The 71,912-nt window shown below is 33.6% G+C and overlaps 7 protein-coding genes across 7 annotated transcripts; 1 reads left to right on the top strand and 6 right to left on the bottom strand.

Moving 5' to 3' along the window:
* Positions 1-29,953: 29,953 nt before the first annotated feature.
* LOC107925544 (uncharacterized) lies at positions 29,954-30,840 on the bottom strand. The gene has a single exon (XM_016856264.2). The coding sequence runs from the start codon at positions 30,601-30,603 to the stop codon at positions 30,169-30,171; it is 435 nt and encodes a 144-aa protein (XP_016711753.1). The 5' UTR covers positions 30,604-30,840; the 3' UTR covers positions 29,954-30,168.
* Positions 30,841-39,360: 8,520 nt separating this feature from the next.
* LOC107925572 (uncharacterized) lies at positions 39,361-42,711 on the top strand. The gene is made up of 6 exons (XM_016856289.2): positions 39,361-39,653; positions 39,928-39,973; positions 40,282-40,468; positions 41,979-42,058; positions 42,212-42,289; positions 42,423-42,711. Exons 3-6 carry the CDS (start codon positions 40,336-40,338, stop codon positions 42,522-42,524), a joined length of 393 nt encoding a protein of 130 aa, XP_016711778.1. The 5' UTR covers positions 39,361-39,653; positions 39,928-39,973; positions 40,282-40,335; the 3' UTR covers positions 42,525-42,711.
* Positions 42,712-45,274: 2,563 nt separating this feature from the next.
* On the bottom strand, positions 45,275-49,996 carry LOC107925570 (protein PPP4R3C-like). The gene is made up of 4 exons (XM_041082934.1): positions 49,224-49,996; positions 47,490-47,549; positions 46,935-47,034; positions 45,275-46,848 (listed from the first exon to the last, which is right to left on the bottom strand). Exons 1-4 carry the CDS (start codon positions 49,299-49,301, stop codon positions 46,781-46,783), a joined length of 306 nt encoding a protein of 101 aa, XP_040938868.1. The 5' UTR covers positions 49,302-49,996; the 3' UTR covers positions 45,275-46,780.
* Positions 49,997-60,312: 10,316 nt separating this feature from the next.
* Positions 60,313-61,669, bottom strand: LOC107925664 (uncharacterized). Its single transcript, XM_016856373.2, has 2 exons — positions 61,368-61,669; positions 60,313-61,271 (listed from the first exon to the last, which is right to left on the bottom strand). Exons 1-2 carry the CDS (start codon positions 61,548-61,550, stop codon positions 60,729-60,731), a joined length of 726 nt encoding a protein of 241 aa, XP_016711862.1. The 5' UTR covers positions 61,551-61,669; the 3' UTR covers positions 60,313-60,728.
* A 141-nt stretch (positions 61,670-61,810) lies between these two features.
* LOC107925665 (GATA transcription factor 15) lies at positions 61,811-62,790 on the bottom strand. The gene is made up of 2 exons (XM_016856374.2): positions 62,561-62,790; positions 61,811-62,461 (listed from the first exon to the last, which is right to left on the bottom strand). The coding sequence occupies exons 1-2, from the start codon at positions 62,663-62,665 to the stop codon at positions 62,204-62,206; spliced, it is 363 nt and encodes a 120-aa protein (XP_016711863.2). The 5' UTR covers positions 62,666-62,790; the 3' UTR covers positions 61,811-62,203.
* Positions 62,791-62,934: 144 nt separating this feature from the next.
* On the bottom strand, positions 62,935-65,305 carry LOC107925662 (uncharacterized). Its single transcript, XM_016856372.2, has 3 exons — positions 64,253-65,305; positions 63,801-64,181; positions 62,935-63,690 (listed from the first exon to the last, which is right to left on the bottom strand). The coding sequence occupies exons 1-3, from the start codon at positions 64,860-64,862 to the stop codon at positions 63,296-63,298; spliced, it is 1,386 nt and encodes a 461-aa protein (XP_016711861.1). The 5' UTR covers positions 64,863-65,305; the 3' UTR covers positions 62,935-63,295.
* A 126-nt stretch (positions 65,306-65,431) lies between these two features.
* On the bottom strand, positions 65,432-70,227 carry LOC107925666 (importin subunit alpha). The gene is made up of 11 exons (XM_016856375.2): positions 69,756-70,227; positions 69,396-69,492; positions 69,221-69,312; positions 69,003-69,134; positions 68,727-68,912; positions 68,469-68,632; positions 68,266-68,338; positions 67,018-67,152; positions 66,753-66,880; positions 66,293-66,667; positions 65,432-65,983 (listed from the first exon to the last, which is right to left on the bottom strand). Exons 1-10 carry the CDS (start codon positions 69,978-69,980, stop codon positions 66,295-66,297), a joined length of 1,605 nt encoding a protein of 534 aa, XP_016711864.1. The 5' UTR covers positions 69,981-70,227; the 3' UTR covers positions 65,432-65,983; positions 66,293-66,294.
* Between the last annotated feature and the right edge of the window lie 1,685 nt (positions 70,228-71,912).

Raw genomic sequence — 71,912 nt, 5'->3', positions numbered from 1 at the left:
ATGTTATTATCTCTTGTGATGTGGCTTACAACATGTATGCCTAGAGATTGAATTGAGATTCATTGATGAGCTAATAACTAATGCAGGATTAAGTGATTGGTAAATAGTTAATAATGCTTCATTAAAATGGTTTTTGGATATGATTATGCATGCTTTGTGATGGACATGAGGTTTGATGACATGTTGATAGCTATAGCATTAATATGGTAAAGATGAAAGAAAAACTTATTGTAATGGTTGCATGTGAAATTACCATGGTCATGTCATGTTAGGAAGGTTTAAGTGCCTAATTTTGCCATGTTGTATGCTAGTGTATAAGTATGCGTGCATGTGTTGTGAGTGTGACAAAATGGCTTGGAAAATAGCCTTATTTGTCCAGGTTTTGGACATGGGTTCGGGACATGGGCGTGTCCTTAGCACCCGGGCGTGTGTTCTATACCTACACGGGCGTGTGGATCCTTGATACAAGAGATTTCCTAAGTTTTTCATGAGTTCTCGGTTGGCTCCCAAACCACCCCGAATGCATGTATTGGGCCTCGTAAGCTCGCATAAAGGACAAATTGCATGTGAAAAGAAAAGTTTTTAATTATTTGAGATTTCATGGCCCTGTTTAGTATGAAAGTGTTAGTAAAAGTCAGATAGCACCTCGAACCCCGTCCAGGCGTCGGATGCAGGCGAGGGGTGTTACAGCTTGCTAATTCGGTATAAGTGTATAAGTGCTAAATACCTTGTATTTGAGGTTTTGGAAGAATAAGTAGTAGTTAATTAAAGTGATAAAAGCTAAATTTTGAGATTGATTAAGTTTGGGCATTCGGCATTACCTATAAATTTGAATATGAAGGTTAAATTGAGTAGTTAGGGCTAAATGGGATATATATTAATAAAAAATGGGTTGCATGCATATGAGTATGTATGTATTTGTGTGTGTGCGGCATTATTGATAAATAGCAAGTGGAAATGTGATAAATGTTTAATAAGTTGATATTCGTATATATGGTTGAATTCATGTATAAGGTAGCATGGTAAGTTATGTGAATCTTTGTTTGAGTATGCGAATTAGCTATTGATATAATAAGCATGAAATCGAGTCATGGAATATTTTATAAAACATAATATGCATTGAAATTATATGATTGTCAAATGTGACTATTAAAAAATTAAAGTTGAGTAAGTAATTAAACAAATTCATTTATTTATATTTAAAGCTCAAGAGTAAAGAGGAACTAAATCAGATAAGGGAAAGGAGGAAGCAATCGAGTAGCCTATCCACAACTGTTCAAAATATCCAAGGTAAGTCTTTGAGTAATGAAACTTAGCCTATGATTGATTTGTCATAGATAAATAATGTGACTATGGTTCTGTGTATATTTGTGCATATTATAGCCGAATGGTTATAGAAATCATGTTGGATAGCGAAACGAAATCGTGTTCTTTGTATGTGGCTATTGAGCCGAAAGTGGAATGGTTGATAAGCATGTTATGCTTGTGTTCAAGTAATGTAAATGAAATGCTAATGTGTTATGATATATATATATATGTGCATGATAATGGAGAATTATATCCGAGCTAAGTCTTGAAGGCATTCGTGCTGGTGTTATATCCGGGCTAAGTCCCGAAGGCATTCGTGCTGGTGTTATATCCGGGCTAAGTCCCGAAGGCATTCGTGCTGGTGCTATATCCGGGCTAAAGTCCCGCAGGCTTTGTGCTGGTATTATATTCGGGCTAAAGTCCCGCAGGCTTTGTACTGGTATTATATCCGAGCTTAAAGTCCCGCATGCTTTGTGGTGGTGATTGGATTTGGGTTTTAAACCTAGCAGACTTAATGCCGATGATTGGAGTAAGATTTTGATTTCGAATGTTCGTAAAACTACCATTGAATATGTTCAATACATTAAGTTGGTCAGGTATGTATTATATACTTTTATATGTTAGATTGATCGGAATTGAATCATGAATGCGAAATGAGAAGTATATGTGAAAATCTCATATGTGTATGTGTGTATTCGGTTATGGTGAAAGGTTATATGAGATTGATTTGGTGATATACATGTTAAATAATATGAATGCAAAGAATGGGTAATAAATCTGCTTGGGACAGCAACAGTAATGTGATTTCGGAAAATCACCATAAATTGTGGGAGTTGAGTTAGAGGCTGAATAAATTATGTCACGAAATATTAATGAGTTTAGTTTCTTATAAAAGAAACCGTGTAAGCAAAAGAATTTCCAATAATGAGATATTTGAAGTGGCGTGGAATAGAGTCAAAATGACTTCGAGGTCTCCTGTTCCGTTTTCAGAAAATCATTATAAATGGTAAAAAATGGTTATAAGATAAAATTTATATTCTTAGACTCCTTAATGAGTCTAATTTCAAATGAAATAAACGATAACATATTTCGAATTCTGTATAATGAGAAAATTGATTCGTAGTGAAGAGTGGTTAGAATAGTCAAACAGTGAAATAGGGGAAACTTCAATAAAAATATGGTATTGATTGATCAAACAAAAAATTATGAAAATTTGATGGATAGAAGATATATGAGTCTATTTTCAGGGAAAATTAATGGCACTTGATTTGGAGTTTCTTATCTCCAGTTATAAATAATTTAGTGACTGTTGCTCAGGAAGACAACTTGTAGTGAATTTGTGATTTTGTTGCAAACATGGTTAAAACTTGTTAATGAGATGCTTTTCGAGTTCTTATGATCTTATTTGTGATTTAAATATTTGGTTTTAATTGAGTTCAGATTCAAGTGAGGTGAATTTGCAAAATATGCATTATGTTCATGGATACTTGGCCAAAATGGCAATTATCTAGGAATGATTTCTTGAAAATTTGAAATAATCGATCTATAAGTAAATTAATTGTTTGCATTGCTTAAAACTTACTAAGCATTGAAGCTTACTGTGTTCTCTTTTCCATTTCTTATAGGTTTATACTTTAGCTCGAGTTGGAAGGGCCAGAGATATCATCACACTATCGAGTCATTATGTGAGTTGAGAAGATTGTATATCATCATGGTTTAAGGCATGTATAGGATAGACTATCGGTAGAATGATATTTCGACTTTGTTTACATTATAGCCATGCGAATATGGCTTGCTCATTTTGTTTAGAGAAGCCTTATAATTGAACTAATGTGGTAAAATATTTTAGTTATAACTTGACAATAGTTAATTTGTTATTAGATATTCGGTTATGTTTTGATAGTGAGTCATTTTGGAAATTTATAAGAGCTTTTATGGAAAATCAATGAGAAATGTTTGCATTGTTGATAATTTATGTCTGGTAAGTATCTTTGACCTTATAGAAGTTTTGTTCAGTCAAGTAATACCTCATAACCTTATTTTGGCAACGGATACGGGTTAGGAGTGTTACATTTAGTGGTATCAGAGCTATGGTTTAGTCGGTTCTCGGACTAACATAGCAAGTGTAAGAGTCTAGCTATACATGCCGTAAGTAAAGTGTGATAGTGTGAGGTCTCCCGGCTCTTATAAATTGTTTTGCTTAGGTAATGATGTGTTCCAACCGAGTTATTATTAATTGATCTGAAATTGATATTGAACTCATTGTAATATATATGTGATATGATGGAATTAAAAAGGTATGAAAAGAATTTTATGATATGTGTGCATCAGTGTAAAGAGATGTATGAGATCGTATAAAGTAAATGGTAATGAAAGATCAAATTGGATAGAACGCAGGAAATGAGTACGATCGTTCAATAATGAATTGACGGAAAAGACCATGATTGGACCATGGCAATACATGAGACAGATGAGCTAGTGTAAGACCTATCGGAAATAGGCATCAACATGGGTAGAGCAAAGTTAGTATAAGGCCATAGTTGGACTATGGCATCAAGTAAGCGTCGTACTCGAAACCGTAAGATGTTTTTCAATGGGATAAATATTGACAAATGATCAAGACTATATGTGGAAATTTGATAAGAAATTATTTGGTAATTTGAGTAATAGAAATGAAAGTTTGAATCGTGATAAATTCACTTATGTTTTGTTAATACTCACAAGAAATAAAGTTGCATGTGAAGCTGAGATATGTGAAAATGTGTTTGTAACAAGATGAAAAGTTGAAATGTTTGAATGAAGTGTTCGAATCAAGGATTTGGCAGAATATGAAACTCCCTTTCGAGGCTTAACGACCTCACCTCCTTACCAGTGATATGATTATAAGGTTTCAGCGGAACGAAATAGAACGACTTTGCAAAGAAAGATTAAAGAGTTAAATAGTGAGATAATGATAAAGTAAGCAAAGTTCAGAACGATTTGGCAATGAATTAAGGCTGGAAGGACTTGTACAATGTCCCGAAGGTTCTTCAGATTGAATATTGTCATTAGTAAAAGAAAGTTGGTCTGGTAATTTAATTCAATCAGATATGATGTCTAAGTATGTATCTGTTAGAAATTCTTCCTGAGTGGTTTTCATTAATGAATGAAATAGAATGGAATTCGAAATGACGAATGAATAGTAAGAGTGTCTGAATTGGATAATTACAGTCAAGTGAATTTCGATGATTTCTTTTGAATATTCTGTATATTTCTTATTCTCAGAGACACATGTGTGATTGTTCCTTTTTCTGATGAAAATGCTATAAAGTGAGAATGTTATCTGACTCTTATGTTTAATAAAAGTATTGCCATTTTGATTGGTTTATAATCGGTATCATCGTATTCCTCTGTTTGAGAATTTATTGTAGTATGATCGGAATGAATTCGGGGATAAATTCATATGAGGTTATTCTTCTATTTCTATTGATTGGTATTCCATCTTATAAAAATGTTGAAGAATGTGTTATTTCTGTTATAGAGGAAATTTCAGGGTTATTAATTGTAGTCTTCTTCTGGTATTCTCTGAAGAGTTATTTTGATCTTTATTTCTATGTTCTGGGAGATTCTATTCTAGGATTTCTGATACAACATTGTATTTTGGATTTTTGTATTCTGGTTTTCTTTTCATTTTTCTTATATGAATAATTAGATATGGCTCAATTCTAAAGTGTATATTTTTTTATCTGAAACAATTATGTTTATAATGATTATATATTTGGATTTCTCTGATTCTTATGAAAGAAATGGCCATAAATAAGGGTCTGAATGATAGAGAATTCAGCTCAGACCTATGGATTGGTTTTCACTTATATATTAGTGAGTTAAAGATTGAGTGTTATGTTCTTTCGAGTTATGCAGTGATAATGAATTTTGATTAGTTATCTAAAGAGATCTAATAGAATGTATATTTGAAGAGTTACGACATGCACAAAGAAAAGTAGTCTTGAAAAGTTATTATTTGTTAGACAAGACTGATTCAGTTGTGTGGTTTAACTCGGATTATATGTATGATTGAATTTGTTAAAGATTCAGAGACAAATGTTAAAGTTATTATAAAAAGAACTGTTCAGCTGATAATTAGAGATGATTGTGGTTGTGTCAGTGTTGCATATCTGACAGTTTCGAGTATTCGAGGGAAAAATTTGAATGTTTCTTGAACCAAGGAATAAAAGTATTGAACGTTAAGCAAGGTCTATTCTTCTAGTGAAATTGAGAAGTATAAAGTATATTGAGATGTGATAGTTCAAAATGAGTTCAGAGTAACAGTTATTCGATTATGGATGTTTGGACATATGAAATTTCTGTTAATGTTATTATTGTTCTTATATGGAATAAGTATTCAGATGGGTTAAAGGATTTTTATATGAGCTCCGACTGTGAAATGTTTGTTTATCTGAGTTAAAATAAATAATACAGATATATGGATCAGGTGTGTAAGTGACTGTGTATTGTAGCGTATTTCAGAACTATATTCAGATGACAAGTTACTATCTGTCAGAGTTGAAATTTTGTGTATATGGAATAAAAGCAATAAGTGATGTTATAGAAGTGTTTATGAGACAGAATTGATATCCAAACCGAATAAAAAAAATTTATTTGTCTTCTGAAAAAGAAATGTCATTGGGTCATGATCGATCTTTTAACAAGGAAGAATCTGTGTCTTCAGTTTAGTATGTACAAAATTTCGATCGATAAAGTTGTTGAGATATTTATAGTATAGTCAGCCAATGTGATCTGTCAGTGTGAATTATAGTTTAGAGATTGTTGGTAAAAAGAGATACATGTGATGAATGGAAATTTGTGATTCTGAAATTTTTGAAAATGTTTTCAGAGTGGAAACTATTTTTTTATAAGATTTTCGGGGACGAAAATCCCTAAAGAGGGGAGAGTTGTAATAGCCCTAATTTGACCCTAGTTGGGAAGTGGTTTCAGGACCACAAAACCGAGTCATGAAAATAATTAAATGTTAAATTTCATGTCTATTATATGAGATAATGCATGTGTGAAAAGTTTCATGCTTTAATTTTGTCATTTGTATGTGAAATTTATTAAATAGGACTTATGTGAGACAATTGTGAAATGTGATAGGTTAATTTTAAAGTGGTCTATTAATGCATGTAATAAAGAGGATGGACTTGCATGTCAAATATCCATTTTTTTAGTAGTGGCCGGTCATGATAATGGTTTATATAAAATATATGTATTATTTATTAGTTAAGTGGCTTTATATTTTCTAATGTAGATGAATAAAATCATAATAATAATAGAAATAATGGTGAAGAAAACAAAGTCTCATCTTTGTTCTTCTTAGCCGAACTTAAAGAAAGAAAAAGAGTAGCAAGACATTCGTCCATTTGAAACATAAGGAAGGTTAGTAAATTATGTTAGATTTTTGAAATTGTAGCTTGTTTTAAGTTAATTATCATGTTTCTTACTTAGCCATGCCAAAACTTTGAATTTTGAGTGATGAATTGAGCATTTGGTTATGGTAGATAAGGAAGGAATTTGATTATTGCCTTTAAGTTTTGATGAAGAATTGTTGAGAAGTTGATCTTGTTAAAATATAAATTGCTAATACTCATATGTGTAATAGCCGAACATGGATTTGCTTAATGTCTTGAACAAATGCCGTTTGGGGTGTTTTGAAATGAATAAATTAAATGTTTGATCATCTAAGTGTTCGGCATTGTACATGATTTTTTTAGAGTATGATTTTGAATAATATGAGTATTGGAATATGAGTAATGTTATGCATGGGTAAAATTTTATGTTCGGCTTTGGTAGTATATATGTATAATTAATCCATTTATCTAATAATATATAAGATGGTAAATAATAAGATTTTGATGACTTGTGTTTAATGACATTCGGCCAAGGATCATATGTACTTGCTAATTCGGTATAAGTGTATAGGTGCTAAATACCTTATATTTGAGGTTTTAGAAGAATAAGTAGTAGTTAATTAAAGTGATGAAAGCTAAATTTTGAGATTGATTAAGTTTGGGCATTCGGCATTACCTATAAATTTGAATATGAAGGTTAAATTGAGTAGTTAGGGCTGAATGGGATATATATTAATCAAAATTGGTTGCATGCATATGAGTATGTAATGTATTTGTGTGTGTGCGGCATTATTGATAAATAGCAAGTGGAAATGTGATAAATGTTTAATAAGTTGATATTCGTATATATGGTTGAATTCATGTATAAGGTAGCATGGTAAGTTATGTGAATCTTTGTTTGTGTATGCGAATTAGCTATTGATATAATAAGCATGAAATCGAGTCATGGCATATTTTATAAAACATAATATGCAGTGAAATTATATGATTGTCAAATGCGACTATTATAGAATTAAAGTTGAGTAAGTAATTAAATAAATTCATTTGTTTAAATTTAAAGCTCGGGAGCAAAGAGGAACTAAATCAGATAGGGGAAAGGAGAAAGCAATCGAGTAGATAGAATTAAAGTTGAGTAAGTAATTAAACAAATTCATTTGTTTAAATTTAAAGCTCAAGAGCAAAGAGGAACTAAATCAGATAGACGAAATGAGAAAGCAATCGAGTAGCCTATCCACAACTGTTCAAAATATCCGAGGTAAGTCTTTGAGTAATGAAACTTAGCCTATGATTTGATAAAATCTTGGTATATAAGCAAAATAAATAAATTGTGACCTATTGGTTCTACTTGAATTACGTAGTGGGATAAATAATTTGTGCATATGACTTGTAGCCGAATGGTTATAGAAATCATGTTGGATAGCGAAACGAAATCGTGTTCTTTGTATGTGGCTATTGAGCCGAAAGTGGAATGGTTGATAAGCATGTTATGCTTGTGTTCAAGTAATGTAAATGAAATGCTAATGTGTTATGATATATATATATGTGCATGATAATGGAGAATTATATCCGAGCTAAGTCTTGAAGGCATTCGTGCTGGTGTTATATCCGGGCTAAGTCCCGAAGGCATTCGTGCTGGTGTTATATCCGGGCTAAGTCCCGAAGGCATTCGTGCTGGTGCTATATCCGGGCTAAAGTCCCGCAGGCTTTGTGCTGGTATTATATTCGGGCTAAAGTCCCGCAGGCTTTGTACTTGTATTATATCCGGGCTTAAAGTCCCGTATGCTTTGTGGTGGTGATTGGATTTGGGTTTTAAACCTAGCAGACTTAATGCCGATGATTGGAGTAAGATTTTGATTTCGAATGTTCGTAAAACTACCATTGAATATGTTCAATACATTAAGTTGGTCAGGTATGTATTATATACTTTTATATGTTAGATTGATCGGAATTGAATCATGAATACGAAATGAGAAGTATATGTGAAAATCTCATATGTGTATGTGTGTATTCGGTTATGGTGAAAGGTTATATGAGATTGATTTGGTGATATACATGTTAAATAATATGAATGCAAAGAATGGGTAATAAATCTGCTTGGGACAGCAGCAGTAATGTGATTTCGGAAAATCACCATAAATTGTGGGAGTTGAGTTAGAGGCTGAATAAATTATGTCACGAAATTTTAATGAGTCTAGTTTCTTATAAAATAAACCATGTAAGCAAAAGAATTTCCAATAATGAGATATTTGAAGTGGCGTGGAATAGAGTCAAAATGACTTCGAGGTCCCCTGTTCTATTTTTAAAAAATCATTATAAATGGTAAAAAAATGGTTATAAGATAAAATTTATATTCTTAGACCCCTTAATGAGTCTAATTGCAAATGAAATAAACGATAACATATTTCGAATTCTTTATAATGAGAAAATTGATTCATAGTGAAGAGTGGTCAGAATAGTCAAACAGTGAAACAGGGGAAACTTCAATAAAAATCTGGTATTAATTGGTCAAACAAAAAATTATGAAAATTTGATGGATGGAAGATATATGAGTCTATTTTCAGGGAAAATTAACAGCACTTTATTTGGAGTTTCTTATATCCAGTTATAAATAATTTAGTGACTGTTGCTTAGGAAGACAGCTTGTAGTGAATTTGTGATTTTGTTGCAAACATGGTTAAAACTTGTTAATGAGATGCTTTTCGAGTTCTTATGATCTTATTTGTGATTTAAATATTTGGTTTTAATTGAGTTCAGATTCAAGTGAGGTGAATTTGCTAAATATGCATTATGTTCATGGATACTTGGCCAAAATGGCAATTATCTAGGAATGATTTCTTGAAAATTTGAAATAATCGATCTATAAGTAAATTAATTGTTTGCATTGCTTAAAACTTACTAAGCATTGAAGCTTACTGTGTTCTCTTTTCCATTTCTTATAGGTTTATACTTTAGCTCGAGTTGGAAGGGCCGGAGATATCATCACACTATCGAGTCATTATGTGGGTTGAGAAGATTGTGTATCATCATGGTTTAAGGCATGTATAGGATAGACTATAGGTAGAATGATATTTCGACTCTGTATACATTATTGCCATGCGAAGATGGCTTGCTCATTTTGTTTAGAGAAGCCTTATAATTGAACTAATGTGGTGAAATGTTTTAGTTATAACTTGACAGTAGTTAATTTGTTATTAGATATTCGGTTATGTTTTGATAGTGAGTCATTTTGGAAATTTATAAGAGCTCTTATGGAAAATCAATGAGACATGTTTGCATTGTTGATAATTTATGTCTGGTAAGTATCTTTGACCTTATAAAAGTTTTGTTCAGTCAAGTAATACCTCATAACCTTATTCCGACAACGGATACGGGTTAGGAGTGTTACAGTGTGGATTACCCGTGTGGAAGTGTCTAGGCTGTGTGAAGCACTGAAATAAACTCATTGTATCCTTTTTTGGCCTTTTTTATTGAAATTTTTGCTTTCCTATGCTCATTTGGATATAAAATATGAAATTAAAGGGTTAGGAGCATCAAATTCACTAAATCTTGTGATAAATCGTCCAAAAATATGCCAAGCATGGGGGTTAAAATATGTTACTTTTGAGGTTTATCAAATATCCCCACATTTAAGCATTTGCTTGTCCTCAAGCAAAATACTCAACTCACAGTTAAAATGCATTCTTCTCAACTTGTAATTCTTATCAATAATGTTTCGAAATAATTCACAAATAATCATACATTGAGAATTCAACTAAAAGAATATCAAAGTTTCAAACAATCCAAGTTGAGCATTTTAATCATAAAATCATAGGTATTTCCATTTATCTAAATAATTACCTTTAATTCCAAACTGAAAAGAGTTGACATCCTCACTAAAGATTCACTCAAATCACTCAAAGTGTTTAAGGTTCAACAATTAAGTACTCAATAGTCAAACATGAAAAGTTATTACCATAGGCTTACATGAAAATCAAATCTCTACCACTATAAATGAGATGATACACAAATCAAAAGGTCTTTAGTAGGGTTGTAATGGGGCTTGGGTTAAAGGTGTGAATAAAAGCTAAAAAAGAGGGTTAGAATCGAGATCGATTTAATAAATTACCAAACTTATAAAAATAAAGCTAATTACTGAATTACAAACAAGTGCCAAAATTAAAACTATCCAAAACTAATGAAGTGAGCTTTTTCTTAAAATAGTAACTTTAACTTATCCAAGCTCATTATGAAAGAATAACAATATGTAATTACATGAATATATAAATATATGTTTTTTTTTAAGAATAAGAAAAAAAAGTACATAATAAGAAATAATTCAGTAACTAAAATGAACGAACATAGTTAGGTAACTAATCAAATCAAATTTCGATAAAAAGGGAGTCAATAAAAAGAGAGAAATTCTTAACGAATCAAAAAGGGTTAAGTTGTGGGTTATCATTAAAGGGAAATCAAGAAATGATGTTCAAGGCTCAAAGGGGTTCACTAAAGGTTAATTATGTAGGTAGGCTTTTTATGGAGTAAGTGGGTTAAAACTTAAGTGCCTTCATCATCTTAGTATATCAAATCAAAGGTGTGGTCTCGACATGTATAATCAATGCAAGTTCTAGAATAACAAATCAGTATGGACTCACTCATAACCATCAATAAAAGTGAACAAGAAAGATATATGCTCTAAAAGGCTCAAAATCTCACAAAAATTATGGGTTTTTGATGTCAATCCTGTAAATTTAGAACTTCAAGATAATACCTCATTTCAGGGAAACAACCTAACAATTTTAATTCTAAAAAATTCAACTTATCATGCTTGATTCTTTATTGTCCTAAATTTTAAATAATCAATGCACAATTGCCTATGTTTTAATCCAAAACATATCAATAAAAATCATACATCAATCAAAATTCATTCTAATAGTAATATGAGAAAATTATTTGAGAACAAAATATAATTCAGAGATTTTCTAATAATCATATAAATAACCTCCCCACACTTAAGATGTACATTGTCATCAATGTACAAAGATAGATAATAACAATATAAGCATAATATCATAAAAGAGGGGGAGAAGCGAAACTACCCTGAATTTGGATGTAATCCTTGGAATAGCGAAAGCGGATTTATAGATATTGGAAATGAAGTGCATGCGTAATTAGTCAGAAGTGAATGTGGGGTAGGATACCCCGTTGGTGGTTGAGGTTGGGTTTGACAATCACAACGCCAAACGAAGAGGTTATCGTGGTGGTCGGTGTCGTGGTGGCTATGGTCGTGGTCGAGCAGGACATGGCAGTCGTGGATTATCTTTCCCAAAAGGATTGTTTGTATATTCCTGAGTAGCACCAATCGACTGAACCTTTTGAAGCTGCGATATCACCAGTAATGTTTTAAGGAGTTATATCGATGGGGTTGTTATGGTTACTCATAAAGGAACAGCCATATAATTAAGGAGTTCAAAATATACTAATAAAAGTATTTTAGAACATGAAAAATAAAAATAAAAATAAAAACAAAACAAAAACAAAAACAAAGTGAAAATAAATGGACTCAAAAGTCCTCATCGGCAACTAGATCGTGAGGTGGTGGTGCTGAAGATGAAATGTGGAAATGTTGGCAAATCTGCTGTAGAGTCGCCTCTATATTGTCGAATCGCTGAGCTGAGCTGTTGAACTGTTGAGTACAATATTGCTCGAATCGAATCAGGTGGTCAAAAATTTCTGTCAATGAAGCAGCCAAATGAACTGATCTGTGACTCGGAGGTGACTGAGAAGGTAGGTTCTTATGAAAGGAAAAGATATCGTCAGTAATATCCTCAGGGTCATCCTGATCGGTGGCTCGTGCTAATCGGTATTGAGGAGGATCGAACCCACGACGACTCTCTATCATCCTTATGTAGAGCATACTTGAGATGACCTGTGGGGACAACAGCTTAAAGTGTCCTTATATTTTTACTTGAAACCCTAACCCTAAAATTTTCCCATCCCTATTTAAACCTACTATTAACACCCCCTTTTCACTATTCACCCATTTGCCTCCGTAGTCTTACCTTCTACTACAGCCACCACTCCCCGACGAGCCACCAGCGACCTACTCCCCCACGCACGAAATCCCATCTCCCCATTCACCATTCTTCAACCCCTTCACTATCCCCCTTCCCTCACACAAGTTTTCACTTACGCCCAACTCAACTCCGGCCACCAACCCCAACTACCCAGCCACCATTACACGCCCACGACGAGTTCACCCCCACTGTTCGCCTCTGTTAACAGCACTACCATCGTCCCTACTATACAAAACACCACCAGTTCCCTCATTTTTTCCCCTTTATTATTTTATTATTAATAACTCTCTAATTCATTCTTTGTTTTCTATTTTCTTAGTTATCACTCATTTTCCTTTATTTATTTTCACGACTTGATTTCAAGATGAGTATTAATTCATGAATATTGTGATTCACATAGCTTGTTGCCCTTTTTCTAAACATCATGATTCCTGGTTAGCTATTGATGTTATTAGTTAAATTAGGTGTTTAGACATTCTTTGATTGATTTTCAGATTCTCATTAATTTTTTTCGCTATGTCATGATTTGTCCATATTATTTCAGTGGTTTTGTCGCTATTGTTACTATAGGTATTCAGCATACTTAGGTGTGCATACATTCTTTTTGTCATTTGATTCTATTGTCTTATGACTTAGTGCATTTTGAGTGATGTTCCTTTGCTTTCTTTCAGCAACACATGACAAATACTCGTGGTAAAAAGTCTGCAGTCTCAGCTTCTAAAAAGAGAAAGGGATCAAGTGCGACCTCCTCGAGTGGGACCACTGAGGTGCGCCATCCTTATCTCCAATTCCTACTAGGACCTCAGGAGGAGTTGTTTCAAATTTTACATGTTCAATGAGTTATTTCAGATTTTACATGCCCAACCCCTTGGGGTGGATTGGTGCATTGATTGGGCCGCATTAGAGCAGGTCCACCTGGCTGACTCAGTTCTGGCCCTTCTCTCTACCGCTCTATGGGACCGTTTCTTCGACATTGTAGAGCCGATTTATATGGAGCTCACTTTGGAACTGTGCTCGACATTCCTCCTCCAAATAGTCATAGCAGAGTTAGATGACCCAGGCACCATTCAGTTCCGACTTGGCAGTCTAGTGTGTTAACTAAGTGTCCCGGAGTTCAGCGTGGCCTTGGGACTTTATACCGATAAATTTATGGAGGCTGACGATTTTCCCCATCTTCACCGTCAGATTCATTATTCACCCTTATCTTGTTGAAACGGTCTCTCACCTACAATAGGAGCCTATGGTCCCAGTCGTTTGAAGGCATCAGTTCTCTCCCTAGCCCTACGATATGTTCACGCACTACTTGCCCACACTTTAACAGGGCAACGAGAGAGCACTGGCATCGTTAATACTCACGACGCATACTTCTAATGGAGCATGAGGAAAGGGCATGTTTTCGATCTTGCATACTTCATTGTCTTCACTTTTCGCCATCAGACCGAACAACACAGAAAGGGAGCCATCTACATTGGCCCTTACGTAACTCGTCTAGCTCGACACTTTGGGCTCCTGAACACATTGGCACAATCCTCATCCTTATGTAGGTTCTCATGAACACTAGTGGACTTTAAAAAATTATCACAATGCAGAAACCTCCTTCCTCTGATCTGTCCACCTCTCTTCTCGTTATTTGAAAGAATGACATTAACATCCCTAATAGCGAGCCAAGGGACCCCCCCACATCCCTAATAGCGAGCCAAGGGACCCCCCATAGGAATAGTAGCCTTAAGCCCTTCCTAGAAAAATTTTCGTTTTTACTGATCAAGACTTCTATACACAAAAGTGATATAAATAGGTTAGCGATGAGAATGATCAATGAAACAAATTAGAATAAATTGAGGATGATTATGAACTACCTCAACCTCAACCAAATCCTTTCAACCAACCCAAATACCACTAGAAAATCCAATAGATTCTACACGATAAGAAAATTGAAAACCTAACTTGTCAATGATGTTATATGCATTTGTTCAATTAACTCTTGTTTTCAACAAGCTCATGATATCTTGTTTATATTCCAAATTATACTCCCAAAATATATGAGGAAATTTTATACTTGCGCAACCTTGACAATTCCACGAAAAAATTAATAAATTCATAAAAAATACAAGAGTTAAAGGAAAAGAGAATAACCTCTACTATTTAGCGGAAGATAAACTTTCCAAACCTTTTTCATTCCTTGATTGAGCTCCCGTGTCCCCAAAAATATCAATTTGGGAACTAATAAGTTCAACCATAGAGTTCATTATGTCCGAAAGAGAAAAAAATGAATTCCCCAAAGCCTTTAATATTTCTCTATGACCTCGAAGAGTCATATTCAGAAACTTTCCATTCCTATTTAAATTATTTTTTCCACCATTCCCACGTCTTCTACCAACATGAATGCCCTTCCCTAACTTTATCAAGTTATTTGCCTTTAAATCTTTTCCTTCCACTGTAGTCAATTTTTCCTTAAAAGAAATGGTCAAATGCTTACTTGGGTCAAGCCTTCATTCTTTCAAAGGAATATCTATCCCACTTGGTCCTAAAAAAATAGGATTTAAAAAAGTTGTTTAGTTAGAAATTATCTCTATAATATTAAGCTTATTGTCAACACAAAACTCCTTAATATTTTCATTGACAACCAGTACATTAAAGTTAACATAGGAAATATTAGGGTGGGCATCCCCACTTTCGGTGAAAATAAAAATGAGGGGACTAATGGGCTAATTGCCCATCTCTTTAGCTTGTTGTTCTTCTATACCTAGATTTGGGTTATAAAAGGCCAAATGGGCAACAGTCAACACCGACCCACCTTGTACACCAACAGCCAAATTCATTTTCTTATTATTTTTATTTTTGGATGGGCCTACTATTTCCTTTACTTTTTGAAGTAAAACCCTTTGTGATGCCCTTTTAGGAGAAGCCCTAGGTTTTAGATTTTCAGTCGAAATCTTCTACCCTTCAACCCCCACTTATCGCCACTATTAACGCTGAAAGATAAAGTCTTAAATCTGGAGCCATTCCCTCATATCCCAAAACAAAAGCCTGTTGAATACAATTCGGCCTTGAACTCCACCGAGATTTCCTATTGATAACCATCCAGGGCCCGTACGCCACCAAATCCCCGACTGGATTCTCCTTCACCACTGTCAAAACCTCCACCTCCAATTGGCTCGTTTCAGTAGCTTTTTTTGGACACATCTTTCTCATATGGACATATCGTCCACAACTAAAGCACACCATCGAAAGTGATTCAAATTCCATCCATTGGACAGTTTCATTTATTAGCACCTAAGAGATTAATGGCTTGTCAAGGTCCACATAAATTGGCATCCGAGCAAATTTTCCTCTTGTTCCACTGTCTGTGTTGAAACCCAATTTTGTAACCTTACTAATTGTCCCCCCGATTTCTTTAAGAATCCTCCGTTTGTACAAGAAATCCGAGAGATTTGGAAATCCATGCTTTAACAACACCCGAGTAAGGTTTCATTGGGTTAAAATTCAGACTCCAATGTTGCATTGTAAGGTATTGCCCGTAAATAATCCATGGTCCTTAAAACAAAACTTTCTCAAAATCTTCTTTGTTTTGGAAATTTGCTAGAAAATATCTGTTTTATAAGTCCACTAGATGAAATAGTTAGGAAGGTCTCCATAAACTATTAATTCTATTTTCCAAGGCATTATATCCTATAGAACGACCCAAAAGCTTGATTACCACCATGGTCTCCATATCTTTCATTTAAAATTAACCGACTCTTTCAAAAAAGTTAATCGTAGGGATTCCATTCACCATAGTTCTTGTGATATCCCCTTTTAACAATTAGATTTCTTTGACATGTCCAAAGTTGGACCGGGTCTCTGACGCCCTAGTGTCACGGGGCTAAAACTTTAGTCTTGCAATTCATGCGGCCTTAGACAATTCCTTCGTTTCAAATGTGCCTAAGTCAACTTAATTCCCACAAAGTGAGGATTCTCGCAGAACCTTTTAGGTAGAGGTGTGCATAAGCCGGGCCAGGCCGGGCCCAGACAAAATTTTAGGCCTGTTTTCTAGGCCCGAGCCTAGCCCGACCCGAAATAAAATTGTTAAGCCCGAGCTCGACCCTTATTAATTTTTTTAGCTTATTTCATTAAATAAAAAAATTTTAAAATATAATAAATCAAATACATTTAAAACAAATATTAAAACAAGAAACAAATAAAAAATGATACTAAAACAATTCTTATAACAATACACAAATTGAAAATATAATAAAAAGTGATTATATTAAAATTGAAAATAAAATGTAAATATGATTAAAAATAAAATATATATATATATTTAGTATATAATTCGGGCCGGGGCCGGGCCAAAAAAGTTTCACCCGAGCCCGGCCTGTTTTCTAAACTGGCCTCATTTTTTTGCCCAAACCCATATTTTGGGCCTATATTTTTACCCGAACCCTCCCATTTTTCGGGAGGGCCTTCGGGCTGAGCCGGTTAGCCCCGCCCATGCACACCTCTACTTTTATGGCACCAATTTATATAGAGGAAGCAACACAAGCCAAAAGAGTGCTCAAAAGAATAGAATATGTATAGAAAAATAATACACGAGATGTGCTTAAGTAAATGCTCTCAATTTAGTATTCGCTCTCAAAGAATACAAAACAATGGATGATTTACAACTGAGGGGGAAAGTCTCTGTTTATAGTCGAACTCCTCCAAATCTAACACTCTAGCTAATTTACATCAACAGATGAGATGAAGCCTATCCCTACAATTAAGGGATTTACAAGATTATACAATCAAATCAAATCAAATCTTATCATATATTATTCTCTTCAATCTTCTAATATTAGTTTTCTTATTTATCAAGATAGTCTAACTTTTCACATTTACTTTATTGGGCCACCCAGACTTTAAATGAATAGACTTTTTCATTAGTTTTTTAAATCGGATCAATTCTCGTAAGTCAAATAATTCTTATCTAACTAATAAACCTCTTTATTGGTCATAAACTTTAAATTACAGCCTGAGACACTAAAACACCCACCAAACCACCTAAAGAGTCTGTCTTTCTAGAAAAGTATCGACTTAGGTTCCAAATCCATAGCCATATCGATGTCCCATCCTTATTCAAGTAATTGAATCTCACTTTTTTGATTGATGTATCGTTATTTTCCATTTTTTTAATAAACCTTTGACTTTTTCTCTAATGTAATCAATGCTTTATGATAGGAGTTTTTCAATCGTATAATAATCTTTTATATGGAGCGGCCTTTTTCTTTTAAATTCATATATCTATCTATCTATCTATATATATAATTATGATGTAGATAGCTTTCCAAAATATCTTTTCCTACGTGTATACTACACCATATTTATATTTCTATTTAAATTGCATTAATAGTGAAAGAATTTTTAATAGTGATATCAAATTACGGAATAAATTTATTATTTCAAAAACATTCAGAATGAATTCCAAAAAGAAAAAAGTGAAACCTTATAAAAATTTATTTATTTCAAAATCTTTTGAAATTTTTTAATTATAAAAAATAGGTTTTTCATTTATAAATTTTGAAATTTATAACATAGTATATCTAATATTTATTATATTTATTTAATAAAATAATTTATTTCCTTCATTAACTTTTCTTTTTTACCAAAAAATTACACCTTTAATGTTAAAAAATTGCAAAATATTTTCTTTCCATATGTTTTACATTTTATATAAGTTAATTCTCTAGAAAAACAGAAAAATAAATCATAGTTCAAAATGCTATAATTATTTATTAATTTCCAGCAATTAAAAACAAAATTTATTGAAGATGATATTTGACTGCTTTATATAGTTTTGGCGGAATCAATTAAACAACAAATTGATGGCATTACACGTGACATTATTAGATGATGAAAATTGTCGTCTTTCAAATTTATCCACGTAACTTTTTTTTTTTTTGATAAAAATTCTACTATAATACATATATTAAATTACATAAAATAAAACTGGGTTTATTCTAATAGGATTGAGGGGGCAGCTCAGCCCAGAAAATGCTTGAATTGATAATTCACAGAACCCCTGGTAGTGCTATTTATATATCCAAAAGTATGCAAATAAATTAGTAAAATTATTGTAGAAGCCTTTATGTTAGGGAATAGGGCTACATTTTATTTCTTTTACTAAAAAAATTATAAATTAATTCATATGCATTAGATTAAAGAATAAATTAATCTTTATTATTAAATTTCATTTATTTTTATGGTTAAAAATTAGTCCATGTGTGTCTACATGAGGTACACATGGCACGTCATGTATAACTGTTTGATTAATTTGTCAATCACATAAGTTATAGATTAATTTTTTAATAAGACTAATTTACTTTTTAATCTAACATATAAGAACAAATTATCTATTTTAAAATGAAATAAATAACATACAATCTGGCTCGTAATACGAGATCCTCCGTATTACTATCATACTTAAGCCGCATTTTATACCCATTTTGCAAGAAATATGTTGTCTTTATGAGAAAAACCATACCTTGTATTTTTCTACCTTTTACTTAGTTTTTTTTTATCATTTTTACATATTTTTCCTTTTACTCATATTTTCATCAAAAAAAAATTCAGCCACATAGCTTCTTCTATCTCGGGAGGTCAATTGAAAATCTGTCGAGGCACATGGGTTGGGCACATGCCGAAACAAAGGATCCAACAAAACAGTCCTTGTGGACTTAGGGTCGGCCTAAAATCTGGGCTTCCAGTTCAATACAATCTATCATTGATTTCAGCTTTGGATGTTGAATATGGCCCATAACAGTTCTAAAATAATTATTTGTCATTTAAAAGTCAACTGTATCACTTGTAAATTAAGTTTGAATATTGAAATCATCATAGTTGGAAATACTATACTTAAATATCAGCTCCAACTTGCGAAGACTAGCCTTAGACCGTAAAAACAGATAATAACAAATAATGACACGTGATTATACTAAAAAATAGAATAATTATATATATTAGGGTAATCAGAACAATGACACTAAACTACTAATAAGTTTACATTTTAGTCATTCAACTTTAAAAAGTTACAAAATGATAACCTAAACTATTAAAAAGTTTTCATTTAAGTCACTAGGCTGTTAAAATTGCCACTATATGGCATTCTTTGTTTGCATTATCTGTACCAATCAAAAACTCTTCTTTTCATTCTTTTTTACAAGTCAAGTTTATTTTTTCATGAAACAGTTTTGAATGTCACAATTCTATGACTCAAAAACTAAACAGCTTTCTTCTCTGGTCTTCAATATTAACTCTCAATACTGTATTCATTTAGAAGAAAAACAAAAATTGTGTTTTTATTATGGCCTTACAGAACAACAATTACTTAAATACGTTCGTATTGCCAAAAAAGCCAAAGGGTCAACAGATTAGGTTTTACTATAATTACTTCGAAATGCGGTTGGATAACACCCTTTTTTGATTGGGTATGGCTTCGACTATTCCTCAGGCCCATCAATTAGTTAACCATAGACGTATTTTAGTTAATGGACGTACAGTAGATATACCAAATTATCGTTGATCTAAAATATGTTCTTCTACTTGTCAATGGATGTTGATTAATCATACCGATCATCGAATCGTCACTTCAAACTTTGAGAAAAACTTAATAGCTCAGTAATTTAAATAAAAATTTTTAAATAATTCAATGATTATTTTATAACTTTTTAAAGTTGACTGACTAAAATATAAACTTCCTAAATAGTTTAATCAACCTATTTGTTAAGGGTAAGAACATGGATTATCCATATTTGAATCCAACAAGCAAAAAACTACTATTACATTAATGATTAATTTACTTTATTTTTAAAAAAAATTAAAGCTAAAATTGGGAAATGAAATGAAAATAATGCGAAAAGGATTGATTGAGTCTCAGCTCGGTTAGTATCAATATTATTGTCAATGTAAGAGTACGTAGGTTTGAATGTACTAAAACGCATTATCTTTTTATTTAAAGGACGAAGAATTACAATGAATAATTTTAAACTTTATATAATAATAAAAAAGTGAAAAGGAATCTAAGCAACCTGGAAGTGTAGATGCCATCTTAAGAATAGAGTACAAAAAAAATAAAAAGTGAATTAATTATATAGATAGGCACATTAATTAAAACGCGTGGGGGTGAGGGTACCACCATTTCTTGCGCACTTTAAGTGGGGCGGATGGTCTCTTGGATATAACTATATTTACGTACACTTTATTTGACCAATCACGATTTAGCTCAACTTTATAGTCAGTCCATATATTTTTACATAATTTGAGATTAATCCTTACTTATTTGCCACACATGATGCTGTTTCTTTGCTCGATTCTCTCACCATCTAGTGTCACTATACAAGTAGGGGTGTGCAAATTTCAGGTAAAATCGAATTAATTCGGTTAATCGACTGAATTCGGTTAATCGGTCGATTAATCGAATTAATTCGGTCATGGGTCGATTAATAATTTTTTAAAAGTTCAGCTAACGGTTAATTCGGTTTAAAATCGGTTGATTAATCGAATTAACTGAATTTAATAAATAATATTATAATATATAAGTATTCGGTCTGTTCGGTTAATTTTTTGAAAATATAAATTAATCGGTCGATTAAGTCAGTTAATTTTTTATATGTTTTTACTTGTTTTAACCAAAAATAAAAAAAATATAAATTTCGGTTAATTCAGTTAACTGATTGAATTAACCAAAAAAGTTCTGTTCGGTTAATTATTTTTAAAAAAAATTTGATTCTATTAACAGTTAAGGGTTTAAAAGGATCGGTTAATTCGATTAATAGTAGTTTGGGTCGATTAATTGATTGAACACCCCTAAATACGAGTGTTATTAATATAATTTAATCACTTTGCCTAAAAATTTATTTATTTTATATAAGTATATATATATCTAATTACATAATTTTTTCATTATATGTATCATAATTTATGAGAATAAATATTGGAGAAATAATTTATGATGACTTGATAAAGGGGTAATCTTTATAAATGTATATACTAGAATCTAGATATATAGGTAACTGCTAAGCTACATTTCTTGTTAATTGAACAAACCCACTAATTGAGACCCTTGTTTTATCTTTCATGTAAATGAAAACCAGACAAAAGTTTCATTGCATGTGAAATAGATTGAGAATGATTTTTGTTTATTTTTTCTTTTCTTTAATTTCAGGTTATGCTAATAAATAATTTTGTTCAAGGTAAAAGATTGATCAATTCAACACCCTCGTTGAATTGTTAAATTTGTCGTTGTATGACTTTCTCTGTTTATACCGTTTGCACCAATCAAAAGCTCTCATTTTTTTCTCTTCTACAATTCAGTTTTTTTTTCATGAAATAGCTTTAAACGTTATGAATCTATAAACTAAAATCCAAACAACTTTCTTGTCCAATCTCCAATTTCAACCTTTAGATCTACTTAAATCTAAGATATGCTCTTCTATTCATCCATGAGTACTGATATACTATATCAATTGTTAAATCGTCATTTGAATCTCATTAGGCAAATTTGTTCTTTTAGAAAAAGAACTTAATCACACAATGATTTAAATGAAAATTTTTAATTTTTTTTAATAATTATTTTATAATTTTTTAAAATTAAATGAAATAAAATATAAAATTATTAATAATTTAATAATATTTAAGTTGGTTGAAAGGTGAAGTGAGGCAACAACATCAATTCTTGTCACATTCTTCTAATTAAATATGCTTTTGACATTAGCAGACGTTTTATTTTTTAAAAAATTGGTAGTATTATTTTATATTGGACAAGTATTGGTGTTATCTGTCTTTCTTATCTGTCATGATCGATTCATACAGAGTTGTTCATGTCAATTTGAGAATGATTTATAATGCCTTTCAATTGTAATTAAAATAAATTTATATAATATAAATAAAATTATAATTACAATTAATAATATATTTATATAATTATTATAATTTATAGTTAGATTATTTTAATTCATAATAAATTGATTTATAATAATTTGCAATATTTTTTTTAGTTATAGGTTATTAAGTAATTTTTTATTTTTATTTTGAAGTACCACACCAACAAATTTAACAAAAAATTAACAATATTAACAGTTGGATATGGATTTTAAAATATGATAAGTAAAGAGATTAAATTCCTATAAATAAAAGTATAATGACTAAATTCTAAATTATCAAAAAATACAATATCTTATGGCATATTTAACCTAAATATTTTATAAATGCATGTTATGAGGACCTTGTATTTTATTTCATGGAAAGGATAGTATGTTGTAGGCTTATAAATGTTGTTGCAATAGTTGTAGTCCTTATCATTTCTCTTTCATCAAAGCTTAAAGAGAGACAAAGAAACATTAAAAAAGGAATACAAATAATTTTCACAGTTGTTATACCTCTCCCACCAAGGAAGACAAGAGCCAAGCTGAAAGATCATCGGAGGGATGAACTCCGTCGAACAATAATTCCAGAAGGATGCTAGAAACCTCACCTCTCATCCTAACCAATTAGACAAATAGAAGGCAGTTAATTCAAGAAAGTCAACTACCCACTTCTCCAAGCTCCCAATTTCCTCTTAAGAACGTGATCTTCTTTGTCACCAAACCCCACTTAGGTTCAGCTGCTCCATACCATTGAATCAGAATGAATGACAGGATTTGTCCTATCACAGACATCCTCGTCCAACCAAAAACATCTTCCACACGCGTTTCGCAGTGATGATTAGATGGCAAGTTCAACACGTTATCACCATTTTACATGAGATCCCACCTATAAATACCCCTAAGAACGATGGAAAGGGGATCAACTCTCAAGCATACACAGCCTACACTTTGTCAACCTAATCTTGGTGCTTGGTCTCCATACTCTTTTCACCATCACTCTTTGTAACCTCCGGCTTTCTGCCCGGGTTGGGTGAATTGACCTCTACAACCATCATCACTCCCTCCTCCTTACTCTTCTCTTGTTGTACCACTGTATCAATAATTGGTGCGATGAGCATGGAAAACATGACTTTACAATCTTAGAGCGACATCCCCATCGACCTAATTAACCCTACCAACATGGTCATTTCTTCTTCCCCAATTGGCACCTCCATTCCCGCTAGATTAAGATCCTTCTCTGGCTTGTTGTCTTCTCAAACCTCTTTTCTTCCTCTTTTTAAACCATAAGATTGCTTTTGCATCATGCGTCCAACCTTTTACCATTCTTGGAGCAATTTATGAAGGCTTTGAATATACCGCTGTGTCCTAATTCAGTTGTCTTGTCTGTGCCAACTATTTCTGTAACGATTTAGAATTTAATGGTGTCAAATAATGCGATTTTGGAACCATATTTCCATAAACCAAGTTCGTAAATATAAAATAGGAATATTTATGGAGTTAATACAAAAATATATTGAAGTTTTAATACAAAAATATATTGAAGTTCGATTGAATAATTTAGCCGAAAAAGTGGTTAATTATGGCTTAGGGACTAAATTGTAAAAGTTTAATAACTATATAATTTTAATTAAGAAAAAGCTTAGGGACTTAGAAAGCAATTATTCAAATTATCAAAATAGTTATTTAACCATTTTTAAATTATGATAATGGAATAGGATGATTACATGCACTTAACTTAATAAGTTTGATTAATTAGATTTAATTTAAGAACATGATACTATTAATGATGATTAATTAAAATTAATCATGTAACACCCTATACCCGGCTCGACCGCTAGGCCCAAGTGCTGAATATCACAACAATCTGAATAAATTAACAAAATTTCCATCTAATTATACTACATACTTAGACAACCCAACTTTTCCAACAACTACCTACTACTAAAGCTCATCTTATCCTAACAATAAATTCTTACAACTTTGGATCCCTATATAAATATGACGATTATTTACAAGTTTTAAACTAATGGTCAAATTGCAGACGTAATCAATTTAGACCTTTAGACGTAACTTCCAGGGGTGCCCCTCTATATACATGATACAGTTGTTGCGCCCAACTTTCACTTTGGTGGAGTCTAGTTGGGTCCCTTTTCTATTGATTTCTCAATCTTTATCTACCTTGCATCCAAGTAGTAAATTTTATAAGTTTAAAAGAACTTAGTGAGGTATGTTCATATAATTTTATAAAAGACTGCTTAAATTTTAAGCAAAAGGGATTCTAAGCACAGAGTTAAACTCTTTAGATTTCGTGGGCAAAATCTGATGACATAATTGACGTAGCCAATGTTTCATTCTCTCTGAGCTGAATGTTGGCGGACAAAGTCCTTGGTCTGAACATAACCATATTCTATCTAGATTTATTCTTATGTGGGTCTTACCCCCGTTACTCATTATTTTAACTTTCAATGTACCTTTCTTGATATGCTTAAAAATTGTCCCATAATTACCATTTCGGACCGACGACAATTATTGGTGGTTATTTAATTAGTCGCCCTGACAGCGGGTCCTTAGTTAATATTTTTTCTTGAATAAGGTATTTTTCTAATACCCTCTTTTACGGGCTTAACTATAGTGCTTAGCTGAATAACACCCTCATTTCCTTGGTGGACTCGTGTCCCCAATGTAATCCCATCGTACTTATTCTTTTAGTCTTTTACTTTAGGATACTCAAATAAACAGATAGTTGCCAACGTACTTCCTCTTACTCAGGTATCCCCTGACAGTTTCCACCCTTGGTAGGCCTACAAAATCTTTCCCGTACTTCATGGCCCTAGTGGACTTTTGCTTTTTACTTTTCTGGTAGACCTTAATAATCATTCAGCCTTGAGCTGGCATTTCCCCGCATGAAGTCTATTGTCAGTCTACTCATTCTTCTAGCTACCTCTTTGATCAAGATTTTTTTCTCGTTGTAACCTATTTTGCATCTTATTAACCAATGAGGGATCTGCGACTTCTCTGGCGGACTCTTATTGGCAAACATCATGTTTACCAACTTCTCTAAGGAATTTCTCCCTCATTTCACTCATAACTGAGTTAGAACACTTTATAGGCTCCTCTTATCATTACCTTTGGTGAATCCCCTTATTATCCAATTAGCCTACTTTCTCAAACGCGTCAATTCCATTGTGTTTTGTGTCTTGTTGTGTGAGTCACATCGTGACTTCTTCTTTATAACTTAACTGGACTCTTGGTTTACCGACCTATAGACTCCATAAGTTACCATACCTGAGCCCTGGTCTTACACATTGTAACCCCTTGTTTAATATTCTAACGAACTCTATTAGTTGCATTGTCGAGCTATGGTCTTACACCTTAACTCTATGTTTAATGTCTTGGTAGACTCTCTCGTGTTCATTGTCCTAACTAACTACCCATGTTTACTGTCCCGGCGGACTACATAATGTTTACTGACTCTAAGAGTCTCTAAACCTTTTTCAAGGTGTCATTTCATAAAGCCTATATACAGTCGTTACGGTGTTACCTCGAAAAACCAATCGATAACTATCATCGCGGTGTCATTCTAGTAGGCCAATAGGTAACCAATCCATGATGCCACCTAAACTTCCTAGAATTCCTATTCCAAATTGCTCATTACTTTAATACACCAACTATTCATATCTTCAACTATCACATCAAGGTAAATTCCCCTCTATACTCCATATATATTACTCAAGCATATCATACAACTTATCATTATACATACAATCTGCCAGTTAACTAATCACAAATTAATGAACATAAAATAGTCAACAGACACCCTATTAAGAGCTTACTTAACATACTCTTTCATCAAGAACATACACACCATGCACTTAGGAAAACTTAGCACATACTCAATATGATTCATTCAAGCAACATAACATCATCTATCACCCAATGGCAAGGTACAGAAACTTACCTTGCTTCCTTCGTCCTCGACAGTTTAGTTTGTCCAATGTCAAAGCCTTCTTTGTCCTGGCTACTAAGCATGGCAACGATTAGGACCCCCTCTCAAATGGCTCTATCCTCTACTATTTCCTCCTAGAATTTTTAATGGCCCCTCCAAGCCTTTTGGAGATTGCTAAATGAGCACCACCTATGTAAAACCAACAATAGAACAATTAATGTTGGATTAACACAGATAACGGAAGGCATACCAAGTTTTAAGCATGAACGAGGATCATCCTCATCAGAAGTAAGTGACCCTATAATACTTAGGTGTTGATCATCAAGGAGTTGTGGAGCCTCTGAACAGTGCCTAACAAAACCACCCAATTACAGTAGTAGAGATTACAATAGCAAGTGATGTAGCATAAAGGTTCTAGTGTCACCCCCCACAGACACTTGGCTACTCAAGACTTGCGAAAAATAAGAAAGCATGCACCGCTAGTGACCACTTATTATTATTATAAAAACCCTTTAAAAAATCTCAAGACATATTTCGTAGACATCATAGTCTCCAAGACAATATTTGAAGGAACTCCGCAAGGTAATCTTAGTGGAACCACCAATATCCCTTTGCAATTCATCATTTCAAATTGGCTTGAACCACTAGCAATGTCTACCAATTAAGGTTAAAAGTTGCACTTATGAGTAGAAAAACATTTCCACTCTTTGGGGAAGCCAAATCTTTCACCAAACTTCAGCTCCACCAAAATGTATTCTTTATAGTCAACCTACATTGTAACTTCCCCACAAAAGAATAAATTTTATGTTTTAATGTGTGCATCGCGAGGCCAAAACTCAAACAAACTAGGGCACTTTTCCTCATTCACCTTTCGTAGCTAGTACATGTACCAAAAGACACGAACGAAAGGTTTGGAACCTCTTTTACAACAGATAATAAAGTGCCCAACCAATAGCCACCAGGAAACACTTGTTAGTTGCCAAATGAAACATTAAAGCCATAGATGGCATTTCGAATAATATCCAAAATGGGGAAAATAAACCCTACCTCAAGAAGGAACAATGAAAGATAAAACCCAAACCTTCCACTAGTAAAGTCAAGTCCAAAAACTTCAATAATATGATGGGACCCTTCTGGGAAGTTGATGTCATACTTATAATACTTCTCAAGCAAGCTGTGACACTTTAACAAATTCTTCATTTCTCGTTTTGTCGCACTACATATATAGCTAATACTAGTAATTGGTTCATCCTCTACCCTCAGATTCCTTAATAATGATCCTCTGCTTCTTCATCGACTCTCTCAGTAGAGCAATTTTAGAACAACCACCACTTCAGCCTTGAGCCCTACAAGATCTCCAATTACCCTTGGCAATCTCTTCCAAAAATCATCAAAATATTCCTAAAAATTCATCAAAAAAATAGGTACCACGGAGAATCCAAAGCACAAACGCCTCTTGGAAACTAAAGATCACTGTAACAATCAAGCAATAACCTAGAGAACTAAGGAGCACAGTTGTAGAAATTTCAAATGTCGAAGAAGAAAAATGGTTCCAAGAGAGAAAACCAGAGAATAGATAGGATCACTTCTTAAAATGCATCGTTTCAACAAGCATATACCATCCAATGATAACTTACTACATGTTTGGAAGGGTCATTGTTAATCATTATCATGATTCCCCAAAATGCAACCCCAAAGCACATTTATGGTAGATTCCCAAAAGTCTTGTTATAACACTTTACTATTTGACAAGAACCACTATCCACTGAAGAGTTATTTAGCAAGAAGACAATTATGAACAATTCATATCAAGAAGGGCCACTTTATAACCCCTTTTCGACTTAAAAGGAAGAAATATTGTTATACCTCCCCTACAAAAGAAGGTTGTAGTAAAGCGAAAGATCACCAAATAGATGAACTCCACCAGCCAACAATTTCGGAAGGACATTAGAAACCTTATCTCTCATCTTAACCACTCGGCAAATGGAGGGTAGCCGATTCTAAGAAGTCAACCACCCGTTCCTCTAAGTTCCTAGCTTCTTGGTAAGAAAGTGATCTTCTCGATCATTAAACCTTACGTGCATTCAATTACTCCGTACCACTGAACCGAAATGAATGGTAGGACCTGTCTTGTCACAAACATCCTCGTCCCATCGAAGATATCCACCTCATACATTCTGCAATGATGATTAGATGACAAGTTCAACACGTTAACACCATCTTAGACGGAACCCTGCCTATAAATACCCCTAAGAATCCTGCCTATAAATACCCCCAAGAATGATGGAAAGGGGATCAACTTTCAAACATTCAAAGCCTACACCCTGTCAACCTACTCTCGGAGCTTAGTCTTCATACTCTCTTCACCACCACTCTTTATAACATTTGACTTTCCGCCCCTATTGAAAGAATCAACCTCCACAACCACTATTGCTCTTTCCTCCTTACTCTTCCTTTATTGTACCACTGTATCAACAATTAGGATGATTTATTTGTCTATTCCAATTCAATTTAAATAAATAAAAATGATTTAAATTTAAATTTAATTATAAAAATATTAATAATAAAATATTTTAATATTTATTATATTGACACTAAAACTGAAGTTAGACCAAAATCAAGTTTAAGTTTGTAAATTTATTGTAACCCAACTCAACCCACTCATGGACACATATGTATGACAAACAAAGCTTAAGACTTCTCATTTTGAATTAACTCTAAAGGTGCATTCTCCATTAAGGTAGAAAAGTAACGAAGAATACTTGCGATCTTTTTCACCCAAAACCAAAAGTTGGAGTTTAGGTGTCTTTGACTTTTGCATTTGAAAGTGGAAATTATAAAAATATGTTATTTATATTAACTACTTAAAAAGTATAAAAAATAAATTAATTTTTTATTTTATATATCACTATATTAAATTATTTAAATATAGTATAATTTAGCTAATCTTTTACTTTGTACTATATATCATATTTAAAAATAACATTTCAACCTCCAATTGTTAACAACAATAAAAAATACTAAAAATTAACAAATAATCTATTTTTTAAAACTTCTCAACTACAACCTCTTTCATTGACCCACATGAAGGATCTTGATATTGAAAGAGCTTTGCTTTCCCATTGTCAAAGCTTTTTGCAGTTATTACTTTCCTCATTTCATGTAGTTCCAAAGCCCCACCAAATATGAATATTTTAGCTGTGTTTTAGTTGGAAGTTGAGTCCTTAATTGTTATACAAAAAGAAACTTTGCTCTCAATCATTTTCTTTGGTATTTGATTGTGTAATATAGCTACTACAATCAATGAATCTTCATCAAAAGTTAAGGTTATGAAAGAAAAAATATATTCCAAATTGTTAGTCACTACCTTAGTTTTTAATGTGGTGAAAGAAATAGAATAGATCTTAATTAAACTTGTTAAAAAAATTAACAACATAAGATGAACATTAAACCATTTTGATCAGAAAAAGTAGTAGTTTTTTGGGGGGCTTGTCTTTGAGGATCGATCCCTCCTCTATGGTTCCATGAACTTGTTTTCGCCACTGAGTTTTGTGGTACAATCCGATGACTGAAAAAAGAAGATAGTTATTTCCCCCATTTCACCGTTGACAAATAATGGCAGAGCTGAGCTTCCCCGCTTCACGAGGCACCAGCTGACCTTGCGCCATCACCAACGATTTATAGATCTCGACGATCATTTTCTCATCGTACTCCTTAACCGGACGCTTCCCCAAGGCTGCAATCCCATGATGGTCCCCAATAGCTCCACCGTAGCCGGTACTAACCATCCGGGAGTTAGCCAACCCCAGCATCATTTTCACGTACGCATCACGTAGCCAAACAAAGAACTTCTTGGGCGAAGGTAATCTCAGCTTCGCTTTCACCCTTATCTTCCAGAATCGCCTCCGCCGCGACGACCCAAGCTCCACCTTGCTCCGCCGTCCTCCTCCTTTCGTACCATTTAGCTTGATGTATCCTCTCCTTTGCCAGTACCCTTTCAAATTCTTGTACATGGTCGCTGAAATACCTTCCATCACTGTTTCTTAAGATTTTTCTTTTCAATGGAAAGAGAAGAAAAGAAAAAGGAAGTGGGGTGGAGATTGAAGAAGATACGAATACATATATACATATACACACATATATATATTAATTATAAATTAGTGTAGTAAATAATTAAAGAGGAGAAATTTATAGATATATAGAGTAGAGACAGAGGGAGAGGGTGGGGGTGATAAATGAGAGAGATGCAAATGAATTAAATATATGTAGCAGTGCCAACATTTTCTTACGGGGTGTCCCCCTATCTATATTAAATGTGTGTTGCCATTCCACGTACCACATTACAGCCGTCTGATCGTTGATCAGAGTTCGTGGGGCTTCAACTCTTATTGGTAATTTGGGAAGTATTATATATATTAAACTCACTCACGTTCTTTTGAGATAAAGATTGATGTATGTTTCAACAACTTCAGCTTTTTATCAGCTTATAAAAATCAAATCATGTAATGGGGATGAAGGGAATTCCGTTTTCAGATTGTAGGTAGGTTTTCCAATTCCAAGGTGAGAAAGAATGAACTACCTAGCTACAACTAGCATTTGGATTAACAAGTTTTTATATAAGATATTGGTGATGGAAGTTGGTGAAGGTTATTTCTTGGTATAGTTTCAAAGAGTTTGGAAATGTTTTAGAGTAAGCTGATGAATGGACTTGATGTGGATCATGTTCTTATAAGTAGATCAAGTAGCTGAATCATGGTAAGTTTGTTTGCACATTTATTTGAATGTGATTGGATGGTTCATTGTTTGATTATAGAGCTCTCGTGTGGGTACGATGTTATTAGGAGTATCGCCAATGTATTAAGCATGCAGAACACAGAACACAAATGTGGGTATGATTGATTGCATATATCTCTTAAAACTCAATTTTGACTAGGCCATGCTTATTAATGGTGCTAATGGCATATCATTCATTTGTTTACGGATTGTATTTCTTCTAGAAACAAGAAATGATTAAGCAAAGATGAATTAAATATTTAATGAGAACACATGGATGATTGGGCGGTGGCTTTGATATCTGAATAAATTACGCGAAAAAGGGCAGACTTTAAGCAATTATTCAAGCAAGTCAAATCGTTTTCTAAGTTGCACATGTATATACCTTGGACCTGTCATGGAGATCATTTCCTACCAGGTTTTGATATTTCGGAAAATATTAAACACTTAAAAGGTTAATTTAACAGTAAAATAATGTTGCAGCTGAGAAGTGCAGTTAAAAAATATATTTGAAAAGCAATAAGCCACCAGTTCTTAGTTTGTATTCCATAGATATGGGAACATCATACATCATACATTTGATCTGTTAACAGAATTTTCTTCAAATGTAGACAAATATTTGGAAAAAAGGATGACTCAAATTTGATTTGAAAAAATCATTTTTTTCAGTTTATTTAAGTTATTTTATTTTTTTATCAAAATAAATAAATAATTTAATTTTTCGAATTTGGATCGAGTTTAATTTTACAATTCAAATAATAAATTAATATAAATAACCCTTGTGTCCTTGAAAGTTTGGGAAATTCATATTGCTCCATTTCAAAAAATTCAAAATAATCTTCAAAAATTTTAAATATTTATAAATATTTTTCCAAAAATATATAAAAGTAAAAAAAAAATTATTAAAAAATCTTAAAAATATATAAAATATTAAATTATAATTTTAAAAAAATCTAAAATGATAAATTTGAAATGTTAAACAAATAAATTATTAAATCAAATGTATCATACTACTTTAATATATTAAAATTTTACTTTATTTGATTTGATTCGAAAGTTTTTAAAATAAATTTTAAAAATTTATTTATTCGATTAAACCATTGATTTATTCAATTAAAGAGTATCTTTACGGGATTGGGGTGTGTTGGAAACTGTTAGGTATTCTGCCAAAGCCGTCGTTTATTTGGACGGTAACGATTGGGTCATAAGACAATAGCCGGGTGGTTGGCCAGCAGAATTCTCTTCTTCATGCTAACTTGTTAGGCCGGGGACCGTGCTAATTTAGAGCTAAGCCACCTCCAACATCTCATATAATTTATTAAGGGGATTTTGATTGATTAAAAAGAGTACATGAAGTGTGGTTTGTTAAAAAATGAAAAATTTTCAACAGGTATAGTATTGGATTAGGGTATTTGTGTTTAAATTTATTTTAAAATTTTGTCTATTGATTTTATAAATAGTCTGAAGAGATAGTGAGTTTACAAAGCGAGAGTATTTTTATTCACCAAGGAAATCTCTACATTTGCTCTTGTTGAGATTTAAACCTATATCATTATACGGCATTTGTGAGTAAAGAGGATATTGAGTCATTTTGTGAACTTGCTCCGGTTCTTAGCAAAATTGAGAGTCAAAACTCGATGATAAAATCTCACATAGACATCTCGAATTCAATACCTGTTGAGGGGATCCGTCAGTCCTAAGCAAACAACAATTCATGGATTTCTCCTCAAATGATCAAAATTTCCTCAACACAAATAAATCACTACCAAGTGTAGAGTGTAGCGGATCGTAATATTAAAGAAAGAAATCAAATTCTAACTTAAGAGATAATATTATTAAAGGAGATAATTATAAACCCAAACAAAATATTAACAGATTTAAAAAATAGCAACAAAAAAAAAAAGAGAACAGAAAAGGTGATACGGGATATTGTGGGACGTAATCACAATTGAAGTAAGGTTGGAGCAATGTTCAATCCATTTACTGTCCAAATATGAATAGATAGAATTGTTGTTGTGAGCCGGCAGTCCGTGGTGTTTTATGGAGACGTTGGTCCTATATTTTGCTCACTTATTTAGTGAAAACAATCAAACAAGTGTCAATTAATTTAAAGACAATACTCGAGCATTTAATTGACATCCCCCTCCAAGTAAGCTGAATTGGGCAATCAATGGAAAGGGTAATCCCCTTTTTCCCTCATCATTTAATATTAATATATATATTGAAACTAGGAGTGAGTATTCGATCGAATTGAGTCGAATCGAGTAAAAAATTTTGAGTTAATCTAGTTGACGAATTCTATTTTAACATTCGAACTCAATTTGATTTTTTTCCGAATCGAGTCAAAAAATTTCTAGTTGAGTCGAGTTAAATTAACGAATCTTATTTCTTATACTCAATATTTTGCTTACATAGATCATCGATTATTTTATTAATAGACAAAGTACAAGCTTTTAGATTAATTTTGAATAAAGGAATAAAAGGAGAAGGGGGCAATTTGAGAAGAAAAGTAAGACTAATGGGTAAACATTTATCAAAACAACGTAGCTTTGCAACTTGATATTTTTTATTTTTTACTTTTAACTTTAGAAAAGGTCAACATTTATTAAAACGACGTAGTTTTGTATTTTCTTATTTGGATTTTCGGATAACTCAAATTAGGGGTGAGCGTTCAATCAAATCGAGTGAAACCGTTTGAGTTAAATTAAAAAATAATAATAATGTTAAATTAAAATCTTGTATAATATAACTATTTCCATGTTAGAACATATAAATTTGAAACAATATATATTTGAAAATTTTTTAAAGCAAAATAATAAAAAATAAAATATTTTAGTATGATAAACTTGAATCATTAATCCTTTATTTTGATTTCATAATTATTATTTTATTAATTTTTTATATATTTTTTAGATTTTTTTAAAATTTATAAATTTTTTAAAAATAAAAATTTTAAAATTTTTATAAATATTTTGAATTTTAAAAATTATTTTCAAAATTTGAAATTTATTTTGATTTTTTGTTAAGAGAGACCAATTTGCTCATTTTCAAAATTGACAGAGATCAAAACTGTATTTATAATAGTCTATTATTCGAATTATTCAAGTTATTTAAATTGTAAAAATTCAAATCGACTCAAACTCGAAATCCAAAATTTCTTATTCGAGTTGACTCGAATAATTCGAATAACTTGATTCTATTAACTCGAAATTTGAAAAAAAAATCGATTTTTTGAATCGAATCGAATTTTTCTCACCTCTAATTGAAACAATCTTTGATCATATATACTCTTTTTGACACAATACCTAGAACTATTCATAACCCCTCCCCAACCCATAAATAAGAGGATAATACGCTTTAGCGCACTCAAATTCATATTCTCCTACATTGTGATTAAATATAAACACATATATCACTACTAATTTTAATCTCACTACCAACGTAGATCTAAATCAAACCTTGAAAAAGAAAACTTTTTAGGCCATCACATGCCTCACCGAAGCCAAAATCTCAAATGCTCCCATCTCTATATGCCACATTAATTTTGTAAATCCCATCAAAATTCACGTATGCATGTGCAATAATAGCAGCATCATTTAAACTTTAAGACTTTAGGGTTTTGTCATATGAATCAGTGCCTTGCATTAATAAACCATGTTTCTTGATAAAATTAATTAATTAACTAATCCCCAAGTCTCCTGAATCTGGGAGTCCATTCCACCTTGGTCGTTCCTATGCAATCTCAGCTAGAAACTTCGGCATTGGTAATAAAATTTGGAGTATATAATTTGAAGTTATAGTTTATTGGTTATTTTCTTTTAGAAATTATTTGAGCTTGAATCATTGATATAATAGGTGTTGTGCTGTGTGTTGGCAGTAATTATTTTTAAAAATTGTCTGAGTTAAAATCATTGATATAATACCTGTTATGATGTGTGTTGGCACTAATTTACTTCAATAAGTGAAGTATGAGTTGTACAAAAAGACACATGGGTTATACTGAGGTTCAACAATTTATGTTATGGGTTTATGATCATTAATCTGAGAATTAGATAAGGTTTGGATCGTCTACTCGTATCCCGGTTAAGTTTTACCGGATAGATACGCACAAGTTTTATTATAAGAAGTCAGCAACGAGAGCTCGTTGTTTTAGCTCACACATGCCACAGAGTACTCGCAAAGAAAACCCGCGGTCTTAGCTCACATATATCCAAAAAATTTACATGTGGGGATCACGAAGTCTAGTAAGCAACCTAGAAATTACATGTGTCCTGTATACATAGAATCTATTAATAATGTCAATTCCATGAACAATAATAATGTATATAAATATTTAATTGTCCTCTTTAATAAAAAAATTAATCGACATATTGCAATATGGAGTATTGACAAGCAGAAATGATTCACATGGAAAATTATATATTCATATTTTTCAACAGATTACAAGGAAGAGATTAAAGATAAAAGCAAAAACTACTACAACCAACATTTCTTAATATGATGAAGTCAACCTTATTTTTCATGACCTAGCTAGTGATTGAAGTTGATTATTATCTGCCATTGTAGAAATTTGGTAACCCTTAGAAGAAGCTGAAAGTGGCCGGCAGTAATAGAAGAACGATGGGAACGAAAAGCTTCAGTTCCAAATGTCTGGAGCAACCAGCCCAATGATATGAAGGTGGAGGGAAGTAAGGAACCGCGCCGTTGGGCGGAGAATAAACACCGCCACCTACAAACTGTGGAGGAGGAGGTCCTGAAGTTGATGGAACCTGACATACATTGCACGGTGGTGGAGGGCATCCGGGGCACGGTGGAGGGCATAACTTGCATGGAGGACATGCAGGACACATCGGGGGTGCTGGTGGCAGTGGCGGCGGATAAGAAGGTGGAGCAGGAGGTGGTGGACACTCAATTACCTTAGGAGGGGATGGTGGAGGCGGTGGAAGAACAACAGGTGTGCAAGTATCGCATTTGATTTCACCTTGGGATGATGTTGTTGTTATGGAAGATGATGCAGCCAAAGGGAGTGCGAGACGCAAAATGAAACCAGCAATTACCAGTAGCAGTTGCATGGGATAAATCGACGCCATATTTGGAACTCTTTCACCTAATAAAAGCTTATTAGAAGGTAGGGTTAAATGTTAAGGTATATGAAGAAGGAAGGGAAGTGATATGGAGAAGAAGATAGAGGAAAAAGAAATACATGTGCATTGGTGACCGCAGCATTGTTTCGTATTTTATCTTCTATGGCGCCATTATAAAAACAAGAATTAACTTTTACAAATATAAAATAATAATAATAAATTGGATAAAAAAACAAAATAGTTGTATCCTTATATATTAACAAATAATTTGAAGAAAAATTGAATTGTAATTTTTCTAATTTGAGAAGGACTAAAATTCTTACCGACTTCCATAGATTCAAATCTGACTTGTAAATTTTATAATTCGAATCTTACTCGTATTTCCATATATTAACACATGTAATGAACTGATGGTTAAGGGTGTTCACTATCTTAAGTGTGGTCTCGATTCGAATTGTGCTAATCGTGTTAATTGTTGGGCTTTGCCCTATTATTGTAATTCACCAAAACAAAAACAAAAACAAAATTAAGAATAAAAAAATTTGTGATAGTGATTAAGAAGCATGAATGTAATAAGAGATAGAACTTTAGGATGGACGGTGAGTTTGGATGGGCGGTATATTTAACTACGGTCAGTGAAAAAATAATAGTGGCGGTGAGATTAGATATTGTATATCTAATCAATACTGTAGTGTGAGATAAAAAAATAAATTAAACGTACCGCATGCATCCAATCATCCATCTAAACCCACTTGAAGTATTTTGTTAGAGGTTAGCTTAATTTATTAGAATGCAATATTTACAGCTCTTTAGGGTTTACTCTCCTTTACATATTCTAAACCTAAAAGGTATAGTTTTGGAAAGAAAACAAAATGTTATAACTTTGCAACAAACAAATTAGAGGAAAGAACAAAATTAAATGATGGACCACTCTAATTGGTGGCTACGTAGCATAACTTAATCTTTATTACCATGGCATAACTTGATACAATTCAGCCACCGACAAGACATAATTAGTTAAAAGAGAAACACGATTGTGGGGGTTCTGTTTTAAATTTATAAGGTGTCGGTGAATATCAGCATTTCCCTCCATTGTACTTCTTATGAGATATTAATGATTAACTATGTTATTAGGGATTGAGTGTTATCTCAATTAATATCCTTATTATAATAAGGTTTAATAATTAATTTAGTACTGACACCATTTTTTAATTATAATATTGTGTTATTTCACAAACGATATTTAAAAATAACAATATTAATTTTTTAGTCTTTACTTTATATTTTTGAGTTGATTTGATGAAAATTCATAATTAATTCATAATATTAGTTATTAACTTTCATCAAATCAACTTTAAATATAATAAGTTGAATTTTAATGGCGTCGTAAAATTCAATTGTAAGGCAAAATTCATTACATTGAGTTAGCTAAAAGTTTGGATAGAATAATTATGAATCAAATACATGTTAATTAAGAAATGAAATTAGTTAGTGATTAAGTGAGTAAGATATTGAGTATTTAGTATAGGGACTAAATTAAAATAAGTGAATAAATAAGAGATTTGATTTGAGCTTTGCCGTAGGTCCTGTTTTCCATGTCTTAATATGCAAATATCCCATAATTAAAATAAATTTAACGGATTGAAACCATCCTAGCCGTTGGATTCCATTATATGTTTCTACTAATGCTTATTAACCATTGACTATTAATAGATTTAATTAAATTAAGTTTAATAAACAAATTGTTAATGGAAAAGAATTATATGAAAGAGTAACGTCACATCATTTATATCTCTTTTCCAATAGTTTAATGTCGCATCAAGATTTTCATCCTAAAAAAAATCAAATCCAAATAAAAATCCTAAAATTAAGAATGAAATTATTGATTTGGCATTAAACTATTAGAAAAGGATAATATCACTGTTTCATACCATTCTAGAGAGACGACTTGATAAATTAAGATCATATACATTACATATGGATATGTATAAAAATTTTGGATAAATAAATGGATTAATGTAATAATTGTTCATTGAACTATGTGATTAAGTACTAAATTAGCTTGAGTTGCTTCGCAACGTATTGTAACATCACACATTCAGATCTAACAACCATATTGAATATCGAGATGTCACATTTAACTTTGAATTAAATCACATTTATCACACTATATTTAAAATATAACAAATACCACATTAAAAAAAATCAAACTCAAACATCAAATGATATATTAAATTTTATAATAATTAAGAGATTATAAATTTTAGTATGTTCTGTATTTTTATACCCTAAGATTATTCATACATAAAAATTAAGTCAATCAAATACAAAATCTCATAAATACATATAAGTTTTACAAGTAATCTTATCCAATATATATTGCCAGTAATATTAAATTTACTTAAAGTTGTAATTTAAAAAAAAAAGAAAAAAAAGGGACTACTACTTAAAAGTGTAGGTCCAAATATGAAGAATATGATTATCTCTTAGATGTTTTATGTTTCAAATTGCAACCATTAATAGTATATTTGTTTGATACAAAATCTAGTATACCCTAGCACTAAATATACAGTTATTAGAAAAGATGAAAGAAAAAAAACGTAAACATATCAATAAATATTGAGTGTAGTGGTAAAGTAAATTGTACTCATAAATAAGAACGTAAGTTGTAAAGTAAATTTTACTCGTAAAGAAGAAGGTAAGTTTAAATCATGAAGACCATAATATTGAAAAGAATAACTACATATTTGAACATAAATAATAAAACAAATATGAAAATTAAAAAAAAAATCCAAAATTTTGTTTGTATATAGAACTAGAGATTTCTTTTAAAGTTCACAACAGATGGTATCGTGATTTCTTCACAACATTTGCGTAGATTTATTCCTATCTCTAAGATGTTCTTTTTTAAAAAAATGAAAAGCGAATTTTTTTAATCTTAGGCTGTGTTTGATAGGGGGAAAACCAATTCCGGAATTGGTTTTACACGTTTTCCAGTGTTTGGTAGCAGGAAAATATTTTCCTTTTGTAAAACCAATTCCGCAACACGGGAAAACCTATTACAAATTTGGAGAAAATGTCTTACGCTTTTGAACTCGGTAAGACATTTTCCGGAAAATGATGCCTTCTTCTACCCTTTCCCCTTTCCCTTCCCCTTCCCTTTTCCTTTCCCCTTGGATTGCAAATCAGTTTGGTCAAGGACCTCTTCCGGTTCCTCCTTAATCCAGGTAAGGCTCCTTCTTCTTCTTCCGTTTTTCATTCCTTTTTCTTCTTCTGTTCTTCATCTTCTCTTCTCAGCATATTCTGTTTTGTTTCCTCTCTTCCTCTCTCGTTCTTTGATTTCTAACATTTTTATTTTAATAAATTATATTGATTGTCATCAAATTGAGAGAAAGTATAGTAGCCGATGAAGATTACAGATTATCTATTGGGCTATTCGCCTCCTATTTGGGCGACTTTTCTTGCTGGATGATGTTTTGGTTATATTTTGGTTATATACAGATGGTTGAAGCCCAAGTGGAGCCGCCCTATCCTCCAGATTATGAAGGTAAGTTAGCACAGCTTTGCAACTTCTTTCTTGCTTCAGGTTGTGTTAAAGATTAACAGTATTTCTTTACTAGCTGATATTGGAAATTTCCTCTTCATATTCCAAGACTTTACTCTGTTCCAGTCCACTTTTCTTTCATTGTTTCTTAACTAATCTCAACCAAACAGTAAATTGCAGGTTTGGTTCATTTGAATATGTACTTGAGTGTTTAGAATTATCCTGTGATTTGCTTGTAAATTTGTACCAACCCAATACTAGTTCCTCCAATTGCTTCTCAAATATTTGTTCTTTTCTTTCTGGGTTTGCAGTAAGAGCTCTTCGTGAGATAGCAACAGAACTTGGGAAGAAGGATTGGAATTACAATGAAAACCCTTGCAACAATAAGTCAAGTTGGTTTACTCCACCGCCGCCGCCAAATGTGCCTGAGGCCATTAACAACAGTACTGTCACCTGCAATTGCTCCTTCCCCAATGGTGAATGTCATATTGATGGCATGTAAGTCCTCACTAGTCATAATAAAATTGATGCTTATTTTAATTTCCTTAACCATAGACAGTCCTCTTTCTTTTTATTTTCAGTATGTTAACTTTGATTTCTGTATCAGTGATTTGCTTTGCTTGAATTGTCCATTTTGATTTTAGCACTATGAAATTATTACCATAGGCAAATAGAGTAAGGGTGTGCCTCATTCAAGATGAATGGCTGTATGAGTATGGCTTCGAATTCGGATACAAATTTATCCCAATTAATCATCTCAGTCATTAGAATAGAGCACATATTTCGAAGTGGCTAAGGTTATCCATTAGAATGTATGGAAGTTTTGAGAAGTCATTGGACGAGCTGAGATCCTTTTTTAGAGAAGCCAATGTCCGTTTTGAGTTCCTTTATTAATATTTCCTTTCTTTTTAGACTGTTTGGTTTTCTTGTGCATGGATTGTGGTCTAATGGTGTTACATAAGGTCTTTTCTCTGGCTTCACTTGTTTGCAGGACTTGGTTTTCAAGAAATCATGCTCATTCCTTGATGTTACTTAAAAAAAACATATTATTTATCACTAAGCAAAACAATACATGTTGACTTGTCACATTGTGCTGAAAACAAAGTTTCAACTGAGCAAATCACACAAAATCGCCTTGTAGCATACAAATATGAAAATCTACCTCACACTCCTTTTGTGAACGATTTTTGTCTTTTTTTCATATAATAATAAAGCAAATGAGAGGTTTATATTTCATCGATTTCTGTCTTTTTCTTCTATAATTTCCTGGCCTTATGATGCGGGGAACCTTATTGAACCCCATATTCTTATAGGAAAATATAGTCATTTTTCTCATGTTGTACTAGCTGAACTATATTGTTCTTTTATATATGTGCTGCTATAATTTTACCGGGTTGTTAGACATTATCTTAACTCACACGACTTGTACCTCTTTGATTATGTTCATCATTGCTAGACATTTTTTTTTGTTGTAGTGACTCCAACCTCTTCAGTTCAGTGCTTAGAAATGTGTGTTTTCCATTTCTTTTAGGCAAATGCATGACCAAGTTGTATTCAAGAGTGAAAAATGAAGAAACATGTTGCTATTGTATCATCTGATGTTGTCACTGTAAACATCTTATCTTGCTGGTTACTTTCAAAGTAATTAGTTATTTTGAGAATGAAAAATATTATGTGGTTCTGGCTATAAATTCTTATGCTGTGATTGTGTTCATTTATGCTATGTTTGGAAACATTAATTTGAAAATTTGGATTTGGAATTCATTTGTAACCTCAGAGTACTCTTCTGTTTTAATTGCTGTAATGTGGGTTTTAAGATCCATTGCAATTACATGTCAAGCTTTTTACTTTGCCAGAACCCCAAAGGCATTATTGTTTGAGATTTTTGACGGAATTATTTGATATGTACTTGAAATATTTTGCTAACAGCCTAAAAGTTAAAAATGAATTATTTGCTAACATTTTGCAAAAGGCTCACAAGAACCTTGACAAAATGGGTCTACTGCAGTTTCACAAGACATTAACAGTCTGAAACATATTGCATTGATGGAGGCCAAGATGAAAAAACTCTCTGATTTACTGAGTAAGGTTAGTTGGTTGCTTACTTTGCCCTTAACTGTCTTTGATAAAAATGTGAAACATGAGCGAAAGTCTTTGCAAAAGTATGTCGCTGCTGTTTGTAGTCCAGATATGGTAACTATAGTGGATGGTTTTAACTACTATTTCTGTGATCTTTTACAGACAATTGAACAAACAAAAGAAAATGTGGTAAAGAAGCTAGCATTGACGTATGAGGAAATGGAACAAGAATGTAAGGAGGTAAGTTAATCTCTTGGCATACTAATTCAAGTGTATCTAATACTAGAACAAAAAAAAATGTTGGTTCCAATTTACATATCATGAAGATGGTAGTTATATAATTTTACATTCATGTGTTTTGGTGTGATTGCAGATCATGGATGGTTTTGCTGAGGGGAAAGACCTGGTTGTGTCTGTTATGTCTGCAATGGGGGAAGAGCAGATATGTGCTCTCAAAGACATTGGTCCTAAGTAGTTTCAAATTCATTTATTGCAAATCTTAGATGGAACCATAAAAGACTTTGGTAGTACTAAATGCAGTTTTGATGTTTTGTTTTGGGTTTGGATAGAAAAAAGAGAACAACAATATAACTAGTTTCTTGTTGTGCTATGGATTACTGTTTTGCTTTTCTTTTTCAATAATTTTTATTATCTCGTCTTTATTTTTTGTGTTGGTAACATTTAAATTCTAGCTTTTAATTGCATATTACACTTGCATTAGTTACCCAATATATATTAATGTAGCAATTTAAGTTTGACATATCATTTAGTACGAGTTAATACAATATACTAGTTTTTAAAAAAAATGAAATTTTCTAATAATTACAGTATTTTTTATTTTAATTTAAATCCCATGTTAAATATATGTATCACAAGAATCAGATTGGATAAAAGTAGAATCAAATTAATATAAAATTTAAATACAAATAAATGTTTTAATAATGAAGAAGTAAAATCAAATCGGTATAATCTACAAATAGATGAACATTTGGAATTTAATTAGATAAAAAACTTTTATTAATAAAAAATTTATTTATAAATAAATCATTGCAATATGTGTAAAAATAATTTAAAATATAAAAATTTATTAATATGTATATAAATTTATTAATATATGTAAAAACAACTTTTCCGGAAAATATTTTCAGGAAATCTGTCAAACAGCAGAAAATATTTTACACAGATTCAATCAAACACTAGAAAATATTTTCCAGTAAATCATTTTACAGAAAAGTAAAACATTTTCCAGAAATCATTTTACGGAAAACATTTTACTGCCAATCAAACAGACCCTTAGTCTTTTCTTTCAGTTGCACACAATTTAACATTTGTCTCCACTGGTGTTGAGATTTACTTATAATTCTGCATTGATTTGTTATAGTTTAATAAATTAAATTAGACTATTTAATAGACTCGAGGAGCTTATTCTTAAGTAATTTAAATATTTTTATATGTTTTTGTCAACTTTTACCTTTAAGCATTAATAAACATTTTTGTTTAGTTTTACACCCTTTTGAAACCCAATTGGCCAAATGTATCATGAGGAACCTAGCAATGTGATTGAGTTGGTTTAGAGAGACAATAAGAGCTCAAAATTGAGAAGAACATCATTCAAAGTGAGTATCGCGACATCGATACCATGAAAGTCATGATATCCCTGAAGGTACTGATGTAATGAAATTGAGTCAAGCTCCAATGATATCGTTAAATTGAGAAGTGGTATCGTGACACTGAAGCCTGGTGTCACAATATCATTGCTTGATGGGGGGAAATTGTAACAGCCCGATTTTGGGCCTAGTCGAAACAGTGGTTTTGGGACCACTATTTCGAGGCTAGAGAAAATTATTTTAGTATTATTTTATGTGTAATAATATAATTTTATAAGTGCATGTAAATTTTGGTAAGTTAATTTTAGCAATTTCTAGTCCAATTTCGAAAAAGGACTAAATCGCGTAAAAGGTAAAAGTTGTGTTTTAATACCTAAATGTGTTAAATTGCCTTGTATCTTAAATTGGGGGTATTTAAAGTGAAATTAGGCCATTTAAAGTGTGATGGCAGGCTATGGGAGACAAAATTGTTGAAAAGTCAAAATTAAGTGAAATTTGGTCACCAATTTTGACTAGTTTTGTTATTAACAAATCAAAAAGAAAAAGCTATCATTTTTCTCTTCTCCTTCACCGAAATATGCAGCAAATAAAAGGGCTTTGAAGCTGGAAAATTTCAGCAACATATTTCCCTTGCTTGTAAGTGATTTTAATGTCTTTGCTTGATAATTTTTACATTTTTGGAACCCCTAAAGCATGAGCTTTCATAAGAGGGGACTATTTTGCAAAATGATGAAGAGTCTAGGGTTTTTCCATGAGAGTAAATGTGTTGTTTGCTGTGTTTTTATGAAATATTATGAGTCCTAGTTGTCTAATAAACAACTTTTGTGAAAGAAATTGCATGAAAACACCTTAAAAAAGGGCTAGATTGCTAAGTTGTAAAATGAGTTGTAATATGTAAAATAGTTGAAATTATGAGTTGCTATAGTTATGAAAATGGTTCATCTAGACTCAAGGAGTAAAGAAATGTGATAAAAAATATTTTACGAGCATTGGGGCAAAAGTGCAAATATACAAAAGTTTAGGGGTCAAAATGAAAATTTGTAAAAATATGATTTTTAGACCCATATGAATATTGTGACTGATTGGTAGGCTAAATGTGATATTATAGATCAAGGAAATCGAGATTTGGACCTAGAACGGAAAGAAATCGATTAAGGGATGATTATGTCCTTTTCACCTTTGTGGTATCGAGGTAAGTTCGTATGTAAACAATACCATGCTATACATGTATTTAAATGTTATCATTACATAAATTGCACAGATATTAAGTGTATGTGATTAATAGAAATATGATAAGACAAAGCCTTAATAGACGAGGAAAAATCTCATTTGAACCTTAAGAATAGAATAGAATACGAGTGACATGTCATTAGGAACACTACAGCAAAACTGATTTTTAGCGGCGTTTTTTTAGGCCTTTAGCGGCGCTTTTAAACGCCACTAAAACTATTCGCGGCGCTTGCGTCGCTATAGATGGCGCTGCTAAATTTTGTGGCGTTTATTTGAAAAAAAACGCCGCTAAAGGTCAGGACCTTTAGCGGCGCTTTTCCCACAAACGCCGCTAAAGGTCATAAAAATTAAAAAAATAAAATATTATAAAAAAGTCCTGAAAATATAAAAAAATTAAAATTCATTATCAAAAATTGAGAAGAAGAATAATCTATGATATAAATACATCCCGCCAAACAAAATACCACACTTATCATACTACACCAGAAATCTAACAAAATACAAATAGAACAAAATAATGATAGAATGCACACTTTAAGATAAGCAGTTAGCTTAAACAAGTCGTCACTATGCATGAATTCAGCTAATCCTGGACCATGCATCCAACAAAAACTCAAACCTGAGAAAAAAGAAAAAAAAGTTAATGAATGACACATATAACATCAAATTAATAATAAAATATGCAATTAACAAGTCAATATTAACGCCACATATAACATCAAATTGCACAACTTAATATACTCAAGACATTAGCAGAAATAACATCACATTGAACAATGAATTTAACACATTCGAATAGATCAATTTTAAGCTCACTAATGGTTAATTTAGCATGTGAACAGCATATAAATGTTTGCATTTACAGCATGGTTTAATCAACTTCAAGCAGGAAACTAAATGCTGTAAATTTCCAGCATTCAAATCATATATGGACAACATTCAACAATTCTAAAACAAGTTATTGATGTTCCATTTCAGGGCTTAAAAAACTCATCAAAAATTAAAAAAAAAAGGGTTTTCCCTTTACCTGATGCATGAGAAAGGTCTTCAAGAAGAATAGGCAAATATCATTATTTGTACAGAAAAATCCTACAATTTCAATAGATAAAATTCCAGATAAAGCTGAACTTTATAGCACTTTGCTACAATTTCAATCCATTGCTCTTGTTAAGGCTCAATTCAAGTCATATGCATAGAAGGACGTACTTGCTACAGTTTCCAGAGATGAAGAAGCCATATGTTTCTCTCTATCAGTGGTACTCTTCTCAACAAAATTTGATGCCTCATTTACCTTGCATTCTGATTCTTGATCAACCTTTGCCCTCTTAGTGCCAGTATCCCCACTCTGATGTGAAAATAAAAATCAATCATAATACCAAAAATAAAGAAAACAAGCTTATTCAGAGTAATAGAGAACTTTCATATTACTATCTTTGTATACTAGTCTCATTGTAGATCTCATATGTTATCTTTTCATCAGAACGGAATTTTATATATACAGAAGGTAGTGACTTTGAATGATGAAGTAACAATTTAAATTGCATAAATATTACATAAAGAGACACAGGCAAGTAGCTCAAATGTTTACAAGATGCAAATTAACATTCAGTTCTCCTCCTCCTTTAAACAACTCTTGTCACTTGTATCAGATCTTGTGGCTCATTTGGTTATCTAAAGGGCAACTCGGATTAAGCTCAAGAGTTTAGGGAGATAGACAGACTTAAAAAACCCGTCTGAAACTTAATGGTCAAATCTCAAATTAAGTGGAATCCATCTTTTCTGTTGTAGTTTGCTTTACTACTCTGCAGTAGGTGTAAGGGCAATCGAAAGAAACGATGTAGTGGCTCAAATGTAATTTTCTAAGTTCCTTTCCATTCTAGACTTCAGTCCATGATCACATATTGAAGTTAACATCACAAAGACCCAACCATTTAGGTAAGTAACATGTCTGCAGCATTTTACCTGTATAATAAAGCAGGTTTTAATAAAGAAAAAGAGCATTTAAGCGAAAAAGTGTACTAAGCATTTAAGCGAAAAAGTGTACTAACTTATCCCCTTGACTATTTTAAATATCATGTGAAGACCATCCATATTTTCCAAGTCTTCACAAATTCTGAATAGCTCCATCAGCTTCTGGAAGAAATCTTGCTGCATTGAGATCAAACTCAATTTAGCACGTCTGAACATTTAGAATTAACATAATAGAAAGTCCAGACAGATACTAAACCATAAGTTTGAAACAGAAACAAAGAAAACCAGGAAACCAAATAATAGAAAGCATAGGGAAAAAATTAAAAATAACCAAGAAATAAAGCTCATAGTTACATGTAGAAGAAATATGCAACATGTTTGATATTTCTCCCATATGACATGGAAGATCACTAAGAACACAAAAGCTCAGAGAGTTGAGAAGCCAGAGGAAACCAAATTATTACCTTGATAGCACAGCCACAACTGATAACTTAATGTGGCTGAATACCAACATTATCAATGGTTAAGTGACTGGCAATTAACCACCGAATACTAAACTGCACAAGATCTACATACAGAAGATATTAAAGAAGATATTAACACACATAAGCAAGGTTTTCAAAGAAGCATACATCATTCAATATTAGTTCTGTCAGCCGCATCTGATCAGCAATGCCACTTTCAGTCACAGTCTGCAGGGAAAATTGATGAACAAAATGAAAAAAATATTTAGACAGGTATACCTGAACAGACTAATTTGAAGAAGCTTTCCAAAAATATAAGCAGATCATACAGAAAATATAGAAACTACTAAAAGAAAACAAAAATAGACAACCTACTCCAGATTACAAGTAATTATAACATAAGCTGAAATAATTATAATCAAGACTAGCATAAAATAAATAACAACTTCAAATAATAAATGAGGAAGAAAATCATTGAGTGAAAACTTCCAATATGTTTGAAAAGGAAAGAACTCCAGGAATCACACCAAGCAACAAAAATAAACTTAAACAGAATGTAATCCAGAAAACGACTTGTTTATTAGATATTTAAAACAGCTTTCTAACTGGAACTACTTGGACCTTGCGCTGATCTGCAGGCAACTGGATATTTAAAACTAATGTTTCTCCCAACAAATTTGCAGATTAAAATAGATAAAACACATCGACTTAAAGTCTCAACACAACAATGTAACTGCAAGTGTATCATTAACTAAGTTGCAGCCTAATGGCTTCTAGTCTTTTACGTGAACTTAAACATGACACAGATACAACTATGTGAGGCTGATCCGAAAATAAAAGATCAAAGCAATAGCAAGTAATAGCAACAAGCAGAAACCTAAGAACATCCAAATACTTGTCCAAATCAGCAGGCAACCAGACCATAAGCTGTGATACATTGTCTATTTCAACACCATAAACATGAATGTTGCGATGCAAATTTAAAGCTAATGTTTCTCTAAGTGAACTTGCAGATTAAATGGATACAAAAAAAAAGTCTTAAGTTAAGCCATATCTCAAATATTTAGTCAACATGAAAATGTACCCAGACATAAGCAACGATAATAAAATTTGCATAATAAAATATTTGAATTTAATAAGTTATACATTTTTAATAGATTATTTGCATAAAAAGTAAACAAATTCAAAGAAAGACAATGAAGAAATTAAGGGTCAAACATTAGCTCCAATAATTGTTCAAAATTTAAGACAGCTACATTCAATCCCAAATCTTACTTTTAAACAATATAACTAATCACAACCATGCCTTCAAACAATGCATAATTTGCTACCATTATCGTGATCGAATTCAATCCCAAATCGTACCAATCACTATTCGCATCCATACCTTTAAATAATGCACAATTCGCTACCATTATCATGATCGAATTCAATCCCAAATCGTACTTTTAAACAATATAACTAATCACAATCACACTTTTAAACACTGAACAATTTACTACCATTGTCACAATCAAATTTGAGTCTAAATCACATTTTTAAACAATATAACTAATCACAATCATACTTTTAAACAATGAACACATTGCCACCATTATCACAATCAAATTCAAGCCCTAATCACAATCATCCTTCTAAACAATACAGCTAATCACAACTATACTTTCATTCGCCACCATCATTATCACAATCAAATTCGAGCTCGAATCTTAATATAATCAGATAATCTAACATCGGATTTTACCCCAACAAAGCAACATCTCCCTCCCCAAATCACCCTTCCTAATCACTCATCCGAAAAAAATTAAGCAAATATCCCACAATAAAGATACAAATAATACACAAGTGCAAGAACTGTTACAATCTATTGAAGCTTAAAGTCATAACAAAAGTATAATGTACCTCAAATTTCAAATGATTCCAGGTTAAATTTGGGTGTGAAAAAGCAACCCCCTTTCTCCATTTCCACCATTGAATCATTCTTCCTCATCACTCTCGTCACTAAAATAACTGGCTTTTCTTGTCATCTTCTTCTTCTTTTCCTTCGACATCTCTGATTTCCTCAACCTCTCCTCCGCCGCCCCATCCACCACTGATGCCCAATTCTCCTCTTCAAACCCCTCTCCACCCTCTGATTCTTCCTCTCCCCAATCCCCATCATCCTCCCTCTTCTCTCTACAGCCGCCACCTCTCCACCTTTTCTTTGGCACCGGTCTCTCCCTTGGCCCCAACTGATTCTTTGGACACTCATAAGATAAATGCCCACTAACCCCACATTCATAACATCTAGACTTATCCTTATAAACCTTTTTCTTGATAAACTCTGGGGCTCATCCATTATCGACGGCGATGGAAGCGCTGAGGGTTCTGCCGTTGAGTATTTTCCCGTGCATAACACTCGCCGCGGATAGCGCGTCCTCTAATTCACAATCTTCCTTACTTGGGCTCACTCGGCAGGTGAGAACTGAGATGAAAAGAGAAGAAAAAGAAACTGATTTGCAGAGACGCGAGAGGGAGAGAAGGGGGATGATGGTAGGAGGAAGATGATGATAGACGAACAATAAAAGACTCTTCAACTAAATGAACAAAAATAATTAGGGTGTAATAACGATAATTGGGAGCCCTTTTCCAAACCTAGAAGCAACAATAGAAACCAAACTATCGAGCCCTTTTACCGATTGGATGTGGCAGTAGAGACCGACGGCAACGGCTACGCAGCAGAGGGGTTAGTCGAGCGCGATGCACTAGGTGGTCCGGTCGGCGTCTTCGATGGCAAATGGGCTATGAACTTGGGGATGAAAATTTAGGGATTAAAGGAGAAGAGGGGGAAGTTTTGGTAAAAAAAAAAGACAGTTGTGGCGTTTATATCAAAACGCCGCTAATTTCACTCCTTGAAACGTGAACGTTTAAATTTAATTAAATTTTTTTGCGGCGTTTTTTAAAAAAAACGCCGCTAAAGGTGGTCTATTGCGGCGTTTATATGCTAGCGCCGCTAAATCATTAAAGCATAAAAATAAGACCTTATTTAATTTGTTATAATTTGGTATTATCCAAAATAGATAATTACCCATTCATATCAATCTGTTACTTTTTTTATTTATTTTTCAATAAATAATTTGTTATAATTTTAAAATATTAAAATTAATATTATTTCTTTTATAATTATATAAGAGATTATTTAATATATAAATTAAAAAATACTAATTAATCTAAACCTTAAACCCTTAATTATAGTCTCCAAACCCTAAATCATAAAATATAAACCAGCAACCTTAAAAGAATAAAAAAACACTCTATAAAACAAGTCGGAACAAAAACAACACTTATTTAGAAACAAAAAAAAAAAGAGTTGCAACTTTTTAATAAGAAGATTGATTTACAAATAAAGGAAAATTCACTGTTTTATAAAAAGAAAATGAGTTACAAATAGAAAACGTGGAGACACAAATGAGTGCAGAGGATTTTCATTCGCATAAACAAATATATATTTTAATTAATAAGTATAGATAAATATTAAAATAGTATAAACAAAAAGCTATTAATAAAATTTAAAGGTAAACTTATCATTTAAAACGTTTTCCACAAAATATCCCTTCAATCCATTAAACAATAGAACACCTTATAATATATAAAAAATATTTTTAGATTAAATCTTAAACCATTTAATATATATATATATAAAGCTTATCTATTATCTCTTAAATAATTTAAACTATAATCATAAATTTAATATATTCAAATTAATATTATCTTTTTTACAATTATATAAGAAATCGTTTAATATATAAATTAAAAAATACTAATTAATCTAAACCCTAAACCTCATAACCCCTATCCCATAAACATTAAACCCTAAACCCTTAACCCTTAACCCCAAACCCCAAACCCTTACACCTTAAACTCCAACCCTAACCCTTAAACCTTAAACCATAATCCCTAAACCTATAATTCATCATAAACCTTCAAATACTAGTTAACTTTTAACTTTTAAACTTTAAACCCTAAACCATATATCTTAAACCATAAACCTTAAACTATAATGATAATTAATTCAATATTTTAAATTCAATACTATCTCTTTTACGATTATATAAGAAAATATTTAATATATTGTATAACCATAAATTTTAATAATTATTATTTTAGGGGTTATAGATTAGTGTTTATAATTTTTTAGGGTTTAAGGGTTATATGACTTTTAGCGGCGTTTTACCAAAAGCGTCGCTAATGCTCTGGTCTTTAGCGGCGTTTTACCAAAAGCGCCGCCGCTAATGCTCTGGTCTTTAGCGGCGTTTTACCAAAAGCGCCGCTAATGCTCTGATCTTTAGCGGCGTTTTACCAGAAGCGCCGCTAATGCTCTGGTCTTTAGCGGCGTTTTACCAGAAGCGCCGCTAATGCTCTGGTCTTTAGCGGCGTTTTACCAAAAGCGCCGCTAATGCTCTGTTTTTAGCGGCGTTTTTTAGGAAAACGCCGTTATTGCTCTGTTTTTAGCGGCGTTTTTGGTAAAACGCCGCTATTGCTCTGTGTTTTATAATTTTTGCGCCGTTTTTTGATAAAACGCCGCTAAAAATGCCGCTAAAGCCCTATTTTCATGTAGTGGAATTATGAGTCTAGATGACTAGCTCGAGAGTGAGCATTGAAATGTCATGAGATATGAGGTAGCTTTAGCTACAATTGAGGCACTTATGTGCAAAGGCTTTTCCGAGTATCCAATTAGTATTCCAAGTGTTCAACGGGCAAACCAAGGAAAGAGTTGATGATGGTCCCAATGAGGTAAGTCATTGGTGAGTATGCACTTGAGTTATGTTACGAGTTGTGCAAGTATGTATACTAAGCCTATGAGAATGCCTTGATATGTGATGATCTATGATGCATAATATGTGTTCTTACCATGATGGATGAAATGATGTTGTATTAATTTTGTGAACAATGATCATGAATGAGTAACTTAGCCTTGACAGATTTGAGTTACTGCAGTAGTGTAATTTTGAAAATACACTAAAAATAGTAGAAAATGAGTTAGAGGCAGAATAAAATATGGGATTAAAGCTTAATGAGTCTATTTTCACATGAAAGAAACAAGGGAAGAAAAAGAAATCTATATTGTGTGATATTTGAATTCTTGAAAAACAGGGTCTGAATGAATTCGAGATCCCCTATTCTGACTTTAGAAATTCACCATAAATTGTACAAAAATTATTAAGAGTCATAACTTACATGAATGGATTCCTTATTGAGTCTATTTTTAAGGAAAACAAATGGCATGGTCATTGGAATTCTGTACAGGGAGAAATTTGGTTTGTAGTGCACAAGGGACAGAGTAGTCATACCCTGAAATAGGGGAAACTTTAACTAATAAACTGTACTAAATTTCTTGACCAAAAATTCTAGAAAAAAATTAGTAAGTATACATATGAGTCTAGTTTCAAGAGAAATAGACTATAACATTATTCGAATCCTGTACTATGAGATAATTGAACTTTAGTGCAAAAGGGTTGAAACTGTCAGACAGTGAATCAGGAGCAAACTTGAGGAATAAACTGTACTAATTAGCTAAGTAAAAAATTCTGGAAATTTTATGAAAGAAAGATAAATGAGTATATTTTCAGGAAAAATTAACGGAACTTAATTTGGAGTTTCGTAGCTCCAGATATAAATAATTTAGTGACTGTTGCTCAGGAAGACAGCTTGCAGTGAACTTGAGAATATGTTGTAAACATTGATAAAAACAAGTTAATGAGTTGCTTATTGTTTTCATATGAACTTACTAAGCGAAAGCTTACCCCCCTTCTTTCCCATGTTCTAGAGTTTCCAGGTTAGCTCGGGTTGGAGGCCGTCAGAGATATTATCACACTGTCGAGTTAACGCTATCGGTGTAAGTGAACTTAAGTGATTCTAGTCTATGGCATGTATAGGGTTTTAATGTGAGTATGTAATGTTATGATTTAGCCAAAGGCATTGGCTTGTTATTAAGGTAGTATTAGTCATGCAAATTGGCCTATGTCGGCTAATATCGTTATGGGCCCATATGATTATTCTTATGCATGTATGTTATTATCTCTTGTGATGTGGCTTACAACATGTATGCCTAGAGATTGAATTGAGATTCATTGATGAGCTAATAACTAATGCAGGATTAAGTGATTGGTAAATAGTTAATAATGCTTCATGAATGGTTTGTGGATATGATTATGTATGCTTTGTGATGGACATGAGGTTTGATGACATGTTGATAGCTATAGCATTAATATGGTAAAGATGAAAGAAAAACTTATTGTAATGGTTGCATGTGAAATTACCATGGTCATGTCATGTTAGGAAGGTTTAAGTGCCTAATTTTGCGATGTTGTATGCTATTGTATAAGTATGCGTGCATGTGTTGTGAGAGTGACAAAATGGCTTGGAAAATAGCCTTGTATTTATCCAGGTTTTGGACATGGGTTCGGGACACGGGCATGTCCTTAGCACCCGGGCAGTGTTCTATACCTAAACGGGCGTGTGGAGCCTTGATACAAGAGATTTCCTAAGTTTTTCATGAGTTCTCGGTTGGGTCCCGAACCACCCCAAATGCATGTATTGGGCCTTGTAAGCTCGCATAAAGGACAGATTGCATGTGAAAAGAAAAGTTTTTAATTATTTGAGATTTCATGGCCCTGTTTAGTATGGAAATGTTAGTAAAAGTCAGGTAGCACCTCGAACCCCATCCAGGCGTCGGATGCGGGCGAGGGGTGTTACAGAAATTTACTGCAAAAGTAGTTTTTATCCAACACCAACAACACCAACCTCAATTAAAATATAGTGCTCAGGGGCATTATGGTCTAACATTTTGGGTTATAATCATAGGTTAAAAGCTGTTGTTGACTAAGAACAAAAGAGAGGTTGTTATCTTTACTTTTTTTATAAAAAATTTTAACTTTCTAGTTATCTTCTTCTTTATTTTTCTAGGGTTTAGTTTCAAACTTTTCTAATATTTAGTTGTGTTAGTTGGTAGTTAGCTTTTACGATAGCTTGATCTTAATTACTAATTAGTCCTTGAAACTTTTTTTGTATTTTCATTTTAATCTATAACATTTAATATAGTTTAACTTCATTTTCTTTTTTGTTTTAGTTAAAAATCTAACCTTTCATGATATTTTACACCCACATTATTATCATCTTCATTCTCCTCAAGCAACCATCAAGAAATTAAGAAATTAATAAGCTTTCTTCTACCCCATTCCTTATACTTATTTTAATGTTTGTTATGAATGTATGTAAGGTTATTGCTTGTATGGAAATGCTTATGTGTAACTAAACTTACGGTAGTTGGTTAATAGAAATGTTGCTTGATTAGTTTTTATATAGTGCATCTATTGTAAAAACTAAACCAAATCGAATAAATTTCAAAACTTAAAATTAACATCTCTAAAGGAAAACATAATTTGGTGAAGAGATCCTATTGAACACCAATTTGATTGTCCTGAGTTAGTTTGGGAAGGTCAAAAGATAAATCAGATTAAATCATTTAATTTGATAAAGTGGTGACCAAGAGGTAAAAATAAAGCAATCAAAAAGTTAGATTTTTTAATCCCTAATCCAAGGACTAATTAGCAGCATGAAAACCAACCCGTTGTTCTTGTTTATTGAATTGTTAATTATCAATTAGAGTATGAATTAATTTAATATAAGACTTAACAAGTAATAGTTTAACTTTTTAGCTTCATGCTCGTTTCTTAAGAATCACTTAATTCTCGAACTCTTTTGGACTTGGTCCTTAGAATATTCAGGTGTTCCATTATAAGACTATAAGTATTACAACTCGACTTGTCATACTTGTAATACAGCACCATATGATAATTATTTTTAAATTGCTTCATAACCCCTGTACACGTACGCCTACTAGTGTCATGGGGCTAGACCTTTCGTCTCGCAATCCGTGCGGCCTTAGGCGATTTGGTCGTCCAAACTCGCCCAAGTCAGCCTTTACTTGAATGAGGGTTCCTTAAGAACTCCTCCAAGGCACCAACTCGAATAGCGGAAGCAAACTTATGCCAAAAGAAGCTTAAAAGAACAACAGAAGGGGACGCTCGCAAAGTGTTTGAGTAAATGCTCTCTATTCTCTTATTCACAAAGAATAATGAAACAATGAATGGAGTCCCCTACAAATGAGGGGAGAGGCCTCTATTTATAGTTGAGTCTCTCCAAATCCAACGGTACAAATCAAGTACATCAACGGCTATGATTAAAGGGTATCTACAAATTAAATCTCTAATAATATAAAATTATATCTTCTAAGATTACATATCATATCTAAGATCTCTAAGAATATAAAATAATATCTTATAAGATGTCATATCATATCTCTAAGATTATAATATAATATCATATCATATCTAATATCTTTAAGATAATAATATAATATCTTATAAGATTCCATATCATATCTAAGATCTCTAAGATTATAAAATCATATCTTTTAAGATCATGTTTCCATATTTGTAGATGGACCTTCAATCTCTTCAAGCAACGGGCCAGTCCGATTGGGCCAACCACACTTTAATCTGACAGGCTTCTCCAACAGTTCATTGAATCGGGCCAGCTCACGTGGGCCAAATGATCCCCATCTGAGTAATAGACCTCCATCGGATGCATTTGGTTCGATGGTCACGGGCTTTGAACTCTGGCCTGTGACATTCTCTCCTACCCATTCTCGCAACGTCCTCGTTGCGACTTCTGAATGGCACTGACTTGATTCGCCTTGGATCCCACTCGTTGCCTTAGCTCTTCCCTTCCTTCGGGACTTTTGCCTTGGCTTCCGTCGCTTCTTAACTCGAGCCGTCCTACTCGTTTGTACATCTCGATGACAAGGAGTTATGTCACTCCCTTGCCCACATTCTAGCTTCCCTCGAACAGAATCCTCATGATTCACAACACTTGGCTTCGCTTTACCCACAGTCTCTCGGCCTCCTTGCTCAAGGACTTCGAAAAGGCCCCTACGTTCTCGCCAAGTACATAAGTTAGAATGCTAAACACTATCAGAGTGTTTCGAATGTACCTTTGCATTTACTCGGGTCAACTGTCCCACATGCATCACTTCTTTTTCCTTGAAGTCTGATGCACCACCCACCTCTCCCATAGGTAGAAGTCTTGTCGATGACTCAGCCAACTCCGACGCTTCACTCGATTAGAGCCTCATTGGTCCCTGCTTCACTGTTTTTATCACAACTTCTTCCTCTAAGTTCGATGACAAACTTACATCTCCCTTGGGTGGAAGCCCCTCCGACGACTCACTATGCTCGGACGTTGCCTTTCCTTTAACTATGGCTTGCTTTGAACAGTTCCGCAACTCATGCGGACCACGACACAAGAAGCACTTTACTCGCTTCTTTTTGCTCCTTTTAGCCCTCTTGGCTTTGGCTTTACCCTTGGTCGAACCAAGCTTCTTGGGTTCCTTGTCTGCTCCATCGTTCTCTTCGATGACAAACTTGCTCCTCTTTGCCCTCTTGGCTTCGGCTTTTCTCTTGCTCGAACCAAGCTTCCTAGGCTCCGTATCTGCTCGATCATTCCTATCGATAACAGACTTCCTCGGACACTTCCGCAACCTATGCGGACCATGACATAAGAAGCACTCGACTGGCTTCTTCTTGCTTTCGACCTCTTTGGCTTCGACACCCCTTGCGCTCGAGCCAAGTCCCAAGGCCTTACTCACCGGCTTCTTCCTAAGTGCGGATTTCATCGGACACTTCTTTAACATGTGTGGACCGTCGCAGAAAAATCATTTCAGCTTGTCCTTTTTCCTCTTGGGTTTCTTCTTCCCAACTCGTGGTTTCCCATTACCACCATTGTTGCCGTTGCCATTGCCATACTCATCCGTAACTTCCTTGTGATTCCCTTCACATACGCCCCTTCCCTCGGACTTGGAAGATCCAAGCTTGTCTTTCCCTAGACCAAGCTTAACCACGGATACCGCTACCTTCATGGTTTCCGACAGCTTTTGGACACCTCTTTGTTCCACCTCCTGTCTGACCCACGGCTTCAATCCCTCTTGAAAAGCAAGCATTGCTTCTCTCTCGGTCACATCCGAAACTTGGAGCATGAATTCCTTGAACTCACGAACATACTCCCCCACTGTGGCCCGTTGCGTTATCCCTTACAACTTTGCCCGAGCTTCTTCCTCGGTAAACTCCGGGTAAAACTGTCCCTTCAACTCGCATTGGAACTTCTCCCATGTTCCAATCTCACCTTGCCTTTTATCTGTGGTCCTACCTCGCCACCATAAAAGCGCAATATCAGTAAGAAATAATGAAGCAGTTTGTACCTTACCCGCATCATCCACGATACCTTTGGCACGGAAGTAGTTTTCCATCCTCCACAAGAAATTGTCCACATCACATGCAGACCTTGTCCCCACAAACTCTTTCAACTTCGGGACATACTCGCTACTGAGTGCTGCACTTGACATCCTTCCCCCACTGCTGCTCGACACAAGGCCAGCTCTCCCTCAAGCTCCTCTATTCTTGTGTTTAAAGCCAGCGTCGTGGCCATTGTTTCCTCCTTCAAAGCCTTCACCATGGCTTCAAGAGCATTGTTCCTCTCTATCAGCTTTTTCCTTTAGGAATCTAGCAACTCTTGCACGTTATCCCTTTGGGAAGTTAGACACGTGGTCACAAAGTCCCTAAACTGTTCCTTCATGTCTTCAATGCTTTCCCCACGAGCATTGTCAGACTCCTTAACGTCCTCCATGGACTCCTCAAGTTTACCCACGCGTACCTCTACTGCCAACAGCATCTCCCTCAAAGACTTTCTCGCCCATCTTTGTTCGAACTCTTCTTTCGACATCCCAACAGTGCCTTCGAACCTACAGCTCTAATACCACTTGTCACGGGGCTAGACCTTTCGTCTCACAACCTGTGCGGCCTTAGTCGATTTGGTCGTCCAAACTCGCCCAAGTCAGCCTTTACTCGAATGAGGGTTCCTTAAGAACTTCTCCAAGGTATCAACTCGTACAGCGGAAGCAAACTTATGCCAAAAGAAGCTTAAAAGAACAACAGAAGGGGACACTTGCAAAGTGTTTTGAGTAAATGCTCTCTATTCTCTTATTCACAAAGAATAATGAAACAATGAATGAAGTCCCCTACAAATGAGGGGAGAGGCCTCTATTTATAGTTGAGCCTCTCCAAATCCAACGGTACAAATCAAGTACATCAATGGCTATGATTAAAGGGTATCTACAAATCAAATCTCTAATAATATAAAATCATATCTTCTAAGATTACATATCATATCTAAGATCTCTAAGAATATAAAATAATATCTTATAAGATTTCATATCATATCTCTAAGATTATAATATAATATCATATCATATCTAAGATCTCTAAGATTATAATATAATATCTTATAAGATTCCATATCATATCTAAGATCTCTAAGATTATAAAATCATATCTTTTAAGATCATGTTTCCATATTTGTAGATGGACCTTCAATCTCTTCAAGCAACGGGCCAGTTCGATTGGGCTAACCAGACTTTAATCTGACAGGCTTCTCCAACAGTTCCTTGAATCGGGCCAGCTCACGTGGGCCAAATGATCCTCATCTGAGTAATAAACCTCCATCGGATGCATTTGGCTCGATGGTCACGGGCTTTGAACTATGGCCCGTGACACTAGTTCATGCATCCCATATTTTATTTACAATCTTGCTTGTTTTTGCGGACCTAGGAACAAACCTCCCCTATTTGTTCTATCTTAAGCCCAAAGAAATGCTTCAATTCTCAGAGTTCTTTGGTCTAAAATATTGTTGAAAGATTAGCTTGTATCTGATAAATCTCAATCCATCATTTCCAATGATAATAAGATCATCCACGTAGAGAAATGCTATTGATATTCTTCCATCACGAACTTTCACGAATAGGCTTGAGTCCGCTGGTGCTGTTGATTAACCACTTTGCACAAAAAATCTGCTTACTATACTAGGCTCTCGGTGCATGTTTTAATCCATAGAGTACTTTCTTTAGTTTACACACATACTCGGGGTGATTCTTACTTTCGAATCCCCTTGGTTGTTGCATATGGTCTTCATATAGAATACCCATTTGCTGAAGTCTCCAAGACTTAAATGTTGTAAGCGCTAATAATACTTGAATGGTTATGGTTGAGGAGCCACAGCTAGAAATGCTCTAACAATGGTAGAGAAAATTTGATCAACTATCAAAATGACTGAATAATTAACTCTGATTGCTTTAATCATAACACTGGAGATAACAAATGAAGAAGAATTGTGGTTAGTGCCAACTATTCTAAGCTATCAATATTTAGTCCACATAAGGTGAAGTTACATAATATGTATCATGTATTAGAAATGAAGAAAAATCTGTTACAATATCACAACTCAATATCAGATAGAAGTTATGTAGTTTTCAGGCCTGACCCTGACGACGTCAGAAATAAAAACTCACCAATACACCAATCGTGGAAAGAAGGCAATTGAAGTCAATCTACACAATGTCCACATAATCAACTTGAAAAATGTAAGGCACACAAGGCTTGATCACATGAGTTATGTAAAACTAAAGTTGATGCTGTAGTTTGTGTCAATTGTCAATATGGAAAGAAACATTAACTACCCTACAGCGAGTCAAGCTTTTGAGCCGAATTACTATTAAAATAGGTACACTCAAACGTGTTTGGACTAGTAAAGCAGCCATCAATTAATGGATTTAAGTACATTATCACTTTTATTGATGATTTTTGTAGATATGTATGGATGGATTTCATGAGAAAAAATCAAAAGTTTTAATGAAGTTTAAAGCAATTAAAGACATGGTCGAAAAGGAGCTTGATCGAAATTTACGATGCCTTTATACAGATGACGTCTAAAGAATATGCGAAGATAGCCACCATGTCAGACGACCCCACAAAAAAAGTAATTGTCGAGTAGAAGAACCGACATACTTACCAAAGCATGTTACATACAAAGAATGTGCCACTACGATTTTGGGTAGAGTATATGAAAATAACTGCTGATGTTATCGATCCACTGCCACAGGCAAAGCTTAATTTCATGACACCATACAAAAAACTTGGGAAAATCAAGTCTAAGGTTATATCGGCTACGTATTTGTGCCTAACCAAAGTTTGATAAGAAGGCAATCGAATACATAGCCGTAAGCTTTGATACTCAAAGAAATGATTGAAAGTGTCGTGATCTAACCACTGAACGATGTTATACATCTAAAAGTGTCGTGAGCTATGATACTCAATGAGGCGTCATCCAATGTTCTCCTTTCAAAACACCATAAATTACCTTCTTTCAAAAAAGAAAACCATAAATTACGATTGCAGCGTTAGCTTTTACAGAGTTTTTTTGGGGGCAACAACGCCATTAGCTTCATTTATTTACCCTTTCTTGGGCTTCACTTGCAAATCAAAACCATTCACCACGGAGTTCTCTGAGTCTCCTAGAATGCGGAGCCTCTGGAATGCCACGCATCGCGTTTTCCTTCCAAATCCTAGTAGCCCTCAACAGCGTCTCTTCAGCCGTCTCTAGCTGCTCCGCCCTCCACCCGATCCTCTCTCCCTTACTATGTTCCGTTTCCGATGCTGTCCCGTCAGTCGCTCTAGTGATCGGCTTCCGAGTATCCGCCACCTCTACCTCCGACAACGGGGAAGCCTTGTGATGCTTAAAATACTCCTTGTCATCCATCGTTTCCTCTCTCTTTCCCCTTTCCTCCTCTTTGCTCTCCGGCAAAGGCGTACCGTCCATCCCCACGCAGCTTACGTCGTCCAGTGCTGCACCGCTAGTAGCCGTACGCCTTTGTTGAACGTTGGGTTCCAAAGGATGATTCACTGGCGAAATCTTCAGCCTCGGAGAAGATTTATACGGCAGCTTGGGTTGTTTTACCGGATCCGTTTCGGAACAGGGTTTGAGTTCTTTCTCTCCATGGTCATCTGGATGATTTTCTATACCCTGCAACGTAAAATTTTTTTTAAAAAAAGGTTGTAACTTTTAACAAATCAATACAAAGCACAAAGCACAAAAAAAAAGAGATAAAATCTTTGATACCTGAGGTTCACCCCTGTGAACATCAGGTCCAGCTTCAAGTTCTCCAGAGTGAATAGTAGGGTCAGCTGTTCTTCCTTTAATGGCTGCTCCAGAGGCAAATCTTCGGAACTGAACCTGTTTTTGGGCTGTAAACACTGCCAAATACGATCTTGATGATGCTGTTGCCAATCTAAATTGCATCATTGCCTTGTTTTGTCTTGGTTTATGGTGTGTGGTTTCTTTGTTTGGTCGAGTAAGAAAGGGAACACACTTGAGATTTTAGATTATGAAATGGACAGAGGTGGACGAAGAAAAGAGATGGATTTCAAGAATTTTGTGAGGACACGTGTACGAATGAATTGAGGTGGCATCAATTTATAATGCCTCGTGGCGTTATACTTTCGGTTTTGGTGTTGGTGCCAGAGGCACCTAGAAGCATGGGGAACTTCCCTCTGCCTGCTTGGAATTTGCTTTAAACTTCGAGAACTTGAAACGCAAAAGCCAAAACTTTCTTTTATCATTGGTCATCTTCACTTATCCAGGCTACCCTAGAATTAGGGTTTGCAAAAAAGAAAAAAAATCCGATTTTGATGGGTTTCAATTTGATAAAATCGGATTTTTTAAAAAAATCGAGAATCAAAGAAAAAGCCAAAATCAAGTGCAATTTAGAAATTTATATCTATATTGTAGGCACTAGTACAACCAGCAAGTTTTAGAAAAGAAGGCAAAAGACGAAGCAATAAGCAAATATATATACCTTAAATTAACATATTATGGATTACATCAGATGCAATAACAATCGGGGTTTTGGGTTTTTTTAAATATTCTCCTAAGCCTTAAACAGGTACTAAGCACAGTTAATAGCCAGTAGATAAAGCCATTAAAAGAAAAGCTGCTTGTTCTTCCTCTCTGAGCTTCATCTTCCATTTCTGGTCTTCCACTATTTGATGCACCTTCATATCTCTTCCCTGTATTTTGATCCCACTTGGACCAACATCATCAATTCCAGTTTTAGTTTTATATTTTTCTGTTATGTTCCTACTATCACTGTTCAACCCAAGAACTGCTGCCCTCTTTTTCTTTCTGAGCCTAATCCCACATGCATTGCAAAGAGACTGCATGTTTGTAAATGAAGCAACAAAAACCCAAAAAGTCAGTCACAGCAAACACCAAAATTCTATACATATTATGGTTGTAAAATGAGTTTTTTTTACCTTAGGACCAGCAGGACCACCTCTCCAAAGTGGGGTTTTAGTGGTTTTACAATCTACACATCTTTTGTTTTCCTCCTTCAATTGTCTCTGATGTAAAATATGCATCTTAAATAGGTTTGATCTAAGGAAGGTGAAGGTGGAATTGGAATTGGAGGGTTTACGGCAGGGGAGAAGCAGAGCAAAACAGGGGATAAAAAAAAAACATAGAAAGTTGCAAATATTATACAAAGTCTACAAGTAATGATTGCTTCAAGGATTTAATATAAATCATATACACTAAAAAGGACCACCTGTTAAAGTATTTGGGTTTATCTTTTAACTTTTTACAAATGAAATGTTGACATTTTTACTATTGATTTTATGTTAAAAATAAACTTTTAATTTTATGTGTACATATATTTATTACGCAAATTATGCGTAATATTTTTATATATTAGAAAAATTTTCATGGAGGGCTCAAGCATAATATTTTGAGGTGAGGGGCTGGTGGCAGAGTATAACATAATCACATAGCATTAACCATAATGATATATTCTTCAATAAATTGTAGCTTATTAACCAGATGTTCACTTTCGTCAATGATAACTGTCGTGCCCTAAAAAAATAGATGGGTTAAAAGACATTTATACTATAAGGTCTGTCATTATCAATCTCAGGATCACTTTCCTAAGCTAAACTCCTAAAAGAAACACATTTTTAGTGACTGTAACACTGTTTTTTTCACTCAAAAGAAATTTATGGTTTAAGCTTGTAATGTCTTGAATCAAATTCATTCCTCAGTTTCTGTCTCTTGCCAAGGTTGGAACAAACATCAGCTAAGAAAGCAAAACAAAAGCCCATGAAGCGCATTAGCCATAATAATATCAACATTGCCCAGTCCTTGAATTTCATCTTTGGAAAGTGGCTTCTATCTGAGATGAGCAGTGCCCTGTATACAGCTTCGGTCAAGGCATAGGCTGAAACTGGATCAGATTCTTCTACTGGGAATCCATATTCATTGAGGCATAGTATGTCGTAAACTCCATTAGTCTCCGATATTTCGAGGTGTTCGCATATCTTCATCCTGCCATCAATCCTCTCCTCAGTCGATAACAAATCACCATGTGTTAAGATCAATAGAGGGTTCTCATCTGCAGCCACACATAATTTGGAATGGAGACTTAGTCAAGACATGCATGCATGCATGTATGTATGTATGTATGTATGTATGTTAAAGACAGTACTGAGAGAGAGAACTTACTGCTTTTTCTTAAAGCAGGGAAGCTGAAAAGCTGTCTCGTGGCCTCTAATGGCTTTAAGTCTCCTGCTTTTAAAGCTTTGTAAATCTGTGCTATGTTAGCTACAACCATCACACAATTCACTTCTCTCTGCAAAAAGTTCGAAGACGATCTCAACGTAATGTTTTCCATGGCAGCATCGTCTGCCGTCGTTGCACGGTCATTGTATCTGAAGCATGGTTGATTATGATGAATCCCCTCACTCATCCAACTCGACATTTCCTCCAATGCTTCTCTTGTACTATGGTAATCGAACCCTCTCGAATCGTAAATGCAGAAGCCGCTACGGGTTGATCTCAGGACATTATGTTCTTCCATGTACATGGTTGTGTAATTGGAACTTCCTGCAGGTAAAAATTGTGAAATCTCTTGTTGCTGCACCTAAAGTTATTAAATTATACAAACAGAAAGTTACCTGATGATGTTTGAGCAAAGGGTATTAGACCGGACCGACCGAGAATACTGTACATGAGATTTATAAGCGAGCTCTTGCCTGAACCCGAAAATCCCACCAAGAGAATTGTGTTAACTGGTGGAATATCCATATCTTCCCTTGTGATCCCTCCGGTAGGTACCCAAAAATCACCCGAGCGATACTCGAGAAGCTTGTGCTGAAGCTCATTTAGTCCATCAGGTGCAACCAAAGCCAATCTCTCCAACTCCCTAAGTAGTCTCAGCCTAGGCGTTAGAATGGAAACATTAGGAAATCCCAGCTTCAACTTAGCGCATTTGTCGAATTCCGCAGCTGTTCTCCACCAACAATACGCCAATCTACATGACTCGCAGTCGTCTTCATCAACACAAGATACTTGGCTTTTCATCTCTTGTTTCCAACGGCATTCGTCAACACGACGATGGCAGCTTAGCGTACACCGATGATTGTTGAACCAAATGACTCTATTAGCCAATGGTCGCACTGTTGGGAATAAAGGTTGAAGGTGATCAAAAGATGCATGTGTAAAACAGTGCTTCAAAGCTACATCCAAGCATGTACAATCTTTGTTCAATTTCCTGGTTCCTTCCATACAAGATGATGGTTCATTTTTCGGATAGTTCTAACCGTCCATAATTTTACGGAATTAGCCTCATCACAAACTTTTCCAAAAGGCTACGACATGGGTAGTTTTGTCATTAGGTTTTAGTAAAGTTTCCGTTAGTATATACTAAAAATGTAATGACCCCAAAGATACAAAAGTTAAACATGCAAAAAGTAAATCGAATTAGAGGGTGTAATGGGACAAGTTTTTAACTATTTTAAATAAATATGTTTAATTTTTATAAGATTTTCTGGACAAAGAGTGAATTGAATTTTCTTTGGGTTAAATTCATACAAATTCACAAAAAATTGAGATGAAAGATACAAAACTTGAGCCGATATCAAGGGGAGCAAATAAAAACCCAGTTGTTACGATCCCTATTTACTGACCCTGGATTGCTCTAACACAAAGGGAAAGCAATATTTTTGAAACTAGGTCCAATCTTCAAATTAAATTAATTAAATTTTTGAAAAATAAAGATTCAAAAGTCAAAATTTTTACCTTGTTCATGAAAAAGTGTAAGTTTAGATGCAATTAACGAAAGTGGGCATAAAATATAGGAATAATACTAATTGTATTTAACAAACACTGTAGTTTTAACTCCAAAAACATCCTTCTGGTTTTCGACAATGATGCATTACCGTAAAAGATAATTTTTCTTTTTCTTCCTCAAAACTGATCGGAAAGACCAAAATAGTAACTCCACAACTATTACTAAAATGAAATATCTAAAAGTTATTTAAAAAAAAAAAAAGACCTTTAATGAAGAAAGTAAATTGAGCATATGCAGGAGCAAATATTGAGACTGACTGATATAAAACAAGGGAAAAAAGCAGAAGGTAGGACATGGAGCTGCATGCCTCGACCCTTGCATCCGAGTATTACTATGCTGAAAAAGAATGAACTACTGCAAAGATAAAGTAGAAAAAACAAATATTTGTACGGCTTCTGGACTCTTCAAGCGTCTTTACCATGGTTTATCATACACCTCGTCTTTATTTGATGACTTCTTGAGGACATACTTATGCATTACTTGAACGATATGTGAATTCCGAGAAACACCAAGAAAGTACTGACCACTGAGTTTCATTCTACTCCAACCAAGCTTCCTGCAAATTCGAAAGTTAGGGCAGACAGCCAAGATATATACTTTCTAAGCAATTAGACCGAGCAGCAGCAAAACTGAATCACTAGCCACAAGCGGCATGTGACCAATTCCAGATGCAAATCACAAAATAATGCAATCTAGGCAATTAAGTCAAAAGCTCATTTTCACAATAGTATTTTTTTATAAAGCATGGCACAGCCAAATAATTCACATATTCACTCCCTAGATATAGAGACCTAACTGAACATTTCGAGTAGAGCATGAAGAAGAGATGCAATGAGAGCTATGCGGGTTTAAATGAAATTCATACCTTCAATTGAAATTGAATCCACCAGAGGGGACAGGAAGTTGATTGCCTCCAAATTGGAGCCCAGATTGTGCAGCATCACCAAGGGGTAAAGGCTCGTCCTCATCCTCCACCCAATAAGTTTCAAGAATCTTCACTGCCTTCTCGTATATTTCATTGTTGTCATGACTTTGGAGGTTTTCAATCTTTTCCAATCCCTCAGCATCATCAATTAACTGGGCATAGAGATTGACGTCTCCAGTGTGACCCAGATTTTTCTCTGCTTCACCAACCTTCAAAATGTTTTCAAGACCTTCTAAACAAACTGTGACAATTCTTGGATCAGGACAGTTCAGAAGATCACATAATGGCTTAATGCAACCTTGGCTCACCAAAAACCTGGCGAACAAGACAGGAAGTTAGTAACTTAAAACAAATTGTTCCAAGAAGAATCCAGAGAATGATCATGGCAAAGGGAATATACTTTATTTGTTCATGGGTACCACCAGATGTAGCATTTGAAATTGCCCAAGCAGCTTCTTTCTTGATCTCAAACTCGGCATTTTGAAGGAGATGGACTAGAGGGGCAATAATCCCAGCCTCAATTACAGCCTGCAAAAGATTTTTAAAACTCGTGATCCAATGGATATCCATTCAAATAGGATGAAAATGCTACAATTGAAAACTAAAAAATTTTACTTTTTAAACGTTGCAGCAGATGGATTTGTCATACTCTATGATTGGCTTACCTGTATCTGATCTACATTTCCAGCAGTGATGTTTGAGATGGTCCAGCAAGCTTCCTTCTTGATACTCTTCTTGTAGGTATTTGTCAACAGGTTCAAGAGGCAGGGAAGGGCTTGGTGGCCAATAATGCACTGAACGGGGTAACAACATAAAGAATCAGAGCAATGCAGAAAGAGGCAACCTAAAGCAGTGAATTGAAAAAATAAAAATAATTGTATTCGAAATAGAAGCAGGTGACGTTATAACTTATATCACTTACAATGATTATTCTGTCGGATCAAATCTATATTTAAGACATAAACTACGATTTATCTCACAATATACCAATTAACCATGAAAAAAAATACACCAAAAACAAATTATGCATGGATAATATGATAAGATGTACAATTTTTGCCCAGTTAGCAATTTTTACATAACAAATCTTCTAATATCTAGATTCTTCTAGAAGGAAAATATGTGAAGTTCAATGTTATTCACAGAAAATTTTCTATGTGCATGTCAAACTTAAAAGTCAATTGAAAACCATGTAAAAGGTTTCAAGTCTTCAGAATAATACTCACTAGTAAATCTTCATTTAAAACTCTAAAATCTTCAGAAATTCATTGACATGATAAAATGGGATAAACACATGTTAAGGACCAACACTCAAAATCAGAGTTGCAATGAGCACACTGGCACATTAGATGTTATGCATCACTGGCTGCATTTATCAAGCAAAATATGTGAAGTTCAATGTTATTCACAGAAAATTTTCTATGTGCATGTCAAACTTAAAAGTCAATTGAAAACCATGTAAAAGGTTTCAAGTCTTCAGAATAATACTCAATAGTAAATCTTCATTTAAAACTCTAAAATCTTCAGAAATTCATTGACATGATAAAATGGGATAAACACATGTTAAGGACCAACACTCAAAGTCAGAGTTGCAATGAGCAAACTGGCACATTAGATGTTATGCATCACTTGCTGTATTTATCAAGCAAAAGTCATGTACATCTACCTAGCAGAACAGGGTAATAGATCTGCATTAACGTGTAGAGACAGTCTGTCAAAATAATCCTAATAAAAAATATCAGCACTGCCCCCCAGAAGGTTTAACCACAAAGAAGCGTTAGGATGAGTCAAAATACATTATAGTAAGTTGTGTACAAGAACAAGGACTATCACAAACCATATCTCAAGGGAATGCAATTGAAATAACTGTTGAGAAAGTAATATCCATTGTCAGGAAATATTCCGTACCTGAGTCTCATATCATCCCCAGTAACAATATTTCCAACTGTGCGAAGGGCAGGAATGAGGACCGTTGGGGATGGATGACTAACAAGAAGAGGGAGGATGAGTGAGAAAATATTCAAAACAACCAGAATTCACAAGCAACCACTAGGAGAAATAAACATAGGAAAACAAACATGTCAATTTCAGAAAGGCAAAGAAGTCCATCACTTACAGCAAGAGCTCAATAAGTCGAGGGCAGACACCTGCCTCAATAACAGCTTGGATTTTGTCATTAGTACCATCTGAGAGATATGACAGAGCCCAGCATGCATCTGTCAAGACTTCCTCATCATTTGAATGGATAAGGCGCTCAAGAGCTGGCAAAGCTGGCTTTGTCTGCTTATCATACTTCAAAAGCACCATGTATTAGAAAAGTTCCTCATCAGAAAAAGGGTCATAACTCGAACAAGTCATCATCAGATAGTCCAACCTGCTCAAATGAAGGTTGTGGCTTGCCCCTGCAGAAGTTTGACAAAGTCCAGGTAGCATTTCGCAACATAGAGAGCTTTGCATGCTCATTAAATTGTGCCAAAAGAGGCACTAAGGCCCCATGGCCAAGGACCAGGTCACGGCATTTAGGAGAGTCTCCAGCAACATTCCCCAATGCCCAAACAGCCTGCAATTCCAAAAGAACAATGAACCATAAGAGAAGTGCAAATAAACTGTGTTAATGAATAGATGATCACTTGCAAACTGCAGTATTTACCTGTTCGCGTACGTCATCAGTTGGAGTACCTAGGAGTTTAACAAATATAGGGACAGCTCCATGATCAATTACAACTCTGGTATTGTCTGATGTTCCTGAAGCAATATTTGTGAGAGCCCAAGCTGCCTCGAACTACAAAACAAAAGGATAAAACAATAAAAACAAAAAAGAAAGAGATTGAGCAAAATCTTAGTAACTTCAGAAACAAAATATCACACCTGAAGCTGAGGGAAGTCATCCCTATTAAGGAACTCAACAAAGCAAGGAACAACACCTGCTTGTACAACTTCATTGATTGGAGGACTACGTTCTGCACATAAACTAAGAGTAAAACTCAAATTTCTAACAAAAAACGATGTCAGAAAGGGGAAACATAACAGCAAATTAATCAACCTATTGATAGCAGCTTTCGGAATTGAGTGGTTGCCTCAAGCTGCGCATTCTTGTCATCAGACCAAACGCCCACAACCATAGCCGGAAGACTTTCTAACTGCAATTAGATAATAAAAATACCAGAAATATTTTTTAATGCAATATCCATTATCAATTTTCTTCTTGAGGCTTACTACAATCGATATATTAAACAAACATTCCTCTCCATTTGATTAATACAGCTTGAGCTACCTACTAATCAGCAATTCATATTTCAAAACACGATTAACACTGCAAAAAAGTATTCATGTACAAAACCTAATTAACCCTAGTTATCAGTCACGACGCAACGGAGCAAATCGATTAATCAGTAGATTATACCTTATTCTCGGAACCAACGCCGGAAGATAACATCTGCTGTTGCTGCGGTTGCGGTTGTTGAGCAAGAAGTCCTTCGCGACGCTTTTTTAGAAGGTTCTCTTCTCTCTTGTTCTTCCGTATCTCCACCATGTTGTCTTCTCTCCTTCGCCGACCTTCCTCCGCACCAACCGCCACCTTGTATCGGTTCCGTCGAACCTCGGTCCTCGCGCTCCGTCTAAGAGACATCTTCGCCTGTTTATTTTTTTCAGTCAATCCGATCGAATCACTGATTAATTGGCAGGTGAAATACGGCGTACGATTTTCGGAAAGAACCGATCAGTTGTTTGAGAAAATGACAGAGAGAAAGAGAATGAAAGGGGAAGAGGAAGAGGGTTTTTGGAACGTTATTCGTATTATTGGATCGGGAGAGACGTTGGGCCGAAGCTGAGGAGAGATATATTGTTTTATACTTTACAGAGAGGGGATTTTTTTTTCATTTCTTTTTCTGGTTTACTTTCCTTTTCGAAATTATTTATTCTTTTCTTTCTGGTGGAATATGAGTTTGATGTGATAATAATTACGATGGTGCCACTGATTTTAAATTTGAACGTTTGGGAGAAAACCTAACTCACCGGATATCTTAGTAGTAGTTTTTTTTTTTTTCATTCAAAATAGATAATTTAGGGATGTTTAGTAATGTTTAAAAAAAATACTTTTGGTTCTAAAAGTATTTTTTGAAGAAAAGTTGTATTCTTTTTTTTTTCTTTATGTTTAATTATAAATGTATTAAAATTATTAATTAAAAATTAAAAAATATTTTTTAAAATATTAATTAAAAATATTTAATGATTATATTTAAATATTTAAAATATAGTTTATATATTCTAATTAAATTTTATAAATAATTTATATTTATTGCTTAAAAATATATAAAATTTATATTTCATATATAAAAATATTAACAACAAATTATAATATTTTTTTTATATTTTTATTAAAATATATTAATATTAACTAATTTAAATATTATTTAAATGTATATTTGTTACTTAATAATAACATATCTAAAATGAATATTTTATTTCTCAAAAGTAATTTTTGACAGTAATACTAAACACTCAAATTTTAAACTATACTTTTCAAAAGCATTGCTAAACTAGGCTTTAGATTGGATAAATGATTAAAGCAAATATATATATGTTAAAGAAAAGGGAAAAAAATAATAGGAGAAGAATGGAAAGTTAAGAAAAAAAGTAATTATTATTTAAAAAAAAGATGTAATAGTTTTTTTTTTTTGATGAATTATAATAACAAGGGAAGGCCTGAACAACAAACGTGACTAGTATGACTTGAACTCAAGTCACACCTAGGACGATAAATACCGTTGACCATCAAGCCATCACATGGGTTCAAAAAAAACATAATATTATAATTATGTATTTCTTAAAAAATTATGTACATAAAACAATTAGGGCAACAAAAAGTATGGGTAAACTACATTTAAGGTCACTAAATTATTAATAAGTTTACATATTAGCCATTCAACTTCAAAATTATAAAATAGTCACTAAATTATGCTAAAGTTTTTATTTAAGTCACTCAACTATTCAAAAGTTTTTATTTAAGTAATTGGGATGTTAATTTTTTAAAAAAAGTTCTGCTAACGAGCTTCAAGCAACGATTCAACGATCGATATAATAGATCAGTACCCATCGATGAGTAGAAGAACATATCTTAGATCCAAGTCGATCTAGTAGTCAATGTCGAATATCAAAAAAAAAGTTCTTTGAATTTTGGTTCTCAAATCTGTGACATTCAAAATTGTTTCATGAAAAAAAATTATAGAAGAGAATGGGAATGAAAATTTTCGATTACTGCAGATGGTGTTAACAAATAAGACTATACAGAAGTGATTTTAATGGCTCATTGACTTAAATGAAAAGTTTTGAATCGTTCAATAACTATTTTGTAACTTTTTGAAGTTGAATGATCGAAACGTAAATTTATTAGTAATTTAATAACTTTAGGTATAATTTACTCAAAAGGTATTTTAGTTTGAATAAATAATTAAAGGAAAAAGGAATTTGCTAACAGAATTCTTATTTTTCCTGATAAAGTTCCTCATCAAGAGATTTCATTGAGGTTATTTGTTTAAGCTTAAAGACTTGTTTGATAAAA

Source organism: Gossypium hirsutum, chromosome A12 (assembly GCF_007990345.1).
Source record: "Gossypium hirsutum isolate 1008001.06 chromosome A12, Gossypium_hirsutum_v2.1, whole genome shotgun sequence".
In the NCBI taxonomy this organism is placed as follows: Eukaryota; Viridiplantae; Streptophyta; class Magnoliopsida; order Malvales; family Malvaceae; genus Gossypium; species Gossypium hirsutum.
This window is presented reverse-complemented; position numbering and strand designations above follow the sequence as displayed.

Excerpts from the sequence above, each read along its gene's own strand:
- LOC107925666 (XM_016856375.2), bottom strand. The coding sequence starts at position 69,980 with ATGTCTCTTAGACGGAGCGCGAGGACCGAGGTTCGACGGAACCGATAC. Across the intron at positions 69,313-69,395 it reads CCGAAAGCTGCTATCAATAG|AACGTAGTCCTCCAATCAAT; the intron begins GTTGATTAATTT and ends GTTTATGTGCAG. Across the intron at positions 66,668-66,752 it reads GGTACCCATGAACAAATAAA|GTTTTTGGTGAGCCAAGGTT; the intron begins GTATATTCCCTT and ends CTTGTTCGCCAG.
- LOC107925544 (XM_016856264.2), bottom strand. The coding sequence starts at position 30,603 with ATGGAAGGTATTTCAGCGACCATGTACAAGAATTTGAAAGGGTACTGG.
- LOC107925665 (XM_016856374.2), bottom strand. The coding sequence starts at position 62,665 with ATGCATATTTTACATCAGAGACAATTGAAGGAGGAAAACAAAAGATGT. Across the intron at positions 62,462-62,560 it reads GTGGTCCTGCTGGTCCTAAG|TCTCTTTGCAATGCATGTGG; the intron begins GTAAAAAAAACT and ends ACAAACATGCAG.
- LOC107925572 (XM_016856289.2), top strand. The coding sequence starts at position 40,336 with ATGAAAACCCTTGCAACAATAAGTCAAGTTGGTTTACTCCACCGCCGC. Across the intron at positions 40,469-41,978 it reads GAATGTCATATTGATGGCAT|TTTCACAAGACATTAACAGT; the intron begins GTAAGTCCTCAC and ends GGTCTACTGCAG. Across the intron at positions 42,059-42,211 it reads TCTCTGATTTACTGAGTAAG|ACAATTGAACAAACAAAAGA; the intron begins GTTAGTTGGTTG and ends GATCTTTTACAG.
- LOC107925664 (XM_016856373.2), bottom strand. The coding sequence starts at position 61,550 with ATGATGCAATTTAGATTGGCAACAGCATCATCAAGATCGTATTTGGCA. Across the intron at positions 61,272-61,367 it reads TTCACAGGGGTGAACCTCAG|GGTATAGAAAATCATCCAGA; the intron begins GTATCAAAGATT and ends TTTACGTTGCAG.
- LOC107925662 (XM_016856372.2), bottom strand. The coding sequence starts at position 64,862 with ATGGAAGGAACCAGGAAATTGAACAAAGATTGTACATGCTTGGATGTA. Across the intron at positions 64,182-64,252 it reads CTTTGCTCAAACATCATCAG|GAAGTTCCAATTACACAACC; the intron begins GTAACTTTCTGT and ends TTTTACCTGCAG. Across the intron at positions 63,691-63,800 it reads CCCTGCTTTAAGAAAAAGCA|ATGAGAACCCTCTATTGATC; the intron begins GTAAGTTCTCTC and ends GTGTGGCTGCAG.
- LOC107925570 (XM_041082934.1), bottom strand. The coding sequence starts at position 49,301 with ATGATTCAATGGTGGAAATGGAGAAAGGGGGTTGCTTTTTCACACCCA. Across the intron at positions 47,550-49,223 it reads GGAATCATTTGAAATTTGAG|ACTGTGACTGAAAGTGGCAT; the intron begins GTACATTATACT and ends TTTTCCCTGCAG. Across the intron at positions 46,849-46,934 it reads TAAAATAGTCAAGGGGATAA|GTAAAATGCTGCAGACATGT; the intron begins GTTAGTACACTT and ends TTTATTATACAG.